This window comes from Staurois parvus, unplaced genomic scaffold (assembly GCF_062004578.1).
Source record: "Staurois parvus isolate SC_StPar_1 unplaced genomic scaffold, SC_StPar_1.0 ptg000232l, whole genome shotgun sequence".
Classification (NCBI taxonomy): Eukaryota; Metazoa; Chordata; class Amphibia; order Anura; family Ranidae; genus Staurois; species Staurois parvus.
The window spans coordinates 8,135,950-8,208,038 of NW_028318028.1; the positions used below are offsets into that span (position 1 = coordinate 8,135,950).

The 72,089-nt window shown below is 40.7% G+C and overlaps 2 protein-coding genes and 1 long non-coding RNA gene across 4 annotated transcripts; all 3 read right to left on the minus strand.

The window, feature by feature from the left end:
- Nucleotides 1-341: 341 nt before the first annotated feature.
- Nucleotides 342-14,100, minus strand: LOC149460338 (uncharacterized). Of its 2 annotated transcripts, none has more exons than XR_016313091.1 (2): nt 13,965-14,100; nt 342-942 (listed from the first exon to the last, which is right to left on the minus strand). XR_016313091.1 is itself a non-coding variant. In XM_089679856.1 (2 exons), exons 1-2 carry the CDS (start codon nt 14,020-14,022, stop codon nt 6,780-6,782), a joined length of 1,026 nt encoding a protein of 341 aa, XP_089535982.1. In that variant the 5' UTR covers nt 14,023-14,063; the 3' UTR covers nt 6,478-6,779. The 2 variants fall into 2 exon arrangements, 1 of the variants encoding a protein (XP_089535982.1); XM_089679856.1 differs by lacking the exon at nt 342-942 and adding an exon at nt 6,478-7,747 and having other exon boundaries at nt 13,965-14,063.
- Nucleotides 14,101-19,206: 5,106 nt separating this feature from the next.
- Nucleotides 19,207-25,976, minus strand: LOC149460339 (uncharacterized). The gene is made up of 3 exons (XR_016313095.1): nt 25,657-25,976; nt 22,783-22,868; nt 19,207-20,797 (listed from the first exon to the last, which is right to left on the minus strand). It is a non-coding gene; the product is annotated as an uncharacterized LOC149460339 (long non-coding RNA).
- A 190-nt stretch (nt 25,977-26,166) lies between these two features.
- LOC149460340 (uncharacterized) lies at nt 26,167-49,707 on the minus strand. Its single transcript, XM_089679913.1, has 3 exons — nt 49,567-49,707; nt 26,617-27,813; nt 26,167-26,573 (listed from the first exon to the last, which is right to left on the minus strand). Exons 1-3 carry the CDS (start codon nt 49,628-49,630, stop codon nt 26,167-26,169), a joined length of 1,668 nt encoding a protein of 555 aa, XP_089536039.1. The 5' UTR covers nt 49,631-49,707.
- Nucleotides 49,708-72,089: the final 22,382 nt, after the last annotated feature.

A 72,089-nucleotide genomic window follows, 5' to 3' on the forward strand; every position in this document is an offset into this window, starting at 1 on the left:
AAGTGGCTGCTGTGTGTAAGATCCCCTAAGCTTGCACATCATGAAAGGGAAAGGGGACACAGTTTGGCATCTTTGCCCTAAGCGCTGGATGACCTTGTCCCAGAACTGCCCTCAGCCCTTCCCTTCACTCCTTAATTTATAATCCTTCCTGTATTATTTAGTAAGAGTTATGCACACAGTTAAAATCTTCATTGATGCCAGTCGATGCAAATTATTTAAAAAACTGAAACCAATAGGCAAACTCAGCAACTATGGGATCTAACTTTTCTGCAATGTATTTTAAGATCATATTTTTTATGCCATTTGAGCACAGTAGGAAAAACTCATAAATCACTTTGTCCATTTCATAATCAATGAGTCAGCTTTATTGAATAAACATATCAGCAGATCTTAATTTTGGAATAATAATGTACACAAACACTGAATCAGAATGTTTCCATACACTAGAGGGAAAGGTGCAAAGCCATGCATGAGTGTCTGTATACAGATTATAGTGTCTTTTTATCTTTTATAATGCTTTATGTTGCATTATTTCCTATTGCCTGTTGCATGAATTTAATAATAATATATACAAAAAAAGGAATTTGGTCATGGAATTTTGTTGGTAGTAACAAAACATTGCAGTATGCTATACTGTGTGATATTAGTGAAGTTGTATTAAAAAACATACAAAAACAAACACAAGTGCGCTTCCAGCAGGAACTGTGGTGCTGCCAGCAGAGGTTGTTGTTCTTCCAGCAGGGGTTTTGGTGCTTCCGGTAGAGGTTGTAGTGCTTCCATCAAGACTTGTAGTGCTACCAGCAGAGGTTTTGGTGCTTCCAGTAGAGAGTGTAGTGCTTTCAGCAGGGGTTGTAGTGCTACCGGCAGAGGTTGTGGTGCTTCCAGCAGGGGTTGTGGTGCTTCCAGCAAAGGTTGTAGTTCTTCCAGCAGTGGACTGAGCATCTGTACGTGTATGTGAAAAGTCAATTATTTACAATATACATCTACATTAGTGTCACAGTAAACTATTTTTAAGTATTATGCAAAGCTTTTAATGTTTGTGAAAAAGACAAAGGGAACTGAATAAGCAGTTATTAAAATATATTGTTCATACATGTGTTCATAAACACTTCCAGAATAACAAGTGGAAGGTTTGGGGTTGATTTACTAAAGTCAAATAGATTGTTCACTTTGTATGTTCTCTTGCACTCAACAGCTTTCTCCACAGCTTAGTGAATGTGGTGAAGATCTGCTGATTTCCATCATCCTATCATTGGCAAGCAAAAATGCTGTTTTTTTTTCCCTGCACTTGATTGGGTATTCTTTACAAGGAGAAGCTTCTCCACATTAACTAAGCTCTAAGGGCAATGTGTGCTAATTGCCTTTAGTAAATCAACCCCATTGTCTACTTCCCCAGACATAGACCAGATTTTGCTTTTAACTATACAACTGAAACACATATATTGTTTTGCCCCAAATTTTTTACAATGCAATGCACACTACATTGTGATTGACTTACTCCTGCTCCTCTATATGCATGAGTGTCATATAAACGGTGTCACAGCTTTGAGGAGGGGAGACATGACTGAAATCTTGAAATACATGAAGGTGGTGAATAAGGTTCAGGAGGGCAGTATTTTCAATATGAAGTCAAGATCAAGAACACATTAGTTGAAGTATTTTTTTACCAAAAGTAGTTGATACTTGAAATAGATTTCCAACAGAGGTAGTAAGTCGGTCAACAGTAAGTAGACTCATACATGCTTGGGACAAACATAGATCTATACTCAGACAAAAAGTAAAATAAAAATGTCTATCTATCTATCTATCTATCTATCTACTGTATTTTTCGCTCCATAAGACGCACCTAATCATAAGACGCACCTAGGTTTTAGAGGAGGAAAACAAGAAAAAAAATAATCTGAACCAATGGACTGCAGACATAGTACAGGAGATGGCCAGAGACTACGGACATAGTACAGGAGATGACCAGAGACTGCAGACATATTACAGGAGATGGCCAGAGACTGCGGACATAGTACAGGAGATGACCAGAGACTGCGGACATAGTACAGGAGATGACCAAAGACTGTGGACATACTACAGGAGATGACCAGAGACTGCGGACATAGTACAGGAGATGGCCAGAGACTGCAGACATAGTACAGGAGATGACCAGAGACTGAGAACATAGTACAGGAGATGACCAGAGACTGCGGACATAGTACAGGAGATGACCAGAGACTGCGGACATACTACAGGAGATGACCAGAGACTGCAGACATATTACAGGAGATGGCCAGAGACTGCGGACACAGTACAGGAGATGACCAGAGACTGCAGACCTTTGGGGAGTGGAGGGGGGGAGAGGGTACCTGAAATTGACAGGTACCCGCTCCCACTTCCGTGGAGTTGTCCTTCCTCCCCGTAGTCTTCTGGGATATGTGACAGGTCCCATAAGACTATGGGGCCATTCACAAAGCGCACACTAAAGATGCTGGCGCCGGGAGAGAAGACAGCCAGTGAAACCATGACACTGCTGGACTGAGGAACAGGTAGGACAGAGGAGCAGGTTTTGCTGCACAGAAGATCCGAGCAGCCAGCCTGGTATTCTAATACGGCGAGGGGGGAATACGAGGCCGGCCGCTCCACATTCGCTCCTTAAGAAGCACAGACATTTTCCTCCATTTTTGGGGGGGAACAAAGTGCGTCTTATGGAGCAAAAAATACGTTATCTATGTTGGACAACAGTGTTTTGCTACAACAACTACACAAATGTCAGTATTCACTAGAGATATATTCTTCAAACAGTAGATGGCAGTCTTTATAAGTTTGTATCTGCATCTATGGTTAAACTCTATGTCTTTTGTATAAAATGAAATTCCTGTTTCCTGTTTGCAGAGAAGCAGCAGATAAGCACATGCGGACTGTGCACTGTCTGTTCTGTGGGGCTATATACAGAATCTCTGACAATATATAATGCTAAAAAAATGAAGCAGGCTTGATGGGCCACTCTGTCATTTTTCTGCTGTCTCTCTTCTACATTTCTAAGTATTTTCCCCTGCCATCCACTATTGCTAAAAGTATTTCCATTTTCTTGGTATTGAGCTGTAAAATTAAGAGACTAGTTACAGATATTCATACAGGAGAATAGAAACTATTACCTTATGTTTTATTAAGGCACATTAAACATAAAGACTGTATAATATGCTTTAAAGAATGATTCTCAAATAATGTTTTTTTTATAGGGATTGTCTGTAGTTAGACTTTTGCCTATTCATGGTCTAGCTATTAAACATGTATAAAATCATTAATAAACATAACCATACATGCTTATATTTTAGTAAAGCATTTAATTTGTAAATGTATATATCACTAGTGTTGTTTTTTTCATGCTTATCAAAGTATCTGAAGGCATGTAATGTGCAATGTCCCAATTCACACATGCTAATGTTTAGTGCCATTTTTTAGATATTAAAGTGTTATTAAACCGCAAACCAAAATGCAATATATTTCAGCTTTCCAATCATTAAATATTGTGGCTACATTTGTTTTTTTTTTTTGTTTTCTTTTTATAGACTTTTTCCCTCTGGTTTCAGCTTGTGATTGTCCAGTGATACACCTCCTGTATTAGAGTGCTTATACTCGGGATGAAGGAGCAACAGAGACACCTTTGGACAGCAGCATTTCCAGTCTGGTAGGAGAGTAGAGTACACTAGCAGATTTACATAAACTAAGAAATTGAAGCGAAACTGCAGTTAACACTCCTGTCAGTGTTAAATAGTTTGCCTCAACCCCCAAACTGCTACATCTGCAGAACGTGTTATGTTGAAAAACAACAAACTTACTGTCAGGATAAGCAGGTGAAAATAAAAGAAAGAAAGCTTAAAAAAGAAAAAAGAAATGCAGTCATCACATCTACAAGAGACGTAAGGGATGGGGAGAGAGGCTGCCAATTGTGTAGCAAGTGTTATTAGGTAAAAAGAGTTAAAAATGCATCACTGGTAGTAAGCATTGAAACAAGCTCCATGTGAGGCAATCAGTAGAATCCAGTCCACACCAGAGCTGCTGACAGGAGCATTGTGAAGCCGATGCAAGGATCCAAACAAGCCGACGGGGTGCCACCGTGGAAAATTCAATCTGAAAAGGAACTGTCAAGAAGCTGTCAAGCATGAAGGATGCTGTGACCAATCAGAACGTGTTAGGAAGGCCAAATCATGCCTCTTTCATCAGCGCAGATTGCTGATTTGGCCTCCAAAATACGAAGTATGGTTTGGCCGCTGAAATGCAAAGTACACTGCACTTTGTGAATGGTCCTGCAGTCTTCTGGGACTTGTGAAGGTCTAGAGTCCTAGTCCTAGAAGGCTGAAGGGGAAGGAAGAGGGGGTTGAACTTCTGGCTCAGATCACCATGGTGCATCTGACTAGAAGTGGAAGCATATACCTGTCAAAACCAGATACTCACTCCCCCCTAAAAATGACTAAATGTGGCAGTAGAAGGGGGAGGATATAAACAAGTGGATCTTCCCCTTTTGGGTGAAGTTCCACTGTAAGTTGTCTTGCTCAACTGCCAGAAGGTCTTTATTAGCAGTGTGTAACACATTACAGTTCCTAAACCAGGTGATCCCCTTATTTTAGCATAGGCGGTACTTGCTTTTTTTTTTTTTTTTTGCTGCTTATCTATCTAACCAACTTTTCCCAGTACCTAATTGGTGAACCTGGGCTGCTTTCTTTGAATAGGCTTTTGACCTGTGGTGCCATAACATGGCTTGTGGCCTAACTTTGCACATGTACTGCTTGTCCTGACTCTGCAACAATCTGTACTGCCAAATCTCATTTTGAGCCCGTGACCTGGTCTAAAAGTAGAACTGATGATCATATCTGATCAGAAGCCTGTATCCTAGACTAACAACTAAGCCTAACAACTATCCTAGACTAACAACAGAAGCCTGTATCCTAGACTAAGAGCATATGCCGTTTATCGTGATCATGTGTTCTGACCAAGAATTTGTGCTGTCTACTGGGATCATGGTTTGGTAACCTTACCAAGAAGCTGTATTTCTAATCCTGATCATGGGCCTTTAATCTGGTGAAGAACACATGCTGCCAAACCTGATTATGAGCCTGTGATCTGACCAAGTACATGTGCTGGTTACCACGATCTAGGGCTTGTAACCTAGCTAAAAAGATATGTGATGTCAAACATGACCATGAACCTGTGACCTGCCTACCCTGAACACAGGTATGTGACCTGGCCAAGGACCTGTACTTCCTACCATGATCATGGCCCATTGACTTTGTCAAGTATTTATGTTGGTTACCCTAACAAATCATGCAACCTGGTCAAGAACAGGTATTGCCTAACAAGATTGCCTAACAAGATCATTGGACTGTTACCTGACCAAGGACCTGCCCTGCCTACCTTGATCATGGGCAAGTTATTTGGCTAAGAGGCTCTGTATACAATTAGAATTTAGGATTATTGTTTAGTGGGCTGTATTTGGGGTGTCTCAACAACACTCACTCCACAATTATGCTTCCTCTGTCACGTAATTAGAATTGCAGGTGAGACTGCCAGTCATCCACTGCAAACAATATATGGTTTCATATGAAAAGAGCATATAAATGATGTCCTCACACTTTTCTGGAGTGTGAGGAAAGGACTAGAATAATATCTACACAACAAAAATAGTTAAGAATCGGTATTAAAGTTTGGTACAACCCTTGGAATGTAAATGTGCCTACATAATGTACATGTGTACACATATCCTTTCTAGCCAGTGTGGTACACCTCATGTCTCATTCATCCCATGCAACAACATGCACTATGGTAACATGTTTTGGCTTATGTTTTCAAATGCATTTGAAAGAATCCTATTTAATTGACTTGAATGGGACCTTGCAGGGAAGCATGTCCCCCAAATGCAGGATGCCGTTTATTTTCATAATGAGTCATTTTGTATGTGAGAACATAATCTATCCAAGCAAATGTCTGTCTGTATTACTCTAAAAGTTCCATAATTTGCAAAATTCCAGGTAACATGAACAGTATGAACATACCCTCAACCAGGGCTGAAACAAGAGGTAGGAGGGAGGGGTTCTTTCCTTCTGTTACAAGGCTGACAGGAGTACTGACGGCGGCAGTGCTTTTGACAAGCAAGTGGCTGCTGTGTGTAAGATCCCCTAAGCTTGCACATCATGAAAGGGAGAGGGGGCACAGTTTGGCATCTTTGCCCTAAGCGCTGGATGACCTTGTCCCAGAACTGCCCTCAGCCCTTCCCTTCACTCCTTAATTTATAATCCTTCCTGTATTATTTAGTAAGAGTTATGCACACAGTTAAAATCTTCATTGATGCCAGTCGATGCAAATTATTTAAAAAACTGAAACCAATAGGCAAACTCAGCAACTATGGGATCTAACTTTTCTGCAATGTATTTTAAGATTATATTTTTTATGCCGTTTGAGCACAGTAGGAAAAACTCATAACTCACTTTGTCCATTTCATAATCAATGAGTCAGCTTTATTGAATAAACATATCAGCAGATCTTAATTTTGGAATAATAATGTACACAAACACTGAATCAGAATGTTTCCATACACTAGAGGGAAAGGTGCAAAGCCATGCATGAGTGTCTGTATACAGATTATAGTGTCTTTTTATCTTTTATAATGCTTTATGTTGCATTATTTCCTATTGCCTGTTGCATGAATTTAATAATAATATATATAAAAAATGGAATTTGGTCTTGGAATTTTGTTGGTGGTAACAAAAAATTGCAGTATGCTATACTGTGTGATATTAGTGAAGTTGTATTAAAAAACATACAAAAACAAACACAAGTGCGCTTCCAGCAGGAACTGTGGTGCTGCCAGCAGAGGTTGTTGTTCTTCGAGCAGGGGTTTTGGTGCTTCCAGTAGAGGGTGTAGTTCTTCTGGCAGGGGTTGTGGTGCCCTCAGTAGAGCGTATAGCGCTTCCAGGGGTTGTAGTGCTTCCAGCATGGGTTGTAGTGCTTCCAGTAGAGGGTGTAGTGCTTCCAGTAGAGGGTGTAGTGCTTCCAGCAGGGGTTGTGGTGCTTCCAGTAGAGGGTGTAGTGCTTCCAGCAGGGGTTGTACTGCTTCCAGTAGAGGGTGTAGTGCTTCCAGCAGGGGTTGTGGTGCTTCCAGTAGAGGGTGTAGTGCTTCCAGCAGGGGTTGTGGTGCTTCCAGTAGAGGGTGTAGTGCTTCCAGCAGGGGTTGTGGTGCTTCCAGCAGGGGTTGTAGTGCTTCCAGCAGGGGTTGTAGTGCTTCCAGTAGAGGGTGTAGTGCTTCCAGCAGGGGTTGTGGTGCTTCCAGCAGGGGTTGTAGTGCTTCCAGTAGAGGGTGTAGTGCTTTCAGCAGGGGTTGTGCTGCTTCCAGCAGGGGTTGTGGTGCTTCCAGCAGGGGTTGTAGTGCTTCCAGTAGAGGTTGTGGTGCTTCCAGCAGGGGTTGTAGTGCTTCCAGTAGAGGTTGTGGTGCTTCCAGCAGGGGTTGTAGTGCTTCCAGTAGAGGGTGTAGTGCTTTTAGCAGGGGTTGTGGTGCTTCCAGCAGGGGTTGTAGTGCTTCCAGTAGAGGGTGTTGTGCTTTCGGCAGGGGTTGTAGTGCTGCCAGCAGAGGTTGTGGTGCTTCCAGCAGGAGTTGTGGTGCTTCCAGCAGGGGTTGTAGTGATTCCAGCAGAGGTTGTGGTGCTTCTGCTAGAGGTTGTGGTGCTTCCAGCAGGGGTTGTAGTGCTTCCAGCAGTGGACTGAGCAGCTGTACATGTATGTGAAAAGTCAATTATTTACAATATATATCTACATTAGTGTCACAGTAAACTATTTTTAAGTATTATGCAAAGCTTTTAATGTTTGTCAAAAAGACAAAGGGAAACTGAATAAGCAGTTATTAAAATATATTGTTCATACATGTGTTCATAAACACTTCCAGAATAACAAGTGGAAGGTTCGGGGTTGATTTACTAAAGTCAAATAGATTGTGCACTTTGTATGTTCTCTTGCACTCAACAGCTTTCTCCACAGCTTAGTGAATGTGGTGAAGATCTGCTGACTTCCATCATCCTATCATTGGCAAGCAAAAATGCTGTTTTTTTTTCCCTGCACCTGATTGGGTATTCTTTACAAGGAGAAGCATCTCCACATTAACTAAGCTCTAAGGGCAATGTGTGCTAATTGCCTTTAGTAAATCAACCCCATTGTCTACTTCTCCAGACATAGACCAGATTTTGCCCTTAACTATACAACTGAAACACATATATTGTTTTGCCCCAAATTTTTTACAATGCAATGCACACTACATTGTGATTGACTTACTCCTGCTCCTCTATATGCATGAGTGTCATATAAACGGTGTCACAGCTTTGAGGAGGGGAGACATGATTGAAATCTTGAAATACATGAAGGTGGTGAATAAGGTTCAGGATGGCAGTATTTTCAATATGAAGTCAAGATCAAGAACACATTAGTTGAAGTATTATTTTACCAAAAGTAGTTGATACTTGAAATAGATTTCCAGCAGAGGTAGTAAGTCGGTCAACAGTAAGTAGACTCATACATGCTTGGGACAAACATAGATCTATACTCAGACAAAAAGTAAAATAAAAATGTCTATCTATCTATCTATCTATCTATCTATCTATCTATCAATCTACTGTATTTTTTGCTCCATAAGACACACCTAATCATAAGACGCACCTAGGTTTTAGAGGAGGAAAACAAGAAAAAAAATATTCTGAACCAATGGACTGCAGACATAGTACAGGAAATGACCAGAGACTGCAGACATAGTACAGGAGATGACTAGAGACTGCGAACATACTACAGGAGATGACCAGAGACTGCAGGAATAGTACAGGAGATGACCAGAGACTGCGGACATAGTACAGGAGAAGACCAAAGACTGCGGACATACTACAGGAGATGACCAGAGACTGCGGACATGGTACAGGAGATGACCAGAGACTGCGGACATACTACAGGAGATGACCAGAGACTGCAGACATAGTACAGGAGATGACCAGAGACTGTGGACATAGTACAGGAGATGACCAGAGACTGCGGACATAGTACAGGAGATGACCAGAGACTGCAGATATAGTACAGGAGATGACCAGAGACTGCGAACATACTACAGGAGATGACCAGAGACTGCGAACATACTACAGGAGATGACCAGAGACTGCGAACATACTACAGGAGATGACCAGAGACTGCAGATATAGTACAGGAGATGACCAGAGACTGCAGATATAGTACAGGAGATGACCAGAGACTGCGAACATACTACAGGAGATGACCAGAGACTGCGAACATACTACAGGAGATGACCAGAGACTGCAGGAATAGTAGAGGAGATGACCAGAGACTGCGGACATAGTACAGGAGATGACCAGAGACTGCCGACATAGTACAGGAGATGACCAGAGACTGCGGACATACTACAGGAGATGACCAGAGACTGCGGACATAGTACAGAAGATGACCAGAGACTGCGGACATAGTACAGGAGATGACCAGAGACTGCAGACCTTTGGGGAGTGGAGGAAGGGAGAGGGTACCTGAATTTGACAGGTACCCACTCCCACTTCCGTGGAGTTGTCCTTCCTCCCCGTAGTCTTCTGGGATATGTGACAGGTCCCAGAAGACTACGGGGCCATTCACAAAGCGCAGCTGGATGCCCACACTAAAGATGCCAGTTCCGGGAGAGAAGACAGCCAGTGAAACCGTGACACTGCTGGACTGAGGAACAGGTAGGACAGAGGAGCAGGTTTTGCTGCACAGAAGATCCGAGCGGCTGGCCTGGTATTCTAATATGGAAAGGGGGGAATACGGGGCCGGCAGCTCCATATTCGCTCCATAAGAAGCACAACATTTTCCTCCATTTTTTGGGGGGAAAAAAGTGCGTCTTATGGAGCAAAAAGTCCTAAATAAAGTCCCACAAAAATCTTCAAGTTCTCCAAGGGAGTTCGCACATAGTGAACTCCCTTGGAGAACTTGAAGATTTTTGTGGGACTTTATTTAGGACTTTTTCACATCAAAAGTCATATTTTGATATTTAGTTTTGTATTAAAAAACAGACTGCAGCTGCATTGTATTGATGTAAACGAACAGGCACCATGGAGAAGAATGTAATTTATATTGTTGTACAGTGCAGCGCAACAGCAACTTTAGGAGAAGATGCACTACTATAAACGGGCTAAATGAAGCTATAGAATATTAAAACATGCATACCAAATCAGTCACATTTTCATTAAATTACAGTATTCTTATTTTTAGTGCCATTTATTTAAAGTGATTATAAACCTTACTTATTTAATAACAAACATTTCATACTTACCTGCTCTGTGCAATGGTTTTGCATCCTTTTCTCAGGTCTCCTGCCAGCATTCTTGGCCCCTCCCCTTTGCCAAGTGCCCCAATACCAAACCGCTTTCTACGGGGGCATTCGTGCATGCTTGCTCCTGAACCAGCTCAGTGTGGCCCAGCCCAGCCCTGCCCAATCCCCCCCCCCCCCCCAGTCCTCACTGGCTGTGATTGACAGCAGTGGATGCTAATTGTTTCTGTTTCTGAGCCAATGAGGAGGGAGAGAGCAGGGAGAGATGCTGCTCTCATGCACATTGCTGGATCAAGATTGGGCTCTGGTATGTATAACTGAGGGCTGGTGGAAGGGGGTTGAGCACTGAAGATTTTTTGCCCTAATGCGAGGAATAGAATAAGGTATAAAAAAAAACCTTCAGCACTCACAACCACTCCAGTGTTTTCCATTGCAATGCAAATATTGGAGGTTTTTTTTACCTACCACAGAATTTTCTCTTTCTATCCCTACATTGCTGAGCCCAGAAGAAACACAGTCAGACTGGTGACATGACTTTGCTCTACTGTAACTAACTAGCTATGACACCAATTGGGTGTTTATTTACTAAAGCTGGCAAGTGCAAAATCTGGTGCAACTCTGCATATAAACCAGCTTCCATGATTTATTGCCAAAACAAGCAGAAGTTAGACGTTAAAGGGCTACCATGCACACCTGCAACAGATTCTGAGTGCACCAGTTTTAGTAAATCCCCCCAATTGTCTCTGCCTGTAATTGGAGAGTGAAGGAGCAGCAAATTGTGCGTGTAGGACTCCAGATTGTCCTCAACTCTTCCAGTCTGAATGCTACTGTTCAGAAGATTACAAACGACATTTAGGCATTTACAGAATACTAGGTGTATGAATGTAAGATTTGTTTAATGCATACATAACTGCATTCATTAGCAATGTTACTGTTCCCATTTGGAAATCGAGCATTATTTTTTCTTAATGCTTTTTCTCCATTCACCTCTTTTTTTTATGATGAAGGGAACATATGTTTAGTCACCTGAACATCTTTAGAGTTTTTTTTCTCTAGCATATGTGTTTATATTTTTGCATACAAAGTTCATACATATTCAATAGATGGTGTTCTTTTAATAAAGAAGTAATATTAATAACCTCTAATGACTACACAATATGTCATTTTGTAATATTAAATAGGGAGTGTTGAATGTTTACTACATCATAATTACGGCATTCATATATTTTAATATATGATTTCATTAACTGAGCATGGCGTAATGCGAGCTTTAACTATAAAGCTACACTCATGCTGATCCCAAAATTTAAGCAATCTATAAAATAAAGCCTGAAAACATATTTTCTTGCTTAATTTTCCAACTTCCAAAATCTCTTGATTGACAGAAGTAAGAATAGAAATACTTTGATTACCAGCATTTTTGTATGTCCCAAAATGCTTGTGCTATTGTCTCTGAGCCACCTAGGTTAACAGAACACAGGTCCAAATTTATCTTCAGCATCAACGTTGCGTCTTTTATATCCTTGGAAAAATAACTTATGTGCATATATTATGATATAGAATCAGTTTAAATAGATGCAGAACAATCCTTAAATGAGATGCATAGTAAATTGGTTTTAAGCCTTCGTCATTCTTAGATAGATAGATAGATAGATATACTAATTATTTTATCACTTGATTAACAAAACATTATTCTGTTGTGAGTGCCCAGTAATTGTGACTCTCATCTGGTGGAATTTTTGGGAACAGCCCTTTTTCAAAGCTTTAACTAGGACAAACTGCAGACTAATTGTAATACCGTAGATAGGTAAAACATAAATAATTGGAATACTATAGGCAGTAATGACACAATTAATCAAAAGATGCATTGTGGGAACATTTACTATAAATCTGCACTCATGTGTGAATATAGCAGAACTTTTTTTGAATCAGAATAGAATCAAAGTAAGCTATAAATAGGAGTGGGCTTGTTGGTGGATTCTTTGTAATTGCTAGTTGTGTTTACAACATACTGAAGCAAGAGTTTGCTTGATACATGCTTCCTTTTCTGCTTCAGAACAAACATTTTATAGAATGCATTTTTTTTGTTGCAGTGAATCAGTGCACAAAAGACTGAGATAAATAGTAATCCAGTTGAAATATATATTATGTCAACTGGTTCTTTCTGCTGACTCCAATGTTACTAAAGACCTCGTTCTAAGAGGATGAATTTAGAACTGAAAATAACTTATCTTCTGTTTACATGACATACGCCTATTAGACTTATGGGTCAGTCCTCCAAAAACTGACATTTTACTCTTAAGTCCCCTTTTATATGGGGCAGATTGTGTTCCCATCAACAGGGGATCAGCTCACAGATCCCCTGCTGATCATAGCAGAGCAGGCCGATGACACATCTATGTCTGCTCAGTTTCTGTAGAGCGGACATGGACAGAGCCCGCTCTGCTCTATGGGCTCCTAGGTATAAACAGATTCCAATGTTCCTTTACACCCAAATACCCTCTGATCCAATCTGATCTACTGAAATAGAAGAGGATGGATCCCCTTCAATTGTTTTTTTTTTTTTAGCAGATCTGATCAGACCCGGAGGTAGGCGAGTAAAAGCAAATACAAGTCATTTACACCCACCTGTCCAAAGAAATGCATGGACCTTTCTGATCAAGTCCTCCTGAAAAACTGTCAGGTGGACTTGATCGGATCACCCGTGTGAAAGGGATCTAAAAGGATTCCAGTACATATAGTTACCCCATGATGTCTTTTATTATCTGGGCACTCCTGCTCTGAAATCCTTCCACATCCATTGAGAAGACTGACCCACCTGCACTGCAATTAAATGGACTCTGTAACTTTCTCTCCTACATCTCCTAGCAAAGCCAATTACATGCTCTAAGGACTAATACTCACCCACTCAAAAGGTTATTATGTGCCCTTTCTCTGACCTTTTCCCCTATTTATGAGCTTTTTTCCAAAATTCTACTTTTCATATAATTTATGTGCACTTGTATAAGGCCAAAATGAGTTTTCTCTATTTAAATTTGCACATTTTTCAGGTTTAAAATTAATAATTGAATAAATATATGGAAGTAACTCAGGACAACCACCCCAGCATTCAAAAATGTATAAGTCAATAGATATAGTTTAGTGGCTTTAGTAAAGAAAAAAAAACCTCTGTATCTACTCTATATTGTAAAGGTCAATATAAATTAATTAACAAATAAGTCACACAAGGCTATCAACTTGATGAGAGGTAAAGTCTAGTTGATTCTTAAAATCTCAACAATTGATTGTGGAAGGTGAACTGGCTACCACAGCTCAGTTTTTTTCCTACAGAAAGCTGAAATGATGATCATAGATTTGTATTTGTCAAAGCTTTTGAGTATATTATGCCATTCAAATCTAATTGTTGTTCTGCTCAAATCTACATAGTGGCCACAATATCATCATCAAAAGGTACTATAATAAACAATCTTACCCTAAAGATTTAAATTTTTCTGCAATAAATATTGAGCACTTTTGCCCTAGTCTAGATTTATTACATTTACAGTTTATACAAAATATGCAACCTTCAAAGACAACATAATTTTACAATCTAAAAAATAAACTCTAAAATCTAATCTTCTTAGTCAAATCACCAAATTACCTGTCTTGATCAACAGAAGTAAGAATAGAAATCCTTTCAGCATCGTTGTGTGTCCCATAATGCTTGTGGTATTGTCTCGGAGACACCTAGGTTTACAGAACAGAGGTCAACAACTATCTTCAGTATCAACTCTGCCTCTTTTATATCCTTTGAACTCGTGGATATATTATGAAATAGAATAAGTTTAAATAGATACAGGACAATCCTCAAATGAGATGCAAATAAATTAGTTTTAAGCTTTCATCATCCTTTAGATATCCTGATTATTTTATCACTTGATTAGTATGATATATTCTCTTGTGAGTGCCCAGTAGATGTGACTCACCTAGTGGAATTTTTGGGTATGGCCCTTTTTCAAAGCTTTAACTTGGACAACTGTAGAATAATTGGGAAAAAAATAGGTAATAATGACAAACATAAGAAACTAGTCATGATTCATGTTGTAAAAGTTAATGCTTAAGGTAGTTCTTGCATTGTAAATAACTGAATATCTTCATTGTATTTACATCAGTAAAACTAGCAAAGAGAATCTCAATCATTTGTTGAACTAAGCACAATTTATGACCAATGAGTTTTTAAAATTATGTTTCATACACAGTTGTTTAAACACTCTCACTAGTTATCATTTGTTTATTAGAGAATGTTATGTTATTAGCATTCCCTACTAAATAAATGTACATTTATGTCCAGATAGGATATATCTGAACCTGAAAGAGCCTCTCGTAGGGGAAACAAATCCTGCCAAGAAGTACAATATTGGGAGTACAGTGTTGCTAAGAGAAAAAAGATTTGGGGTGGGGCTATTTCAAGTTAATGCAACATTCTCAAATGTGGTCAGGAACTGGAAAAAACAAATAGAATTCTGGGGGCATCTGTAAATGGATCACCAACAGAAATAAGAAGATCCAGTATTGATAAAGCTTTACTTAGAGCTTATTCAAAAAACTGTGTCCAGTTCTAAAAACTTTACTTTCAAAAAGATATTGATAAGAGAGAATGAAAGGAAATAACAAAGAGTTGTTCAAGCAAAAGCTTGCACAGCTCTTCTAAACATAAAAAGTAGACTAGATGTTGCTCCTATTTAACAAAAGGAGTACTTAGTTCTCTGTTCTGTTAATTAGGAGTACTTAGTTCTCTGTTCTGTGGCTGTGATAGGTACAGCACAAAGCACAGGAGAGATGGAGCTGCAAGCTCTGATTTCATAGTAGTCCCTATCCTTCACTTGGCTCAGAGGGAGGAGGATGGTATTCACCCTGTGCGGTCTTTGCTTGTGCTGTGTAATCACTGCATGAGCAGAGGGATCTATCTGCTTATCTCTGCTTAGTTACTGTCTTGCACAACATTCCTGACAGTTTACTGTGACATTATAATGGTGTGGGTAGCTTGGTTAATTCATCCCAGGGAGTCCAGGGATGTGCAGCAGAAATGGTGCAAGCAGAGCCTGTGCTTCCACTAGGCAAACTAGGCCACTACCTGGCACATTTCTATCTATGGGTGCCTGGGCGCAGCACAGGCGAGCACTCTCTCTGTGTGGGATGCCGCCACATCCTGAATGATCCTACAGCTGAGAGGAGGGGCAGCAAAGGGGAGGAAGAAAGGACAGAGGAAGATGCCAGATGTCTGGGGTCAGTGTAGTAGCTGAGCTGCTGCTTCTTCCAGTGTTCCTCTCAGACTCAGTGCTTTACTGCAAGCCGATTGGTGGCTGCTGATCACGGTTGAGTTCCAGCCCTTCTATTCTCATTCATCAGTAGAGATGGAGCTGCACCTGTGAAGGAAGGAAATATCTGACTCATGATGTCTCATGTCCTTGTGAGTGTGACTTGGCCTGCCGGCTATCCATCACATGTGCAATGTGTCAGTGAGTGATGACATCATCACGATCCCATAGCCTGCACTTCTAGTACCTGCTGGGCCTGCTGATCTGTGTCAGTGTTAGTGGTGGTGTGTTGTGTCAGATCTGTCACTGTTTGGGATCACTCAGTTCAGGTGTTTTCTGTGTGTGTGTGGGCTGGGCTACCTGCTTTCACAACATTTTATCTCCCCCCATTGCCTGGGGAATTCCAGCCTGGAATCTATCAGAGCTATCTTATGGCACTTATTTTTGCAAATTCAATTAAATATAGCAGTTTCATGTTTTGTTACATAGTTAATCTGTCTGAAAAAAGACAAAGTCCATCTAGTTCAACTAGTTAAAAAAAAAGTTGTAATCCTATACCCACAGATGATCCAGAGGAAGGCAAAAAACCCAGCAAAGTACGGTCCAATTTGCTCCTGCAGGGAATAAATTCCTTCCTGATCTCCCGAGAGGCAATCGGATATTCCCTGGATCAATTTTACCTATAAATGTTAGTATCCAGTTATATTATGTGTATATAGGAAATAATCCAGGCCTTTTTAAAGCAATCTGGACCTAAAGAGTGCCCCCTTGTCCTCTGTGATGACATCAGGTTGAATATCTCTACACCAAGTTCACTACATGAACCACTGATGTGCCTAGATTGTAAGCTTTAACGAGCAGGGCCCACTGTTTCCTCTTGTACCAAACTATTTTATAAAGTGCTGCACAAACTGTTGGCGATATATAAATTCTGTATAATAATAAAAATAATAATATTTATACATGTCATATCCCCCCTTAATCTCCTCTTCTCAAGAATAGTTGCATAAAAAAATCCAACTGATCTAGTTTTATATAATATAGTTTCAATTGTGTACAAAGCAGGTTCTCATTTAGCGAGAGTAACAAGCCTTGTGTATAAAACCTGGAAGAAGGAGGCATTAGCTCGGTTTGGGTATTCCTCCAGTATACACACAGCATATGGAGTGTTCTTTGACTTCACAGCTGCAGCCACTTCACAATGTAGACATTTTTCTTCCCCACCTTGATGAGAGACAGTCCGTTCCTGAGAATGTGCGTACCAAGCACAAGAACGTCATCTGGATCGGTCACCTTCCTGCGGTTAAAACTGACTCCACCTTTTCTGATTATAACAAAGCCACAGGCACCTTCTGGGATTGCCATGGACCAGTTTTGTCACCTCCACATCCAGTCTCTTTTTGATTTAATATTTTTGACTGTTTTTAAAAATGTGTTTTATTATTACTTTTTTTGGGGGGGGGGCACAAGTAGCCGGTATTGCCTAGGGTGCAAAATAGTCTAGCACCAGGTCTGAAGGATAAAACATATCAGGAAAGACTGAAGGAAGAACTTAAAAACCTAACAATCTTCAGAAAAGAAGGTAAATTTTAAATTAAGAGTGTGAATAACTTTCTGTATTTCCATTGAGAAGCTAAAATCAAGAACATGGGAACATGACCTCAAACTAGCAGGAGGACAGTTTAAATCTAATTGCAGAAATAAATTATTTTACTGAAAGTCAGGCCTGGAGTGAAAGGAAAAGGAAAAAACATAGACAGGGGTTAAAGGGGTTTGGGTCTAAAAAAGGTTCCTCTTAGTCTTGAAAGAAAATTAGGTTACAGGGACTTACTTGATAAGTGACCAGGATATGAACGAGTGGAGCTGTAGGGGGTTGTCAGGAAGGAGGTCTCAGGAGGTCCTCAGTAGGAGGAAAACTTCGTTGGGTATAATTTCACAGCCGGTCTGCTGCCTTTTGACTTCTGCAGAAATCACACTGGTGATTTGGAGAATCTGCTTTCTCAACTGCGAGCTGTGGCTGCTGAAAAAGGTACTAAATGGTTGCAGTCCCAAGATAGTGAGCTGCTGACAGGAGTAGGGCAGGAAGGTCTTACTCCCACGCCACCTGCTTCTGCACATGCTCATTCCCAGACTCTGTTTCTGTCTTACAAATGGCGGTATAGATACTGGAATTTTTTTTTTATACAAGTAATGGAGGTGATCAACGACTTATAGCAGGACTGAGGTGGGCATTCTGACACTGGGGGGACCTGACTAACTGTCACTAACATCCCCAGTGACACCAATACAGTGATCAGTGTTAATAAAAAGCACTGACACTGTACTAATGACACTGGGCAGGAAGGCGTTAACATCTGGGGGTTAACCTCACTAGCGGTCTGATTATGTCCATATTTCTGTGCTTAAAGCGGTACATTTTTTTGCATGGAAATATGTATTTTTTTTATTGTAGGCCTGTAATTTTTAGGAATAATTCACTGAAATCTGTCCGAACAAGAGTCTAGTAAACATCCCGGGTAGGATAAAACTTGAAACACGAAATCATACATTATAATTTATTAAATAATCATAAAAAATAGTAATATAATAATAATAAATTGAATTCAATAATATAATTAAACCAAAAACACTGAAATTTGAAATATAGCTCCAAGTTCGCACATCACTGAGCAAAGTCGCAAAATCGTTTTCAGTGTCTGATGACGAATTTCCCCACGAATCATTATCACTCAATTCTGCAAGTAGTTCTAATTTACTATCGCTGTTCTCTAGATGGTCTAAAACTGCTTTTGACCTAAAGGGACGCTTTTTGGATGCCATGCACGTTTCTCAGTTTCAAAGTAGAAAGAACAGTAAAAATGCAGGCAGGGCACAGGACAAAGCACTCGGGACAAAATGTATGTGAAATGCTTTGATACAGTAATGTTTTACTATGTGATTTTAGTGTATTTATAGAATGTCACTTTTTGACATTTTCAAATTTCCCACCGTTCCGTCCCCCGTACGTCCCGATGCTCGCAGGGGACGGAACCCAGAAGACAGATGCTGGCATCCGCCGAAGGACATTACAGGGGACACTGCAGGAGGGACATTGCGGGAGCGCAGGACAAGTTAAGAAAAGAACAGATCCTGGATCAGCGCTGCAGGGTATTCCCAAGTGTAGCTCGGGGTTACCGCTTGTGGTACTGAAACTTTACCAAGAGCTACACTCGGGAATACCGCCAGGGGGTTATCTGTGTGCTGTTTCACTGTGTGCTGTGTGTGTGTTTCACTGTAAGCACACTGCTTTGTATGACTGCTATGCAGAGCCATACAAAACAGTGTGCAGGAGCTGACAGGGGAGAGATTGTATTGTTTACATACAGGTCTCTCCCCTGTTGGTGATACACAGTGATCGCTGGGTGCTGGCAGGGAATCTCCGGCCGGGACCTGGTGATCGACAGATGAGGCCGCCAATGGCGGCGCGGGAGCCACACACCTCCTACAATTCAAACTCATGAAGTTTGCTGCACCACTAATAAACTGAGAATTAGATTAAAAAAATCAAGGATATGTTTTAGTTAGCAAAAATGACTTTAAAAAATGTGTTGTAGAGAGTTTATTTATGTTACAACAATGGCTTTAGAGGACACCATTTCATACAAATAAATAAATACTGAAATTGATACATTATATAACAGGTATTTTTACATTCAACATAACACACTGTAAGGCCTTTGTACATTAAATGTAACAAGTTGTAAGCATACAAGAGTGAATAGTCAACTTACAAGCAGAAAGCATTTAATGCAAAAATATTGTAATAGAGCCCTTACTATTTAAACTGGACTGCAGGCTCATAGCTAAATATACAGCTGAGCTGCTTTACCAGCCAAATGATATTTATTTTGTACAGTCAGTTCTGGGCTCACGTTTCCTATCAGACAGTACAGCCAGGTTCTTGACCTCAACTACAGAAGGTAAATAATACACTTACAGCCTGCTGATTGGACAGTGATGGTCCAGCAACACACTGATGAGGCTATTGTTCTGCTCTATCCTCCTATCAGGATGATCACTGTCAGTGCAGGTTTCTGATTGGTTACTTGTGTTGGAATTCCTAGCCCAATCTCATTGCTGCTGTGCAGGGGATCACAGAGGACTGGTAGCAATACAGAGTAAGGTACTAACGCTAATTTCTTTTAAAAAGGCACTGAATGATTTATACATATTTTTTCTTTGTATTTAGCTGTGTGACTAGCATTATTCTTCTATTACTGGGTTTAGATACACTTTACAAAAAAGTTCCAACTTCATTCAATCTTCTAATGAAAGCTAACTCAAATATTTGGGAGAACTAGTGATTGAGTTATCTATGTAAGCTTTTAAAATTATGCTTTATATCTGTTTTAACTACACATAAAATTTTGCTTTAGATACACGCTTTTGAGATTTCGTCTTCAGCTTGTACTTTATCAATCTTAAATTAGGCAATAAAAGGTATCGCCTAAACTCAAAGCTTTTTACCGTAATAAATGGCTAACAGTACAACACTCTACTACCAATCTTTGCTTTACAAATAATAAATGGCACCAGACTGGCAACCTTAAACATATCTCTCTTAATAGGTTTCCTGAGAAAATTATTACTTATATCTCAATTGAAGTTAGTGAAATCAATATTTAGAGAGATATTGTACTAATAGTTTTGATCTGCTTTATATATGTATGATTTGAATAAATAAAATAAAATTATGCAGCAGGAATTCAGTGCAGCATGTAGCCTGCTGTTTGTTGCATGAGACCTCCATTTTCATTTATAATTCCCTGCTCTAGCAGTTGCACAGTGTAATTAAAAATGACTGCAACGTACAGTAGACACTAGAATTAAAATTCATTCATAATGTAATCAGTACAGCACTATAAAAAGGTGTGAGACTTCAGTTGGGCTGTAAAATACTGTCCTAAAATATAATAAATTAAAAAAAAATCTCCTATTCATTGTGACATCTTCTTGTATTCACCCCATAATGACCACCCGTATTGGGCACGGCACCCATCTCCATATTGTTGTGCATTGATGAAGGATAATTCCTGCAGTGTTCCCTCTCTCTTGAGTTAGATGCACATGCCTCCCGGGCGGCACGGTTTGGGTGATAAGAAGATGAAGTGCTTGTGGCACACTTCCCTCGAAATGACTGTAGGGAACAAGAAGAAAGTCGATGAGAGAAAGTAACATAGCTTGAAATGATTGTAGTGAGCAAGAAGAAAAGTGCTAAGGGATTGAATTGCTCAAATGCTTGCAGCTAGCATGAAGAGAAATTAGAGATGGAAGCACTGGTTGACAGTTCTGGGTAGCTTGAATAGTCAACCCCAGCCAATAATTTCCAGTACTTCATCAAACCAACCACTTTCTGACCAACCAAGCAGTCACCATGCCAAACAGGATATTAGAGAAAGAATTTCCAATTGGCTTTGCATAGTGACTTAATTACTAGTGACTAAATGAGTCCTATAGAGGTAGAGGCCTAGTTTGCAGCTGTGGCCAGTGCGGCCGTTATTCCTATACCACTAGTGAGCAGAAGTACTAAATCCAATAGAAAATCTTTGGAGGGAGCCGAAACCCCGTGTTGCTCAGTGACAGCCCCAAAACCTGACAGATCTAGAGGAGATCTGTGTGGAGGAGTGGGCCAAAATCCCTGTTGCAGTGTGTGCAAACCTGGTCAAGAACTACAGGAAACGTCTGACCTCTGTAATTGCAAACAAAGGCTTCTGTACCAAATATTAACACTGATTTTCTCAGGTGTTCAAATACTTATGTTCAGCGGTGCAAGACAAATAAATTCTTTCAAAATCATACAATGTGATTTGCTGAATTTTTGTTTTTAAATTCTGTCTCTCAGAGTAGGAATGCACCTACAATGTGAATTTCAGACCCCTCTATGATTTCCAAGTGGGAGAACTTGCAAAATTGCAGGGCGTTCAAATACTTCTGTTCCTCACTATATATATATATATATATATATATATATATATATATATATTAGACAACATACAAAAAGTACAAAACCAAGCTATATTGAAGGAACTATGATCAATTGTTTTTCCTCTTCCTCTCTCTCTAGATATAGAGCACCTCCTAGGTAGCTAAGCGGAGCTAGACTCAAATAGTTAGAGAGGGGCTGAGTAGCAGCCCGGGTGCAACAATCAGAAGGAGGTTAAATTTGGGTCAGAACTGAGAGGTTCTGCAGGCCAGCTTTCTGAGACTTCCCCCTGCCCTAGAACGTTCTCCAAAAACAACACTCACAAGCAGAGTGCACTTGGAGAGAGAGAACAGTGACCCCACTCAGCTTTCACCAGCTGCAGCAATCATAAGGATTACCATCTTAATACCACTGTCATCTGTAGTGCACCAGTCATGTGCACTCGGCTTGTGAGTGTTGTTTTTAATTTATTTCAATAAATTTTATATATGAGTATACACTATGTAAGCTTCTCTCTCCATATAACCGGGGAATCTTTTTTCATTGAAATTTGGAGGACCCATACCCAAAGGATATCCCCATAACCCAGGGACAATAGGGTCAACAGTGTGATTAGACCAAGGTTCAGTAGGTCTAACCACCAGGTGAGAGGCTGATGGTGAAGGTTCCTCACTAGTGGTGATTCCAGTTTCCTGTTTTCTCTGAACACTTGGACGGAAGGGAACGTCTTCATATCTACTGATTGAGACTTTCATTTGAATGTTTCTCATGTCATTCTGATGAATGGTTACATTATTACTATGATACATTTATATAATTGACTCAGTGGGAATCTTGACATGTACAGAGGATTTGTTATAGAGTTTATGTGGACTTTTAATATTCATTATCTGTAGCGCTGTCCTATCTATTATAATGAGGCTGTCAATCTGCTGGGGGTCCATCCGCATTAGCATTTTTATCTTGGTGTCAGGAAAACTTGTCAGAAATGACTTAGGCTGACAGCAGAGAAACAAAGCAGCAGACAGAAATGACACTCAGTGCTCTGGATTGAGACAAGTACACACTATAGAGGGATATGATTTGTTCATATTTCATGTCTGAGGTTTACAACCACTTTAATAAAAAAAATATCTACAAACTATACCATGTCTTTTCCATTTATGACAGCAAAAAACAAATTGAAAAGGTGTGCTTACCCTAAATACAGCGTATGCAAACAGTGAAAAGGCTAGAATGGATCCCAGACATATGAGGATGATCTTCCAGTAGTTACCATATATTTCTAAAAAAAAGCATTAAAAAGTTGTTATTACATTATATTTATTATGGATCACTGGGTTATGTTTTGAACATCTCCATGATGGGAGGTAACACATCTGGCTGTCCTTTTTGGCTTTGTAATATTATTCCCCATTCAGGGCAAAGTGGCAGATAATGTTAAATTTGACCAAAATTTACCAAATACGTGGAGTGAATAACAGCAAAAAGATTGTGAATGCACCTACATTTGCCTGCTTTAATAAGTTAAACTCAATGAACTTGTGCTCATGGGCAGTATGAGGCATTCAATGTACATAGCAGGCATATTTCCAAGCCCAGGGGAGTCTAATGAATAGCTGTATGGTAGCTGTACATAGGTATACACTGTGCTGGCTTGTGCATGGCATAAATTTACATGCAACCACGACGTATACAAAAATACAGCTGGTGTAAAGCCATCCATTACTAAGTATGGTGGTGCACTCTCAAACGTGGCAATATGCCGACAATGTACATCCTATTTAGTGGGAGGTGTTTTGTAGTTCACACAAAAGACCTGGGAGAAGTGAAAATGTTGTTTGCGGTTTCAGTTCAACAAACAGGTTCTGGCAAGATCAACAGGTATGATTCTATATTTGAACTAGTCTAAAAAAATACAACTACTGCAGCTACCTCATTTAAAGACTTCAATATATTACATTTGTTGTCTATAGTTTAGATATACTTGAAGAAAAGAGACCTGGTAATGACATTTGATTGTTTGCTAGTTTGAAGTTAGTGTAAACCACAACATGACACTATGACACCTACAGTAGCACTGTTTTTCATGAGCTACAGTATGTTGTGCCATTTCTATTCTTTTGCATATACAGTATATATATATATATATATATACATATATATATATATACACAATATATATATATATATATGTATATATATATACACAATATATATATATATATGTGTATTTATATATTTTATTCTTGTTTGGATCTTATATCTAATTTATCCATTTCCCATCTGCATGCATTTGCTCCAGCATCAACTTTGCACCATTGCTCTGGGCTGGTTTATTGATAGTGATGAAGACGGATCATGTCAACGCAAAATGTTTGATTTACTAAAGGAGCTGAGCATGTTCACTATGCACAGGGAAGTTTTTACTTAACTTAGTGAAAGTGGCAAAAATTAACTTTGCAAAAAATTACCCAATCACGTGCACTCACCAGCACAGCCCAGCACAAATGGTGAGGACCTGCCCTTAATAAAACAAACACAAGTAGCCTTTCCTGCCACAAATTTTGGTTGGGCAGCTTTTTTAACCTAGACATCCCTGAAACAGGCTTCATATACATGGGCAGAAATCATTTTTCTGAAAGCAGCTCCAGGTTATCGAATGTGCATACGCATATTGTGTAATTTACAGGCATATCCAAGACCAGTGTTCAGGGGTATTCACAAAATACCCCAAACCTACGTTCAGAAAGGAGAGTCCAGCATAATTTACGCCCGTACCAGGGGCGGACTGACAACTCATGGGCCCCCCGGGCAATAGGGGATCATGGGGCCCCTGTGTCCTTGCCCAAACTCAAAAAAGCATATGAAAAAGGTACCAGGGGCATCTCATGGGGCCTCCTACTGACCCCGGGCCCTCGGGCAGTGCCCGAGTTTCCAAATGGTCAGTCCGCCCCTGGCCCGTACACACTTAAGTGCATCTAAATGTGCATAAATGTGAGTGTACATTTATTCTACTGGATAAAATAAATTCATATTATACCAAATAGAATCAGTTTACACTCATACACATCTAAACACAATGCGCACATACTTATGCGTTTAAATAAGTATAAGAACAAAAATATTTTTTCTGCCAACGTCTGGCAGCATGTTTGGAGCATCTTTTCATAGGTCCTTGTGCATGGTGCCTTATAGCACTGCTTGGATCAAGTTTTTATTCTGATGCAATGAAAGCAACACAGCACGGTGAAGGATACCCTCCTCCCCTATCCTGTGATTGGATAATGAAGCAGCAGCAATGCACAAATGAGGTCAACCCTCTGATCTCCCCTTCTACTGGCCAACCCTTGTATACCGTTCAGTATTGGAAATACAAACGTAACATAACAACTAAATAACTTTACCCAGCTGTCAAATAAATTGAGGATAATGATCCTAACTCATTTTTCAATGAATGGGCATGCAAACGCAGGAAGCTGCAAGACTAAACAGAGGTTTCAACTGCCTAGCTGTGCAGTGTGGCAAAGGCGTGGGAACCACAAGGCTGAACAGAGTTTTGTATTTTTTGGAACTAATACCTACAGTATGTATTTCAGCTATATATTTAACTGCTGTCCTGGATATTCTCTTGGAGGCTAAATAGTTATTATATGCACTGTATTATGTAATTTTATTTTTTAAATATTTAGTGACATTTGAAATCAAGGTCAATTGCTGTAGATTATAACTGAAAATATGAAACTTTTCTTCATGACAGTGAGATATAAGAGCATATATTTCCATCAACCATTAATAAATATATTCTAGACTGAAAATATAATTTGAATGAACCATTTTGTGAAAAAAAAGCAGAAAATCTGAGACTGGTGCATCATTGCATATTATTATTATTATTATTATTTTAATGTGAGTGAACCATTTATATTATTGTTATTATTATTATTATTAACAATAATAATAATGATAACACTAATAGTTATAAAAGTAATAATAGTGTTTTTTTTATTCCAAATAAAGTTTCCACTGGAAAATTGCACTTTTTTTTACATCATAGAGCAAAATGTACTTACCAGCATTAAGGAGCTGAGGAAGTGATAGGGTGCTTCCACCAGCAGAAGTTGTAGTGGCTCCATTAGGGGTTATGATACTTCTAGCAGGGGTTGCGCTGCTTCCAGCAGGGGTTGCGGTACTTCTAGCAGGGGTTACGCTGCTTCCAGCAGGGGTTATGGTACTTCTAGCAGGGGTTACGCTGCTTCCAGCAGGGGTTATGGTACTTCCAGCAGGGGTTGTGGTACTTCTAGCAGGGGTTATGGTACTTCTAGCAGGGGTTACATTGCTTCCAGGAGGGGTTGTGGTACTTCCAGCAGGGGTTATGGTACTTCTAGCAGGGGTCGTGGTGCTTCCAGGAGGGGTTGTGGTACTTCCAGCAGGGGTTATGGTACTTCTAGCAGGGGTTACATTGCTTCCAGGAGGGGTTGTGGTACTTCCAGCAGGGGTTACGCTGCTTCCAGCAGGGGTTGTGGTACTTCCAGCAGGGGTTGTGCTGCTTGCAGCAGGGGTTGTGGTACTTCCAGCAGGGGTTATGGTACTTCCAACAGGGGTTGTTGTGCTTCCAGCAGGGGTTGTGGTGCTTCCAGCAGGGGTTGTGGTGCTTCCAGCAGGGGTTGTGGTGCTTCCAGCAGGGGTTGTGGTGCTTCCAGCAGGGGTTGTGGTGCTTCCGGCAGGGGTTGTGGTACTTCCGGCAGGGGTTGTGCTGCTTCCGGCAGGGGTTGTGCTGCTTCCGGCAGGGGTCGTGGTACTTTCAGCAGGGGTCGTGGTACTTCCAGCAGGGGTCGTGGTGCTTCCAGCAGGGGTTGTGCTGCTTCCAGCAGGGGTTGTGCTGCTTCCAGCAGGGGTCGTGGTGCTTCCAGCAGGAGTTGTGGTACTTCCAGCAGGGGTCGTGGTACTTCCAGCAGGGGTTGTGGTGCTTCCAGCAGGGGTCGTGGTGCTTCCGGCAGGGGTTGTGGTACTTCCAGCAGGGGTTGTGGTACTTCCAGCAGGGTTTGTAGTGCTTCCGGCAGGGGTCGTGCTCCTTCCGGCAGGGGTCGTGCTGCTTCCGGCAGGGGTTGTGGTACTTCCAGCAGGGGCCGTGCTGCTTCCAGCAGGGGTCGTGGTACTTCCAGCAGGGGTCGTGGTACTTCCAGCAGGGGTTGTGGTACTTCCAGCAGGGGTCGTGGTACTTCCAGCAGGGGTCGTGGTACTTCCAGCAGGGGTCGTGGTACTTCCAGCAGGGGTTGTGGTACTTCCGGCAGGGGTTGTGCTGCTTCCAGCAGGGGTTGTGGTACTTCCAGCAGGGTTTGTAGTACTTCCAGCAGGGGTCGTGGTACTTCCAGCAGGGGTTGTGGTACTTCCGGCAGGGGTCGTGGTACTTCCAGCAGGGGTCGTGCTGCTTCCAGCAGGGGTCGTGGTACTTCCAGCAGGGGTTGTGGTACTTCCAGCAGGGGTTGTGGTACTTCCAGCAGGGGTTGTGGTACTTCCAGCAGGGGTCGTGCTGCTTGCAGCAGGGGTTGTGGTACTTCCAGCAGGGGTTGTGGTACTTCCAGCAGGGGTTGTGGTACTTCCAACAGGGGTTGTGGTGCTTCCAGCAGGGGTTGTGGTGCTTCCAGCAGGGGTTGTTGTGCTTCCAGCAGGGGTTGTTGTGCTTCCAGCAGGGGTTGTGGTACTTCCAGCAGGGGTATTTGTGCTTCCAGCAGGGGTTGTGGTACTTCCAGCAGGGGTTGTTGTGCTTCCAGCAGGGGTTGTGGTACTTCCAGCAGGGGTTGTGCTGCTTCCAGCAGGGGTTGTGCTGCTTCCAGCAGGGGTCGTGCTACTTCCAGCAGGGGTCGTGGTACTTCCAGCAGGGGTTGTTGTGCTTCCAGCAGGGGTTGTGGTGCTTCCAGCAGGGGTTGTGGTACTTCCAGCAGGGGTTGTGGTACTTCCAGCAGGGGTTGTTGTGCTTCCAGCAGGGGTTGTGGTGCTTCCAGCAGGGGTTGTGGTACTTCCAGCAGGGGTTGTGGTACTTCCAGCAGGGGTCGTGGTACTTCCAGCAGGGGTCGTGGTACTTCCAGCAGGGGTCGTGGTACTTCCAGCAGGGGTCGTGGTGCTTCCAGCAGGGGTCGTGGTGCTTCCAGCAGGGGTTGTGGTACTTCCAGCAGGGGTTGTGGTACTTCCAGCAGGGGTTGTGGTGCCTGCAGTAGGACTCTGAGCATCTGTGTGCATGTATGTGAAAAACAACTTAGTTATATATGTACAAATTAAAGCAACCATAAAATATTTTTTCATTGCACATAGTGAATAATGTTTTTTCATTTTTAACCAAAAAGGCAAAGGGAAGCTTAATAAATGGTTATTAAAATGTGCTGTACATGCATGTGTTCATAAACACTTTCTGAATAATAGAAGGAAAGTTTGCTACTGCTACAAACGTAAACTGGATTGTGCCATTAAAAGAGCATTACAATGGAACACATGTATTGTTTTACATGCCAATTTTTTTTTGCAAAGCAGTACAGGCTATGATGTTTTCTCTCATTCCTCTTCCATATGCCTGCATGCCATACATGTCACAATGTTTAGGAAGGCTGATGTTCTGCAAAGCTCCACCTGTTCTACCTTCTACCTGCAGTTCAGATGAGTTCTTTTATATAGGTACGCCTGTATAAGTAGCTACCCCCAGGGGCGTATTTGCCATGAGGCAAACTAGGCATTTGCCTAGGGCAGCACTTTTTAAGGGGGGGGGAAGCACGGCGGCAGTAGAGGAGGAAGAAGAAGAGGACAAGGTCAGGGAGAAGGAGCCCGCCCTCTCTTTTGCAGCCGCCGCCGAAGATCCTGAGGGAGAAGGGACACAGGCACCTGTCCTGCAATGATCCTGACACCATCTGGAGGAGCCGCTGCAGGACAGGTAAGTGCTTGGAGGACTGGTGCTTCCAAACCCCTGTCTCACTGTCTCCCTGATACACTGCCCCCCCGTTCTACTTCCCTCCCCCATCCCATTGCCCCCATCCATCACAATGCCTCTTGTCACCCTGCCCCACACCTGTCACCCTGCCCCTCACCTGTCCCACTGCACTCCTGCTGTCCCACTGCCCCTAACCTGTTCTTCCCACTGACACCAATGATGGGGCACTATTCTTCCCAATGACACCAATGATGGGGCACTATTCCTCCCACCGACACCAATGATGGGGCACTATTCTGCCCACTGACACCAATGATGGGGCACTATTCCTCACACTGACACCAATAATGGGGCACTATTCCTCACACTGACACCAATGATGGGGCACTATTCTTCACACTGACACCAATGATGGGGCACTATTCCTCACACTGACACCAATGATGGGGCACTATTCATCACACTGACACCAATGATGGGGCACTATTCCTCCAACTGACACTAATGATGGGGCACTATTCCTCACACTGACACCAATGATGGGGTACTATTCCTCACACTGGCACCAATGATGTGGCACAATTCCTCCCACTGACACCAATGATGGTGCACTATTCCTCCTACTGACACTAATGATGGGGCACTTCCTCCCACTGATACCAATGATGGGGCACTATTCCTCCTACTGACACTAATGATGGGGCACTTCCTCCCACTGATACCTATGATGGGGCACTATTCCTCCCCCTGACACCATTGATGGGGCACGATTCCTCCCACTAACACCAATGATGGGGCACTATTCCTCCCACTGATACCAATGATGGGGCACTATTTTTCCCTTTGACACCAATGATGGGGCACTATTCTTCCCACTGACACCAATGATGGGGTACTATTCCTCCCACTGATACCAATGATGGGGCACTATTCTTCCCACTGACACCAATGATGGGGCACTATTCCTCACACTGACACCAATGATGGGGCACTATTCCTCACACTGACACCAATGATGGGGCACTATTCCTCACACTGACACCAATGATGGGGCACTATTCCTCACACTGACACCAATGATGGGGCACTATTCATCACACTGACACCAATGATGGTGCACTATTCCTCCTACTGACACTAATGATGGGGCACTTCCTCCCACTGATACCAATGATGGGGCACTATTCCTCCCACTGACACCAATGATGGGGCACTATTCCTCCTACTGACACTAATGATGGGGCACTTCCTCCCACTGATACCTATGATGGGGCACTATTCCTCCCCCTGACACCATTGATGGGGCACGATTCCTCCCACTGACACCAATGATGGGGCATGATTCCTCCCACTGACACCAATGATGGGGCATGATTCCTCCCACTGACACCAATGATGGGGCACGATTCTTCCCACTGACACTAATGATGGAGTACTATTCCTCCCACTGATGCCAATGATGGAGCACTATTCCTCCCACTGGTACCAATGATGGGGCACTATTCCTCCCACTGGTACCAATGATGGGGCACTATTCCTTCCAAACAGAAAGATCAACATAATGTAAAATTATATGAGGATTTTTTATTTAAAATGTGTGCAAACTACTTTTTTTATGGTTTTGATGTGTAATTTTAAAGATTAGGTTCAGGTATTCATAAAGGTGAAAAGGTAAAAAAATGTAATTGCGCCAAAAAGCATACAAGCAGCTGGCAAAGCTATGGATATAAATTCTGTATAAATAGTAAATAAATGCCGCACTAGAATATCAATGCTGTCAAATGCATAAAGTTATACATGCATAATATACAAAAAATTGTCCCAAGAAGAATTGGAAGTCCCAGAAAAATAAATGTGATAAAAACTGTCCCAAGAAAAGTGAATCTTGTAAATAAAATCCCGGTCCACACAATAAAACTTGAAAGCTCTCCACCACCTCAATGTGCAAAAGGAACTCTTACCAGAGTTGATGAACTCTAATAACAAAAGTCAAAAAGAGCATGTGACGTTTAATGGCCCCTGTTGAAGGGAAAAGGCATCCTCTGGATTAACCCTCAAATCTTCTAACTTCTCTTCAACAAATACATATGGCCAATACAAACATGAAAGGAAAACAGAAAGATCAACATAATGTAAAATTATATGAGGATTTTTTATTTAAAATGTGTGCAAACTACTTACAAAGTCGCAAGTAATAGGTGCCTTTAAAAACACATCTGAATAAATCACTTCCTGTTTCCTGGAGTGGTAGCTTCACCTTTTTGTCACATCTAAGGTCATCAGGGGCTTTCCTTTCATGTTTGCATTGGCTAAATTCATTTGCTGAGGAGGTGTTGAATGGCAATTGATCCAGAGGATCTCTTCAATAGGGACCATTAAAATTCCCATGCTCTCTTTGACTCTTGTTATTAGAGTCCATAAACTCTGGTAAGAATTCCTATTGCACATTGAGATGGTGGAGCACTTGGAAGATTTACAGTGTGTACCAGAATTTTCTTTACAAGATTCACTTTTCTTGAGACAATTTTTATCAGAGTTATTTTTGTGAGACTTCCAATTCTTTTTCTTTGGACTATATTTTGCATATTATGCATTTATAACTATACATTTCACAAAAGAAAATGATTACAATTTAATAAGTGAAGAGAAGCATAAAGGGACTTTAATGTGCTTTAAACATTCTCAAACAATATTTTTTGATAGGCATTATCTGTAGTTAGACTTTAGCCTATTCATGATGTTTTTCAGGTGGATATATCTTTAAAAAAATGTCAATATAAACATATTTTGATAAAATGTAATCTTTTATTAATGAGCATTTGGTCACTCACACAAGAATGACTCATATTAAAAAAGGGATAACAATGGCCTTATGAATGTTAAAAACAATATGCAGAAGCTATAAACCACAAAGCCCATCTGAATGTATTTGACCCAGAGGTTTACAATAATACCTATACCATCCAAAATTCAAACTGTACATATACTGTATCATACAAGGGTATTTGTTGATCTGGTGAACACAAAGAAGGCTGTGGATGTGTTTACCATCTCAACGCGTTTCACTTCATGCTTCTTCAGGAGAGAGGTATTCAAGAACATGTGATGTGGCAAACCTGTACTCCTTCATCCCACATGATTTGGCTTGTGCAGCAGTCATGTTCTATCTACAAAATTACACTGAATTGTCCCCTGAGCATTGCAGTTTCATTGTAGAAGTATTAGAGTATTTATTACAACACAATTATTTTGTTTTTGATCATGTATACTATTTGCAGAGATGTGGGGCAGTGACAGGGGCGAAGTTTTTGCATTCACTCGCCAACCTTTTTATGGGTTGGTGGGGGCGGTCTAACATCTTTGCTGGGAGTAATCCATTTAGAGGCCAGATTATAGTTTAGTATAGATATATTGACTATCTGTTATTGATTTGCAATGGTCGGGGTATGCAGCCAGACATTTTCCTGGAATATCTTAACAAGAATAATTGTAATTTGTCCTTTACTGGTCAATTTAAAAAAAATACTATAGAGTTCTTAGATGTTTTTTTTCTGGTTGCAGGAGAACGGCAAGTAAGCACTACATTGTATAGGAAGCCACTGCCTGGTAACAGTCTATTGTTGGCACAATCAAGCCATCCCAGACATACCATCAAAGGGATACCTGTGGGACAGTTCTTGCATTTACGTTGTGTATGCAGTGATACTTTGGACTTTGAACGGGAATCGCAATTACTGTTCCAACGGTTCACAGAAAGGGGGTATCGTAAGTGGGCTCTTGATAGAGCCTATTTAATTGCAAAACAAAAAAACAGATCTGAGATGCTTAACGGTACTAGGAAAAAACAATTGGATAAGTTCAGTCGTCCTTCCTTGGTTCTGTGTTATAGTCCAGAGTTTAGACAAGTGAACAACATTATCAATAGATATTTATCGATCTTGTATAATGATGATATTTGTTCTAAGAACAAGGGTATTAACATTATTCCCATAAGGACACTCTGTCTAGGTAGAACTTTGTCCCCTAGTTTCTTCAATCCAATGCCGATCCAATCTACTCCTTGGCTTGATTTCCAAGGCAGTTTTAGATGTGGTGCCTTGGACTGTCTGTTATGGGAAACAATTTTTGTTCCACCATCAGTGGAAAGACATTCCAAATGAAGAACTTTTTCAATTGTAACACCAAACGTGATTTATTTAATCACCTGTCATGTCTACCACATACAATATGTGACCGAACAAGCAGGAAATTGAAAGACAGGTTTCCTGAACATTTGGGTGATGTGAGAAAGAATCGCTCCACTAATGTATCTAAACACTTTAATTCTTTACATGAAGGTCACTGTTCTGCGATTGGCATCCAAGATAGAAAGGGTTAAAACCCCTGTACGAGGGGCTGACACTTTCCATCTTTTGTACAAGCAGGAAGTGTGTTGGATTTTTAATTTACAGACCCGTATTCTTCAAGGGTTAAATGCTGAATGGGATGTTACTCACTTTTATGAGTAAGATTTGTTTTATTTTCATTCAGATTTATTCATTTTGTAATTTATCCCTATATCTGTCATTCTATTATTTTTTTCTTTTTGGCCAGTTCACTTCCCTACTTGCACAGAATAGACTGAAAATGTTTGTGTATCTTTCTTGATAATGTAAGTATGTATGTGATACATTGATGCTTTTCGGGTACAGCACTGACAAGAGGTGGTTTTCCTTTGTTCTTCTTTTCTTTTTTGTATTATGTTCTTAGTGATGTGCTGTTTTAATTGCATGTATTGTTGTTTCTGAATTAAGTTAAACCACTAATTGAAATCAGCTGTTACATGATATTTAAAGGTGAGAAATTCAGTAATGACTAAGCACGTGTTAGTGGAAAACGTGTTTACTGTTTCTCTGTCCAGTCTTGGAGCTGTGATGTTCTTATTACACTGTTTGTGAAGATTCCAATAAAGGATTTTATCTGCTACATCATTGCTAGTGCATCTAACCTTTGTTTCTTAGCATTGTTCCTGTGATCACAGATCGGGCCGGCACCAACGTGTATGTGGAGGGAATATACATTTCCAGCACTCACCTGGAGCGGTCTCTGTTTTCCATGTCGACACATGAAAACCACATAAGCCCAAGCAAAGAAATTCACCCAGGACACTTCCAAGGAGGAAAGTGGAAGAGAGAGTATTTATATTACAACCCCAGAGCCATCCCTATGAGTGTGTCTCTCTGGTCCAAATACAGCACTGCAGTCAGTAAAGGATCTGTGCTGTCTCCAGAGTGTCGGGGTCCAGTGTTCAACCTGTAGATTATTATACCATGCATCCAGGCTACACTCATAGTGGTAGACCCGACATTGTAACATACAAAGTACATACTAGCCCAGTCTCTGTTCCACTCCTATCCTTGGAAATGCCCTGGATTTGTTTGCTGGGGATTACATAGTTCCCATGTGTCGACATACCTGGACACATTGGGGTTGATTTACTAAGAATAAGATGAAGCAATAGCTGTTAGACACCAAAATTCACCTAATTGAAGCAATTGAGACTTTGCCATGGTGAATGGAAAAGCAACTTCACATAGGAAAACGACTTTTAGTAAATTTCAAATTGGAATAGTCATGTTTACATTATATGTAATGCTAAACTTGGTCCCTAGAGGGAGTAGGAGAGCAGGATTAAGCCAAGATCCCCTGTGTGTGTGCCTGCATGCGTGCGTGCGTAAAAAGAAATGATTGGCAGGTGTGATATGGTGTTTGGCTTCTTTTGATGTTAATTCTATTATTAACTCTTCTTTTGAAGTGTTTTTTACATGTTCTGCAAACAAATGCATTTTTTAATTAATGTTACAGAGTAATGCATGCTTTTTTCTAATGTTAAATATATTTCTAAAAATTACAGTTATAGCTCTATTATATGAAAAATAATGTTTAATGTTTAATTTGAATATTTTCATAATATCTACTTATAATTATATATCTTAATTCTTGAATAATGGTTCTACTATATACTCTATATCATGGTCAGCATTGTGGCTTAGTGGTTAGCATTTCTTGCCTAGCCACACTAGGGTTGCTGGTTCAAATCCCAGCCATAGCACTAAATGCATGGCATTTGCAGGCTGTGCCTATCTGGGTTTCCTACCATGCGTCAAAGACATGCTGGTAGTTGTTTTGGGCCCTGTCTAAATTGCCCCTATTATATGAATGTGAGTTCAGAACTTTAGATTGTAAACTCCTTGAAGGTCTGATGTGAATGTACAATACAGTATATATGTAAAGCACTGTGTAAGTTGACAGTGCTATATAAGTACATGCACTAATTTTGTTGGGGGGATTGCTCTTGCACCTCTTTTTTCCTGGCCTACAGGACTGTATGCTCAGATAAGGACGTGTTAGTGATTCTGGAGGGGAAGCCACACTTTGTTTATTTTTTTTAGCCATGGGGTTTCCTCTTCAGATTCATAACAACTATATCTCTGTTATTTGACAAATAATTAGCAATGTCTAAATCAAATTGTTTTTATAATATCTATGTTTAATTATATATCTTAATTCTTGAATCATGGTACTACTATGTATTCTACTTTAAGGGCAGCATAGCGACTTGGTGGTTACCACTTCTGCCTGCTAACACTAGGGTCATTGGTTAAAATCACAGCCATGGCACCACATGCCTGGAGTTTGCATGTTCTCCCTGTGCCTGTTTTTAACGGACACCCCAAACACATGCTAGCTGGTTAGTTGGCACTAGTATATATGTGAGGTCATAGAGGTGTATAACTGCTTCTTCCCTAAGCAAAACCTGTAAAGGACATCCGAGTCCTGCATGTTTTCAAAGTATACCCATGGTGCAAAAAAGCCATGGCTGCTGAAGGCACTTGGCTGTACTTCTCCTATCTACTCTGCTGAAGGCTCCAGCCCCAGCAGCAGTGCCTCCTCCTCTTCAGCCTTGATTGAAAGAAGGTGTTGGAGCAAAAAAATACACACAATTGACACCTCTGTTTGAAGTTCCTGCATTTTCGAGTTTGGCAAGTGTCACCTGCCTCCAGCTGCTGTGTTTGTGTTTACTTTTAGCCAAGGAACTGACATTTCTTGGTTTCTGGGTGCATGCGATCCTACTTCCACAAATGTGAAGACGCAATTCCTTCCTGGGAGCTGGTCCCAAGACCCTTTGTGTGCGATAACTAATTTTTATGTGCGAGCGTGGCCCCCATACATGCAAATAGATTTCCTTTTGTGTGAAATACATTTATTATGAAAACTATTTTACTTTTTTACAAATTAATTGGTGTTCCTCAGATTGCAACTAGTGAATTAAAAAAAAAACACAATCAAAAGGCCCAATTTGACATGTTAAAGACTGCTTATCCAGCAACTGAATTCAATGAAAGTTGACATTCAGTTTTGGAGCTGTTAAAGAAGGGGGGGGGGGTTATTTTTATTTAACACCTTGCATTTGTACAGAATAAAGCGTTAATTGTGTAGACTGTTATTTGTATGGATGTTAATATATTCCACTTGAGGAAGAAAAAGGTTTATCAGTCTATCAAGTACATAAATAGTTTAATATTCTTCATTTATTTTGACAGCAGCAACACAATTAGGTACATTCATTTACTTGTGTAAAAAAAAAACAACGGTATTTATGGTGCTACATTTTGCACAGCACTTTACAATAGGGTTAGAAAGGCACTACCCATAACAGCTTACCATCTACAAAGAGATCACAACTTAACTTTCACAGTGTACAACTGGGAACAAACTAAGGCCAATGTTAACCAGGCAACACATTTCACAACAACATTTACAACAGATCTCACCATTCTACCCATATCAATTTGTTAAGTGCAAGATTCTTAAAAACAAAATCGGGTATTAAAAAAAACAAAAAAAAAGAACATAGCGCCAATCCCCCCCCCCCCAGTTCCTACACATACATTTCTGTTTATGGGAAGCAGGAAGCTGCATATCTGTCTACATGATAAAGCAAACTAAAGCAAAGTTAGGAGTTGTAGAAGTCAAACAAATGACATTTGTTAGTAACAACAAAGGTTAGCAGATGCTCACAAACCATAAACACATGGTTAGTCTGGAAAAATACACACAAAATTGAAACCGTGCCCACAAAAACCCACTTTTGAAGGACAAATGCACAACAATTACAGCAAACACACTAAACAAACATAAAACATAGGGTGTTAATCATCTTCATCTCCTGCTCCTCCTCCTCCTCCTGCTCCTGCTCCACCTCCTCCTCCTGCTCCTCCTCCTGCTCCTCCTCCTCCTGCTCGGACTGACAGAAAATAATCTGGCCTCTTCTTGTGCAGAGCAAATCCCACTACTGCAGTCCTTTATATAACATAGGTTATATATATTGTTAGCACACCCAATGAAGGACACTTCCATTCAATCTGTCTCTTCATAAAAGCCTCCAGTGATTGCACCTGATTAGCAGGCAAATACTCCTCCAAAATGTGTTAGCTCTTGGCTATGTGTATCAATTCACAGACTACAGGCCAAAGATCCAAGTCCATTAGCATGCACAGAAAGAAAGCAACAGTTATCTAAACGTATGTACCTATGCAGTGCGCACCAGAAAATGTGAAATGTCTAAGTCCCTGGGCATGTTCAGTGCTAAAAAGAAAAACAAATACAAGCTGTAAGTCATTGAGCATGTGCAGGGTACAGAGCAGGACATCTCACATTTGTGATGGCTGCTTCACCCAAATTGCTGACAAGGACATTCATCATCCAAACACATCCAGTATTCACATCTATTCCAATGGCTCTAGTTCCCCCCAATGCAGCCTGTTTTTGTGCAGCCCACCAAATTAGAGCATGATGAACAGGGGCGGACTGACAACTCATGGGGCCCCCGGGCAATAGGGAATCATGAGGCCCCTGTGTCCTTGCCCAAACTCAAAAAAGCCTATGAAAAGGTACCAGGGGTATCTCATGGGGCCCCCTACTGACCCCAGGCCCTCGGGCAGTGCCCGAGTTTCCAAATGGTCAGTCCACCCCTGATGATGAATGTGTTCTGCACGGACCTACACTGGGACATGGCCAGACACCTCCTAAACGCACTGACATGCATTACTGCCTGCAAATATTGTGGGTTGTTAGGAGACAGCACCTGCTGGCATTATAACAACCAGAGACTCATCCCCAATGACAGCAGAATGAAAGCAGCATAGCCAACATGTACCAAAGAGCATGGGCCCTTCAGTCTGTCAGGGATCTGAAGGGGAACCCCATGGCCAAAAAAAAAAATAAAAAGTGTGGCTTCTCTTAAAAATCACTAACAATCCCTTATCTGAGCCTATGGTCCTGCACACACACACTTTTTTATTTGTAATGTCAGCTCTTTTGTTTACATTATGTGAAACCTTCTACAATGTACCAGATTGCAAAAAACACCTATAAAACATGCACTATTATTAGTTCAGGTACTTTTATAGTGCCATCAATTTACATATATTGTACATTCACATCAGGCCCTGCCTTCAAGTAGCTTACAATATAAGATCCCTAATTCACATTTATATAATAGAGACAATTTAGACAAGAGCCAAAACAACTTCCAGCATGTGTTTCGGAGGAAACCCACACAGGCAGAACATGCAAACTCCATGCAAGTAGTGCCACGGTTGGGATTTGAACCAGCAACCCTAGTACTACTAGGTAGTAGTGCTAACCACTAAGCCACTGTGCTGTCACATGCCTGTAGACTGCAACTCTGTGGTGTCAACCAGTCTTAGGTCCCTGGGCATGCTCAGTGTAACAAGCAATATATTTCAAATGGAATACAAATGTGGCACTGTGTTACTAATTCATATGTGTGTTGGCTATATGTATCCCAATACAAAGAATCATAACACAAGAAAAAAAATCTATGAAGCAGGGATTCACTGTTTCCACCTCCGCTCTGCCATGTACATTTAGCCATGTGATTTATCCTTGTACTTATGTGAGTAGATGCATGATATTTATTACACAAATTCTGCGGGCTGCTCTATGGAATGTATGGAATGCTTGCTTATCCCTTACATGGCTTACACCCACACACATCAAGCCCGACTTTAAAATCGTGCGACTTACAGTGAAGTCACATGATTTCAAAGTTGGGGGACATGCCAATTTCATGTGCGATTTGCAAGACATCTGACACAGTAGTGCATGTACTACTTTAGAAATCGGTGCGACTCCGACCTAGTCTGAACCGCGCAGATTTGACCGCAGTAATTGTAGACAATAGGGTGCGACTTGGCATGCGATTTGTAAGTCGCCTGGCATGCAAATTGCATGCCAAATCGCACCCGATGTGACTGGGGGCTAAATATACTGTACATGGGGGAGGGGAGATGCAAACAGTGAATCCATGCTGATGTACCCTGGAGTTCCTGAGTGCCATTGAACAACCTGTTGCTGTGATCTGCCATATGGTTCCAAGGCTGGTGATGAATGATTGCTCACAACATGCTGCTATAACACCACCTATAATTTTGGGTCTCATCATTTGGTAAGAAGCTGCAATTGGTGTGGTATATATATATATGTGTTAGCCTGTTTAATAATTACACTTTCACAAAAACAGGTTCGCTCTTTTCAATGACGTTTCCAGGCTTGCCAACAAAGGCATTTACTATCTACTAGCAGTTCACCAAAAACAACAGAGTTAAGGCACTCTTTAGTTTTCCTGGTCTGAGCATGCTCAGTCGTGTCACTACTGAAATGTTTGAACTAGGTGAAGTCAATGCCTGTTTGGATTTTTTTAAATATATCACTTTATACAGACAAAATTAGAATTCTTTTAAAGCAGGTATTCCACATATGTATAGGAAATATAAATTGCTTGAGATCATGGCAAAGATTTTTCTCTGCTGTTCACCTGGTTCTAAGAGGTGAATTCATTTAGACAGTTGCTGAGTTTTGTGACCATCAGTGAATTCCAAATTGTGTCTATTTGTTGACTGAGTTCTTTAGTAAATCTCTTCTCTGTCTAAAAGTAGTCGGTCATGCAAGGAACTGCAACCATTTTCAGACAGGGTGCCTTAGTAAATTAACCCCATTGTTCTTGAATGCCCTTCTCCTGAAGAAGCATGAAGTATAATGCAGTGAATTATGAAACATCTTCACAGTCTACTTTGTGTTCACAAGACCAATTAATACCATTGCATAACATATGTACATGTTGAATCTAGGGTGGTTTTGGTATTATTATAAACCCCCGGGTCAAATACATCATATTATGACACTTTGCATGACTTCTTAGGGGTTGCATACAGATGGGCTATATGGCTTATAGCTTCTGTGTATTGTTTTTAACAATCATGAGTCCATTATTATCCCTTTTTTGAATATGAGCCACTCTTGATTGAGTGAACAAATGTTTATTATAGTGATCGTAAACCCCTATTTTTTTTTAAATAACATGTTATACTTACCTGCTCTATGCAATGGTTTTGCACACAGCAGACCCGAACCACCCTTTCTTCCTGAGTCCCCTGCAGGTGCTCCTCCAACCTGATGAGTTCCCCATAGCAAGTCACTTACTATAGGAGTGGTCATGAGGGTTCGCTCCAAAGCCACGCTCTGTGTGTCCATCGACACACAGAGGGCAGCTCATCCCTGCCCTGCTCCCTCTTCACTGGCTGTAATTGAAATTGTAATTCTAGCAGTAGAAGCCAACAGCTCCTTCTGTTGTCTCTGAACCTAGGGAGAGGGCCAACAGAGCCACTGCTCTTGTACACAGTGCTGGATAAAGAATAAAGCTGCACTAGTGTAAAAAATCTTCAGCCTTTACAACCATTTTTATAAAAAGAATATTACATTTTAGCAAAATATGTTTGTATTGACTTTTTTTGATTAATTATTTGTGTTGGCTAACCTGATCAAATCATGCAACCTACCAAGAACATGTATTGTCTACTATGATCATTAGCATTTGACCTGGCCAAGGACCTGTGCGGCCTACCCTGATCATGGACACGTTATCTGGTGAAGAGGCTCTGCATCCAAATAGAGAATTTAGGATTTTGTTTTGTGTGCTGTATTTGGGGTGCCTCTGTCACACTCACTTCACACATATGCTTCCCGTATCAACTAAACAGAATTGCAGGGTAGACTGCCAGCCATACACCACAGACGATACATGGTTCCATCTGAAAGGCACATATAAAGTGATGTCTGAGATTCAAACCCTCACACTTAAAAATTATTCTCTGAAGTGTGATGGCAAGGTCTAGAGTGAAATAGGTGAGAATCAGCATTAAAGTTTGGTAGAACCCTTCTAATGTACTGAATATGTCATGTATATATGTAATGTACAGTGTATGTGTATGCAGATCCTTCCCAGGCAGTGTGGGACACCTGATGTCTCATTCACACCATACAGCAACATGCAATGTGGTAAAATGCCTTGCCACATGTTCTTTGAAATATCCTGTTTAATTGACTTGAATAGAATCTTGCAGGATTCACATCCACAAATGTTTAAAGAACATTGGGGAACTGGAGGAAGTGCAGAGAAAGGCAACCAAACTGATACGAGGCATGGAGGAGCTCAGCTATGAGGAAAGATTAGAGGAACTGAATGTATTCTCTCTTGAGAAGAGGAGATTAAGGGGGGATATGATCAACATGTATAAATACCTCAGTGCAGGGGCGGACTGACCATTTGGAAACTCGGGCACTGCCCGAGGGCCCGGGGTCAGTAGGGGGCCCCATGAGATGCACCTGGTACCTTTTTCATAGGCTTTTTTGAGTTTGGGCAAGGACACGGGGCCCCATGAGTTGTCAGTCCGCCCCTGCATCAGTGGTTCATATAGTGAACTCGGTGTAGAGCTATTCACCCTGAGGTCATCACAGAGGACAAGGGGCACTATTTTTATGTCTGGAGGAAAAGAGATTTATTCTCCAAACACGGAGAGTTTTCTTCACAGTGAGAGCTGTGAAAATGTGGAATAGACTTCCTCAAGAGATGGTTCTGGCCAGCTCAGTGGATTGCTTTAAAAAGCCTAGATTATTTCTAAAATACACAGAATATAACTGGATACTAACATTTATAGATAAAGTTGATCCAGGGAATATCCGATTGCCTCTCGGGGGGATCAGGAAGGAATTTCCTTCCCTGCAGGAGTAAATTGGATCATGTTTTGCTGGGGGTTTTTTTGCCTTCCTCTGGATCAACTGTGGGTATAGGATTATAACTTTTTTTTTTTTTAACTAGATGGACTGTTGTCTTTTTTCAGCCAGACTAAGGCTGGCCATACATTATGCAGTTTTCTTGAGATTTTTGCTTTAGGTTTACCAAAAACCATATGAAATGAGGTCAAACCTAAATAACACTTTAAATTGTATCCAATTAGGCAGGCCCTTGCACTACATACTTGAAGGTAAATCTAAAGGAAATTGAGCAGAAATTGGACTGAAAATTGTAAGAAAATTGTATAGTGTGTGGCCAGCCTAACTATGTAACTATGTAACAAATGCAAGGCTTAATTTTTTTCACAATGCATGTTAACATATGTGAGAACACACTCTGTTCAAGTGAATTTCTGCCTGGATTGCCCTAAATGTTCCATAATTTGCAAAATGTAAAAAGAACAATGTGTACATACCCTCAGCCCCTCCCTTCGTGCTGTAATTTATGATCCTTCTTGTGTTATTTAGGTGTGCACACTGTTCAAACCTTCATTGTTGCCAGTCATTAAAAATGATTAAAACAAACTGAAGGGAATAGGCAAACTCACTAACTATGAGATCTAGCTTTTGTAATATGTATCCCAAGGAGAATATTTTTTACTGCAGTTTGAGCACAGTACGAAAAGCTTGTAAATCACTTTATGCATTTGATTTATGAGTCAGTTTTGTTTAATTAAACGTCAGCAGATCCTAGCTTTGGAATAACAATGTACATTAAACTGAATCAGAATGTTTCCAAACACCAGAAGGTAAGGTGCAAAGCTATGCATGAGTGTCTGCATGCAGATTTTAATGTCTTTTTATCTTTTATAATGCTATAAGTTGCATTGTTTCTTCTTGCATGCATTTAAATTAATGATAATACTGTATGTTACAAAAATGGTAATTGCTCATGGAATTTTGTTGTTGGCATTCACAGTATGTTGTATGATTTTAATGTTGTTATGATGATTAGTTCTTGGCAAATTAGATGAAAAAATACATACAAATTTGGTTATAAATTATTACAAAAAATGTATACATGATATTCTAAATTAGGTTGTAGAATATTAAAACATGCATGGGACAATCATATTTGTCTTTAAATTTTATAGCAGTCTTATTTTCAGTGCCTTTTATTTAAATTCGATTTTTTTCCACTGAAATCCATACTGTATATTGGAACTGTCTTACCTACAAGAGGTAAGACAGTTCCTCTTTCTAGCCCTAAATTGCTGAGATTTACACAGCCTTTACAAAAATCATACAGAAACAATTAAATACTGTCCGTGATACTTTTTTTTATTTGCACTAACAAACAATTTTAAGGACACGCTTTTGGGGAGTGTCCCCTTCTTCAGGTCAAAGCAGTACTGATCACAAAGGGTCACTTTGGGAGACCTCAATATTTTAGTTCTTAAATGAAATTTCAAATCTATTCAGGAAAGAAAAATTTTTGAACTAAGAATGATAATTCTATTTGATACAAGAGATAATGGCCTGAATTTGGACATGGGATTCCTCACTCATAATCCAACAGTTTTATGACTATCACCTCAAGCATGACTGCCTCTGCTAGTGTTGTCTCCCCCCTCCCCAGAATTTGCTTTTGCTGTGTCTTATCTTATCTCTGTTCTTTTCTTTTCCTTTTTTTTATTCCAACTCCAAAACATCTCTTCTAACCCTTTGTGATCAGTACTGCTTTGACCTGAAGAAGGGGACACTCCCCGAAAGCTTGTCCTTAAAATTGTTTGTTAGTGCAAATAAAAAAAGTATCACGGACAGTACTCAATTGTTTCTGTCCCAAATGCACTAATACGGCTACAATCACCTCAAGCAAAAAAATACAGTCAGGATGGTGACCTAACTTTTCTCTACTGTAGCTATGCACCATGCTGTCCCTGCCTATAATTGAAGAGTGAAGGCGTAGCAAACCGTGGAATTGATTTACTAAAACTGGAGCGTGCAAAATCTGGTGCAGCTGTGCATGGTAGCCAATGAGCTTCTAACTTCAGTTTGGTCAATTAAGCTTTGACAAAAAAAACCTCTAAGCTGATTTTGCACTCTCCAAGTATAATAAATCAACCCCAGTATGTGCAGGACTCCAGATTGTCCTCAAGTCTTCCAGTCTGAGTACAGAAAATTACAGAACAATAATATATACTCAAATGTAGGTATTTACACTAGGTGTATAAATGTAAGAATTTTTTTTTCAATGCACACATAACTGCATTCATTAGCAACTTTTATATCTATATTATAATGTTTTATATAATAGGTTTCAGCTTTAACCTCCTTAGCGGTTTTCCCGAGTGTAGCTCGGGGTAAAATTTGAGTAGCAGGAGCGGTAACCCCGAGCTACACTCGGGCTTACCATGCGGCGTTGCTCAGGGGGTCCCTGCAGCGCTTACCTTGTCCTTCGCTCCCACGATGTGTCCCCTGCAGCGTCCCCGGCCATCTCCTCCAGCCGATGCCGGCATCCGGCTTCCGTGTTCCGGTCCCTGTGACGTTGGGACGTATGGGCGCCGGAACCGGTGGCAAATTTGAAATTTTTAAAAAATGTCATTTTTGCTGTCATTGCTGTTTCAATGCATTTCACATATATTTTGTCCCTACTGCTTTGTCCTGCGCCCTGCCTGCATTTTGACTGTTCTTTGTGCCTAGAAACTTAGAAAAGTCCATGGCGTCCAAAAAGCGTCCCTTTACGTCAAAAGCGGTTTTAGACCAGCTAGAGAACAGCAATAGTAAATCAGAACCACTTGCAGAATTGAGTGATAATGATTCATGGGGAAATTTGGCATCAGACACTGAAAACGATTTTGCGACTTTGCTCAGCGATGTGCAAATTTGCCTCTGTATTTCAAATTTCAGTGTTTTTGGTTTGATTATATTATTGAATTAAATTTATTATTATTATATTATTATTTTTTATGATTATTTATTAAATTATAATTTATGATTTCGTGTTTTAAGTTTTATCAAATCCGGAATGTTTACTAGACTCTTGTTCGTACAGATTTCAGTGTTATTCCTAAAAATTACAGCCTACAATAAAAAACTACATATTTCCATGCAAAAAAATGGTACTGCTTTCAGCACAAAAAATCGGAAAGAATCATACCGCCAAGGAGGTTAAACAAACAGCAGATTTGTTACTTTGTCCATTTGGACATTTTTTATTTTTGCTTAATGCTGATTTTCCAGCCCCTCGCTTTTTTTGGTGGTAAAGGGAGCATAATTTGAATCAGCTGAACATCTTTTGAGTTTTCCTCTCTCTTTTTTCTCCAGCATATGTGGCATTTTATTTCTTAGCTTTCAAATCTTTTTTTAATGACAATTGCAAGGGCATTAAAATATATTGAAGGATCGACAATGCCCTATTTTTAGAGATGTCTTTATTGTTGCATTGAAAGTCTATATATATTGAACCTATGGTGGTGCTCTTTTAATAATTAAACAATATTAATAATAATATTCTCAAATTACTTAACCACTTCCAGTCCGGACACTTTTACCCCCTTACTGTCCAGGCCAATTTTTAGCTTTCAGTGCTATCACACTTTGAATGACAATTGCGCGGTCATGCAACACTGTACCCATATGAATTTTTTAGCATTTTTTGAGACAGATAAAGATTTATTTTGGTGGTATTTATTCACCACTGGGATTTCTATTTTTTTTTGCTATGTAAATGAAAAAGTTCAAAAATTATAAGAAAAACCCTTTTTTTCAAACATTTTGCAAACAAATAGTATTTCATCATAAATCTTGGCCAAAATGTATTCCGTTATCTTTTTAGTAAAAAAAAATAACCCAAATTAGTTTATAACCAAAAATTATCATTTTTAAACATTTTTTTATATATATATATATTTTTTTTTACATACTGTCACCCTAGCAGTACAGCATCACCATGGTGACACTGTACTACTTGTGGGGGGTGATGAAGATTTTTTTTTACACTGATTGCTTTTACACCTATAAAGGCTGTAAAAAGCAGTCGTATTCTGCTACATGTCTTTACTAAAAACAAATCCCAATATGTAAATTAATTGGTTTACGTGCAAGTTATAACATTTACAAATGGCTGCGGCAGGCATTCTGACATTGGGGGAACTGAGTAGGTGTAACTGACATCCCCAGTGACACCAATACAGTAATCAGTGCTAATAAAAGGCACTGACACTGTACTAATGACACTGGGCAGGAAGGGGTTAACATGCAGGGTGATCAAAGGGTTAACTGTGTGCTGTTTCACAGTATGCTGTGTACGTGCTTTCCACTGTAAGCACACTGCTTTGTATGGATCTGCTATACAGTGCCATACAAAGCAGTGTGCTGGAGCTGAAAGGGGAGAGATCTGAATTGTTTACATTCTGTTCTCTCCCCCGTTGGAGATACTCAGCGACAGGGGCGGACTGACAACTCCTAGGACCCCCGGATAATAGGGGATCATGGGGCCCCCGTGTTCTCGCCCACACCCAAAAAAGCCTATGAAAAAGCCAATGAAAGGTACCAGGGGCATCTCATGGGGCCCCCTGCTGACTCAAGTGCCCAAGTGCTCGAATGGTCAGTCCGCCCCTGCTCGGCGATCACTGGGAGCCGGCGAATAATCACCAGCCGGGACCTGGTGATTGACAGCTGAGGCTGAGAATGGCGGCATGGGTTCCCTACCCGGAACTGCAAAAACATGTATATATATGTGATTTTGTGCACCTGTGCCTCCCTGTAGCTGTATTTCTGCTATAGGGTGGCACGGAACCGATTAAGTATGAATGCAATGCTGAACAAATCAATGTATCTTCTATTTCCATGACATACATCTGTTTTACTAGATAAATGGCACAACTGCAGTTCACAATGTCATTTTATAAGTTTTGACTGTGAGAGACATTTAAAGTAGTGTTAAATCCTAAAAATTAAAAATGTATTATATTGCAGTTCACCAATTCTTAGATGTGTTGGCTACATTAGAAATCTTTTTTAAGGTTTTTTCGTTTGCTTTATTTTCAGCTGGTGATCTGGTCAGTAAATCTGTTATTTTTCAACAACCCAGCTGTCCAGTTGCAGTTAGAGAGTTGAAACAAACAATTTACCACTCGCAGTGGTGCTTACAATGGCCACCAGTTATTCATTCATGCCAAGCCTTTTCCAGAAATGGAAAATGTGTTGCTATAACTGCTTAAAAAGTGTAAGCTAGCGTTTAGCTTTAATTTGTTTGTTAAGTCCATATAAATCTGCTAGGTGCATTTACCGCTACCCTCTCCCCATATTGCCAATTCATCTGCCAAGGTGTCTCCATTGTGCTTCCATCCAGACTGGAGAAACCATAATACAGAAGGGGTTTATTTACTAAAGCTGGAGAGTGCAAAATCAGGCTCATTTTTGCACTGAAACCAATCAGCTTCCAGATTTTATTGACAAAGTATATTTGAACAAGCTGAGGTTAGAAGCTGATTGGTTTCTATGCAGAAGTGAGCCTGATTTAGCACTCTCCAACAATTGTAAATAAACCCCAGTGTGTGTTACTGGCTGGATCACCAATCGAAAATAAAGAAAAGTAGCCAGACACCACATTTATAGATGGGTAAAATGCAATATATTACATTCTTGTTTTCGGGCTTAATACAATGTGTCACCACATTGATAATTATTCTACTGAATTGTAATTCTATTGGATTATGCTAATCCAGTGGAATGCCTTAATTGAGCAGTCCTGAAAAAATGTTTTAATGGTGAGCTAAATTTAAAATGTCACTTCTTCACAAACTCAAGTGCTAACTCTTCTTTACAGCTCATTTATTCTATCAGGTTCTTAAAACGGGTTTTAACATTTTTGATATCATAAATAAAGTTTTATTAATAATGGCAAAGCACTAAAAGCCTGTGATCATTCAATTACCAACGCACCCCAGTCTTATTTTTCATTTCATTTAGGTGGTATTTTGGATATTTGAATGACCAAATAACTTTTTATATCTTTTGGGTTTGTGAAATCTCCTCAGTAGGGTCACAGACAGCCCCAAACTACTAACTTCTCCCCATTTTATTAAAAACTAAACCATGTTGACTGAAATTAATCTTCAAATGTTCCTCTTCCTACCAAACTCCCTTGTTTACCCTCTTTCCTTTTCCAGCTGCAACAAGTAGAATTTCAGTCTAAGGCTGGCCATACATTACACAATTTTCTTGAGAATTTTGCTTTAGATTTACCAAAATCCATATAATATGAGGTCAAACCTAAACAACACTTTCAGTTGTATCCAATTAGATGGGCCCTTGCACTACATAGTTGAAGGTAAATCTAAAGGAAATTGGGCAGAAATTTTGTTATTTTGTTATATAAAGTATCTTTGAGATTTGTATAAGGTGATTGAAATCTCCTCTGAATATAATTTTGTCCTTTCCCTACCAACCTAGACATGGATCCTACCTTGAACTGGAGGATGCCACTGCTGATTTGTGGACAAGTAGATAAATGTGAAATCTGCAAGCTTCAAATTTGGACTGTAAAAATGATAGCTGGAGCAACTTGGTTTTTACAGGTAGTGAGCAGGGGCGGACTGACCATTTGGAAACTCAGGCACAGCCTGAGGGCCTGGGGTCAGTAGGGGGCCCCATGAGATGCCCCTGGTACCTTTTTCATAGGCTTTTTTGAGTTTGGGCAAGGACACAGGGGCCCCATTATCCACTATTGCCCGGGGGCCCCATGAGTTGTCAGTCCGCCCCTGGTAGTGAGACATCTTTATCACTCTTTTTTATCTTAGGTACATGCTTACAGTTATGCATTTTTATGGAATCCTATCATTATTAAACTAATAGGTCACTCCACCAAAAACCGACATTTAACTTCTGAGAGATTTCCAGTGGGTTTAGTTACTCTATGGCTTCTTTCATTATCTGGTCACCCTTGCTCTGAAATCCTTCCACATCAGTTGACAAAGCTGACCACCTGCATTGCAAGTAAAAGGGCTCAGAAACTTTCCTTCCCACATCCCAGCACAGCCAATTACCATGTACTAAGGACTAATACTCTCTCACTCATAAGCCTGATCCTAGTTTGGGGTTATTAATTTAATCAAGGAAAGCAGTAGGTTATTAATGAAGTGCCCCCTTTCTTCCCTATTTGTGAACTTTCTATATATTGGATGTGTACTTGTGCTTTATATAAAGACAAAATGAGCTCTCTCTTAAACTTGCAATTTTAAAATTAATAATTCAGTGATGATAGGTTTAAATGTAATAATGCAATCACAACAGGTTTAAAATGAATAATATATCCTAGAGGGAAATAACTCAGGAATCATTTTGCAGATATTCTAAATCATAATAATAATCAAAAGTCTAAAAGAAATTCTCAATATTCTAAAGATCATTGTGCAAATGAACAAATAGTCCACGCAAGAGACAGTGATTTCTTAGGTTTTTAGAGTTGTCTTAAAAATACAATTCCCACTATAAACAATGAACTTTGAGAAAGATATCTTTTGAAGTTGATGAAAGATTAAGTCTAGCTGATTCTTAAACTCTCAATGATTGATTGTAGTTGGTGAACTGATTACCACAGCTCATAGTTTTCCCTACAGGAAGCTGAAATGGTTATAATAGATTTTTATTTGTCAAAGCTTTTGAGTATATTATGCCATGTACTGTATATCAAACTGCTATTTCACTCAAATGTACACAGTGGCCATATGTTAAATTATATTACTATAAAAATTGACATACATTTTATGTAGTAAATGTTGAGCACTTTTGCCCCAAATATAGTCTAGATTTATTAGAATTACTGCTTTTATCAAAATATACAGCCTTCAAAAATAGTCATAATTAAAATCTGTAAAACAAACTCTGAAATCTAATTTTCTTGGTCAAATACTCAACTTACCTGTCTTAATCAACAGAAGCAAGAATAGAAATCCTTTGATCATCAGCATCTTTGTATGTCCCATAATGCTTGTGTTATTGTCTCTGAGCCACCCGAGCTAACATAACAAAGGTCCAAAACTGTCCTCAAGCTCAACGCTGCCTCTTTTATATCCATGGAAAACTAATTCATATGCATATATTATGATATAGAATCAGTTTATAAATAGATACAGAAATTGGACAATCCTCAAAATGAGATGTGTAGTAAATTGGTTTTAAGCTTTTGTCATTCTTTGGATATCCTAATTATTCTATCATGTGAACAACTAAAACGATTCTGTTGTGAGTACCCAGAAGAAGTGACTCTCACTTCTTGGAATTTTTGGGAACAGCCCTTTTTCAAAGCTTTAACTAGGACAAACTGTAAAATAATTGGAATAATGTGGGTAGTTATGACACATATAAGATGCTAGACATAATTATCATCATAAAAGGTATGTTAAGAATAATGATATAGTAAGAGGTGAAGGCTTTATAACACCAATGGAACCTTCTTACCAGCTACATCAGTGAAACTAGCAAACTTCAATAGTTTATTGAACAAAACTGAATCTACTATAATCTGTCCAATACTATACATTATTACTATAGTAATGTATAAGGAGGTCACATTATGGTCATTGAAGTTTTATATACCTGAAAGCTATTTTTTGTTGTAGCATTTGTTCTGGCTTTCACAATATTACACACTTAGCATTCCCTGTATCATAAATGTAGATGTAGGTCCAAATAGGACATTTCTGAACCTGTAAGATCCTCTTGTAGAGTAAACAAATCCTCCATTAAATACAATATTGGAAATACAGTGTTGGCATAATTAGCAAATGTGGCTAGGCACTGGATAAAACAAATAGAATTCTGTTGTGCATTAGTAGATGGATCACCAGCAGAAAGAAAATCCAGTATCCATTAATTAAAGGGGTTGTAAAGCCTTAAGGTTTTTTTTAGCTTAATGCATTCAATGGGCGGGGCTTTGGAGGTGATATCACCAGCTATAGATGAGCTGTTGGTGATAGATTAGGACTGGAACTGACCTACTGTATTGTCTATGGGGTATATGCTAGTGTCGGCTGTGACACTTTCTCCTGAGTGCAATCTTAAAGCTTTTAATACAATAAAATTACCTGGATGGTTTTATGCTATGTAGCTTCCTCTTCCTTTCCTCTATGGTCCCACTTGAATATATGAGTATATCCAAGTAAGGAGTTGCAATAGTCAGCAAGTACCTCTGCAGATCATTGCCCCTAGAGCCAAAGCGGTTCAAGGTGGTTTAAAATTTTACCAGCATGCAGCTCTGGTGAGTTTGTTCAATTTGTTTGGTGGTGGATTTCACGTGGCGTTGGTGTTGTACAATACAGAAGGTTTAATAAGAAGAATTTCTGAGAAGATATACATATACATTTCACAATATATTTTTTATGAACGTTTTGTGTACACTGATTTATTTATTTACCAGTATTGATTTTATATAGTCACTTGTTCACTTTCATATATGCATGATTTAGGAGTTTTATTATTTTTTGGATTTTGCACTATGTATTAATTCATTTCTCACCATTTTTTTATATTGATGTGATTTTACTAAGATTTTTTCTTTTTTCTTTTTTGCACCAATATTTATGCTGACCTTGTTTGGTTTGTATCAATAGTGACTAATTTGGTGATTAGCGCTGTTCTAATTGATCAATTATTCTAAAAAAACTGTGCAACACGATTTCCCCCTCACCATCTTATACTTTCCTAAGCCCGATCTCAATCCAGAGCTGCGCAAGAGAGCATCGTCTCTCTCCATCATCACAGGGCAGATTTATAGTAGCAGGAGCCCTTTACTCCTGCTGCTATCAATCAAATTCTGTGACCAGGGAGTGGGGGCTGGGCTTAGCCATCCTGTCTGTGTCTATAGACACATACAGGGCTGTTTAGGATCAAGTCCGCATTAGTACCCTACCTAAAGTGACTTTCTATGGGGGGGTATCTGCTGAAGATGAGCCAGGAGTGCCAGCCGGGGACCCAAGAAAAAGGAGGAACGGGGCTGCTCTGTGCAAAACCATTGCACAGAGCAGTTAAATGCTGTGCAGGTGCTAGAAGTCTGAGTGGGAACTGTTGTAGTGTGCATTGTATGTTGTGCACCACCCACTTTGCATGTGTGCAAATGGCCAAAAGGTGGGTGATAACTCCCAGCATATATCAGGGCCAGCAACAATAGCTCCTAGCAAGGTGCCAGCCAATAAATAACCTCAGGTCAGTGGGGTAGCTAAGTATAATAATTCAAAGAAGCCAGATAACAATCTAAAGCAGGGGTATTGAATTAAAATTCACCAAGGTACAGGCAGTAAACGTTTCATCCAGCAGAGGTCCAAAACTCATGTAGGCACCTGTGGTGCATTTCTGTGTGCACATATTGATATGGTGCGATTTTTAAAAAAAAGGTTGTGCATTTCATTCTCTGACCCTCTTTTGCTGACCTACCCACGATGTGAGCACCAAATGCACATGTACAGATCTCAACCTGTTTTTACATCAGTGTCCTCAATCCCCACTGCACATCACAGTCCTCTCCCCTTTCACAGCAAGATACCCTCTTGTTGAGTGTCTTCAGCTCCCCCTTTACATCACCACCTCCACCACTTTCACAGTTATGCTCTCCCATGTCCTTGACATCACCCCCCCCCCACATTACAATTCTCAGGTCCCCTACTTTAATGCCCTCAGCCCCCACACATCACAGTCCTTAGCCCCCCACATTATTGTCCTCAGCCCCCCTCATTTTAATGCCCTCAGCCCCCCCATATCACAGCCTCTAACCCCAACATTTCAATCCTCACTTTTATTATAATGTCCTCATCTCACCCCCCAATGACTGTCCTCAGTCCCCCCACATTACTGTTCTCAGCCCCCCCACTTAATGTCCTCAGCCCCCCAACATTCAGTCATTGGTTTCTTTTCACATCAGCCCCCCCCCCCCTACTGTCCTACTTTACATGGACAGTGATTGACAGACAGTGATTGATTGCTAGGACTGCCCTTCATCTTAGCAACCAATCACTTCCTTGTTAACCTCAGGAAGCTCCCGCCCTCCATTCAGAACTGTCCTTTTGTCAGCTCAGTGAGGATGACCACATGATGGCTAGGGGAAGAAAAGGCTCCTAAATGACGGGACCGCACCGTTCCGGATGGGGCAGGGACTCGGTCTGCATCCGGACCCTGATCGGCCATTTAGTAATGCCTGATCTAAAGACTCATACACTGAAAACAGGCCAGTCATTCAGGCACTCTGCCCCATGCCAAGCCACAGGAGCCTCTAGACAACTTCCCACTTGCACCACAAGCAACCACTCTTCTCATATCAATCTGTCAATAATAGCAGTACTGGCAGCCCTGAGTCCCAGCAGCCAACCCATTTAAGTGAAGAGGGGCATGCTGCAACCATCCTTCAGCCATTTGCATTCATGGTTGTGGTACAGTGGTGTGCATTGTGCCCCTACCCTCCTTATATTGGAGGCTGGCATGTCCCTCTGTATTGATGAGAAGTTTGCTCCACAAGAAAACTTTACAGTATGCTGCTGCACTATGAACATTACAGTATGCTGCTCCACCACAAATATTACAGCATGCTGCTCCACCACAAATATTACAGTATGCTGCTCCACCACAAATATTACAGTATGCTGCTCCACTATGAACATTACAGTATGCTGCTCCACCACAAATATTACAGCATGCTGCTCCACCACAAATATTACAGTATGCTGCTCCACCACAAATATTACAGTATGCTGCTCCACTATGAACATTACAGTATGCTGCTCCACCACAAATATTACAGCATGCTGCTCCACCACAAATATTACAGTATGCTGCTCCACTATGAACATTACAGTATGCTGCTCCACCACAAATATTACAGTATGCTGCTCCACCACAAATATTATAGTATGCTGCTCCACTATGAACATTACAGCATGCTGCTCCACCACAAATATTACAGCATGCTGCCCCACCACAAATATTACAGTATGCTGCTCCACCACAAATATTACAGCATGCTGCTCCACCACAAATATTACAGCATGCTGCCCCACCACAAATATTACAGCATGCTGCTCCACCACAAATATTACAGCATGCTGCCCCACCACAAATATTACAGCATGCTGATCCACCACAAATATTACAGTATGCTCCACCACAAATATTACAGCATGCTCCACCACAAATATTACAGCATGCTCCACCACAAATAATACAGTATAGTCTACCACAAATAGTACAGCATAGTCTACCACAAATAGTACGGCATAGTCTACCACAAATAATACGGTATAGTCTACCACAAATAGTACGGCATAGTCTACCAGAAATAGTACAGTATAGTCTACCACAAATAATACAGTAAAGTCTACCACAAATAGTACAGCATAGTCTACCACAAATAATACAGCATAGTCTACCACAAATAGTACAGCATAGTCTACCACAAATAATACAGTATAGTCTACCACAAATAGTACAGCATAGTCTACCACAAATAATACAGTAAAGTCTACCACAAATAGTACAGCATAGTCTACCACAAATAATACAGTATAGTCTACCACAAATAGTACAGTATAGTCTACCACAAATAATACAGTATAGTCTACCACAAATAATACAGTATAGTCTACCACAAATAGTACAGCATAGTCTACCACAAATAATACAGTAAAGTCTACCACAAATAGTACAGCATAGTCTACCACAAATAATACAGTATAGTCTACCACAAATAGTACGGCATAGTCTACCACAAATAATACAGCATAGTCTACCACAAATAGTACAGTTTAGTCTACCACAAATAGTACGGCATAGTCTACCACAAATAATACAGTATAGTCTACCACAAATAGTACGGTATAGTCTACCACAAATAATACAGTATAGTCTACCACAAATAGTACAGTATAGTCTACCACAAATAGTACAGTATAGTCTACCACAAATAATACAGTATAGTCTACCACAAATAATACAGTATAGTCTACCACAAATAGTACAGTATAGTCCACCACAAATAGTACGGTATACTACCCTCAGCACAATCCACATAATACTTACTGGCTGAAGGAAGTGCCTGCATACTCCTTGTTGCAGCAAGTGTACACACAGGGACAGGCATGGGGGTGGGAGTGCTGATGGCATCAAGTACTTGGTCTTCAGGAGACCTTGGTTGCAAACTCTTCCCTGAGGTGCCAGGGGTGAGTGTTGATGGGGAAATTGTGGGGGTGCTAAAGCACACCCAACCCTGCCATGATGCTGCCCCTGGTGTTAATGCTGTGCAGCATCTTCTCTTACTGCATAATCACTGTATGGGTGGAGAGTGGTGATGTGAGCTGTCTGCTGACAACTCACATCCCATACAACAAAGTCACACCTGGTGGGAGTCTGCGGCAGTTTTTACTGTATTCCCTCTGTGGATCAGGTGCAGACCTGCGCTAATTTCTATTTCACTTTGAAGCAGAAACTGGCGCAGGTGGCACAGATAGACTTGAATCATCGCACATAATTTCTGACAGTTTCCTGTGTCATTATAAAGCAATGCCCCGTGTGATAACACAGCAGGCATTATGACTGATGACAGTTCCTTCGGGATAGCAACTGGTCGCAAAAGGGTTAAGTGTGTGGGCAAAGGGTGGAGGAAAAAGGATGGCAGGAACTAGGTGTGAAGTTACTGGTGGGGAGTGTAAGAAGGAGGGGTCTGTCTTTAACTTAGTGCCTTGTGATATGCAGGCAGCGGTGTATTTTGGTTTTGTGCTGCCCTAGGCAAGACTAAAATCGGGCATCCCCCCCCCCCGCATCTAAATTTGTCCCATCCTTTCATCTGCAAACTCCACCCCTTCATCTTTAGGCCCCACCTCTGCCTATTAAAGCTCCACCCACTGACAACGATGGGGCACTATTCCTCCTACTGACACCAATAATGGGGAACTATTCCTCCCACTGACACCAATGATGGGGCACTATTCCTCCCACCGACACCAATGATGGGGCACTATTCCTCCCACCAACACCAATGATGGGGCACCATTCCTCACAATGACACCAATGATGGGGCACTATTCTTCCCACTGACACCAATGTCGGGGCACTATTCCTCCCACTGACACCAATAATGGGGCACTATTCCTCCCACTGATACCAATGATGGGGCACTATTCTTCCCACTGACACCAATGATGGGGCACTATTCCTCCCACTGACACCAATGATGGGGCACTATTCCTCCCCGACACCAATGATGAGGCACTATTCCTCCAACTGACACCAATGATGGGGCACTATTCCTCACACTGACACCAATGATGGGGCACTATTCCTCCCACTGACACCAATGATGGGGCACTATTCCTCCCACTGACACCAATGATGGGGCACTATTCCTCCCACTGACACCAATGATGGGGCACTATTCCTCCCACTGACACCAATGATGGGGCACTATTCCTCACACTCCACACACACTTTATATACAGTATACAAACACACATACAGTCTATACACACACACACACTATATATACAGTATATACACACACACACTACATATGCACACAGAGACAAACACACACCAGCACTTTTCATCTAAAATTCAGCTTGGTCTAACACATTGCTGCTGCCCTCAGCTCTTGGCATGCTGGGACTTGTGGTGTCCCAGCAGCTCAAAGACACAGGAGGTGGTATTGCATGAGAGGAGGAGGCTCTGCCTGTGTATTGGTAAGCAGGTACTGAGCAGAGATTGGGGAAGTTCACAAGTCCTTCCTCCAGAAGAGTGCAGTTCTTCCCACACAGAAAATCGATGTGCCAGCCTCAGAACCAGGAGCCTTACTAGGAGGGAACACAGCCTCTCCCCCACCCCCTGCCCACCATCCACAACACTACACTTTGCTCAGCTCTGCCAATGTACGTGCTAGCAGTCTGAAGTTGGTCCTCCCTGTAGACTGTTTACTTCCCCTTCTCTCGCCCCTACACCACCTGTGATAAAGTCAAGTTAGGTGCGCTGGGGAAGGGGGCGGGTACACTGTGTGCCCATTGGCTTAGGGGGCAGTGGAGAGGTGGAACAACTATAGCCTCCAATTTTTACAGACGCTGAATGTCTGTAGAACATTCAGGGACAGATGTAAAAATCACAAATTTCACAGAAATCACAATTTTTTACAATCTGTCCCTGAACTTACTGAAGTTCCCGAATGGTCAGTCTGCCCCTGATTCCATGGGAAAGGGGGGGGGGGGGGGCGGCGCTGCCGCCGTGCCGACCCCCTGAAAAACGCCTAGTTTGCCTCATGGCAAATACGCCCCTGTATGCAGGTCCCTTCAGTCTGCACATGTTCAGGAGAGAATGAGTCCATGTATTAAGCATTTTTGCATTAAAAAAAAGTGCCTGAAAATCTCAAGAAAAATGCTTCCCTATGTATGTGAATTTATATCTCTATGTTTTCACACTGAGGCGTTTCGCGTGCAGTGCGGTGTAAAAACTCCTGCTTGCAGCATCTTTGGGGCATGTTTGATGAGTTAAAAAAAAACCCAAAAATGCCTCTTCCTATTGAAATCAATGGAAAACGCCTGAATTGCGCCTCAAAAACGCCTCTGGGAAGCAATTTTGGTGTGGTTTTTAAGTCACGTGTCCTTCAAAAACACTCAGAAAGTGCCTGTGCGTTTTTGCTGCATTTTTGTGGCAGATCAGTGTGAAAGTAGCCTTATTGTTTTGACTTTGTTAACCTTACTTTGTCTTCCAAAAAAAAATGTGTATGTATAAATAAATAAAAAGGCATTGCACAAAAAAAAAAAACAGACTGAGGAATATGTAAATTTACTGACAACCGAATGTCACCGACATGAGTTTTTTTTTCTTTTCTTATGCTTTTATGCTTTGTTACTTGTCACGCATGTTCACTTGTATGTGGATCATCATAGTTGTGGTGTTTCTGTTGTACCTTTTCATGTCACAGCTGGTGGTTATCCCTTTTGTGGCCTGAGGTGGTGGATAAAGGTGTCCTTTTATCATGCAGCGGTAAATGACGGCTGCTCAGTTCTCTGGCATTCTCGGAGAAGACAGTTCTCCTCTGAATGCCTTTTTATGCAGCGGTGTAGATCAGTTCTCCGAATGAAGGGAGAAGCGATCTACAAACGTTGGAAAATGGCTGCTGTTACTATAATCTCGTGAGATTACAGTAACAGATCAGTCAAACACCGTTTACTAAGCAGCGGTAAATTATCTCTGCTTTGTTTGCGGTTCCTCCGATTCTCCAGCTCTGGGCTGGAGAACTGGAGGGAGAACACAGATCACCAGTGAAGGGCTGACATCGCTCCTTCATACACTGGCCATCTGTGTGCTGAGATGAACATGTCCTCCGCTGATCATCTCTGTTTCCTAAACCACTAATGATCTGAGATCAGCAACAATCCTCAGGATCACCGCTGGTCTCTGTTTAATAAAAGGACACCAAAGTTGGGTGATTTGCTGGAATAGGGATTCTGGAGCTGGTTATTTGTTGGTGTTTCGATCGTTCATCATTTTCATATATCAAGCTGTAGCTGATACTTAATAAAGTAGAAACCCAGTCGAAAGAACTTATGTTGTCGGAGTGATTAATTAAGGTTAGATTTTGTTAACCACATGCCGCCCAGCCACTGTAGAAACACGGCGGCAGGGCGGCACGGCTGGGCAAAACCACGTTTTAAAACGTGTGTTTTCAAAACAGGTGGGGGGCACGCGCGAGGCACGCCACCGCCCTACCTGTCTCGCCGATCACGACCGCAGATGTCAGTTGCCAGGTCACAGCCGGTCGTTACCGGCTGTGTCCCGTTGATTAGCGGCAATCACTGACAAAGAGCAGGGCTGCAGTAGCTCTGCTCTCTGTCAGTTCCCTGACAGCTCCTGACAGGCTGATCAGGAGAGAAGAGTTTATCTCTCCAGATCAGTGTTTCCCTGTGCAGTACACACCCCCGCCCCCTAGTAAAACACTCCCCTCACACAGTTAACCCTTTCATTGAATAATAAAGTTAACCCCTTCCTCCCCAGTGCCATTAGTACAGTGTCAGTGTTTTTTTTTTTTTGCACTAATCACTGTATTGGTGTCACTGGGGATGTCAGTGACCCCAAGTCAGTTCCCCCCCAGTGTCAGAATGTCCGCCGCAGTCCCGCCATAAGTCGCTGATTGCCGCCATAAGTCGCTGATTGCCGCCATAAGTCACTGGTCGCCGCCATAAGTCGCTGATCGCCGCTATTATTAGTATAAAAAAAATTAAAATCACAGTATCTTTCCCGCCATTTGTAAACGCTATAACTTTCACATAAACCAATAAATTTACATTTATTGGGGGTTTTTTTTAACAAAGACATGTCACAGAATGCATTTTGGCAGAAATTTATGATTAAATTTGATTTTTAAATTTTTTTTTCACTGGACATGTTTTATAGCAAAAAGTCCAAAATATAATTTTTTTTTCCTCAAAATTGTCAGCCTTTTTTTTTTATAGCGCAAAAAATAAAAAACGCACATGCGATCAAATACCACTGAAAGAAAGCTCAATTTGTGGGAAAAAAAGGATGTAAATTTCATGTACCGTATTGCATGACCGCGCAATTGTCCGTTAAACTAGCGCAGCACCGTATAGCAAAAAAATGGCGTAAATTGCAGTATCTATACCATAGTTTGTAGACGTTATAACTTTCACAGAAAGCAATCAATATACACTTATTGGGATTTTTTTTTACCAAAAACATGTAGCAGAATACATTTTGGCCTAAATTTATAACCAACTTTGAGTTTACTATATATTTTTTATAGCTCAAAGTAAAAAATATTGTTTTTCTTCAAAATTTTTGGTCTTTTTTTGTTTATAGCGTGAAAAATAAAAAGCGCACAGGTGATCAAATACCACCGAAAGAAAGCTCTATTTGTGTGAAAAAAAGGATGTAAATTTCTTTTGGGTGCAGCATTGCATGACTGCGCAATTATCAGTTGAATTAGTGCAGCGCCGAGTAGCAAAAAGAGGCCTGGTCATTAAGGGGGGTAAATCCTCAGGAGGGCAAGTGGTTAAGAGAGAAGTGAACAGTGAATCAGTCATGGCACAGGATGCTTAGTTAATTCATCGGAATGAGTCCAGAGATAGAAGTGGTGCAAGGTTTGAAGGATAAAACATATCAGGGGAGACTGCAGGAACTTAAGAACTTACGGGTGTGAAAAAGTTCAAGGTGGACAGTATTAGTGTGAAGCTAAGATCAAGAACACAAGGACGTGACCTCAAACTAGCAGGAGGAAAGTTTAAAACTAATTATAGAAAGTGATTATTTCACCGAAAGTGTAGTGGATGCTTGGAATAGAATTCTGCATCATGTTCATGTCCTAGATCTGACATAACTGTATAAATACAGAACATGTACTATTTTACTGAAAAATATACAGCAGGGGTCCAAATTTTCTAAGCAAAGGGCCAGTTTACTGTCCTTCAGACTAGGGGGGTAGGACCCGAAAATGTAGCGGCATCAGTGGGAATAAATAATGCCCCATGTTTGGTGTTAGAGGAATTGTGCCCGATTAATGGTGTCATTGGGAAAAATTGTACCCCATCATTGGTGTCATTGGGCTCCATTCTTGGTATTATTGGGATGAACTGTGCCCCATCGTTGGTGTCATTGGTTGGAATTGTGCCCCATCGTTGGTATCACTAGGAAGAATTTGTTGGTGTCAGTGGATTAAATAGTGCCCCAAAGGCCAGATAAAAGCAAGCAAAGGGCCGCATCTGGCCTCTGGGCCTCAGTTTGGAGACCACTGATATACAGTATATATATTAGGGTTGCACTGGAACTAAGGGGCCAAGCCCAACCCCTGAAAAACAACTCCACACCATAATCCACCCTCCAGCAAACTTTACACTTGGCACAATGCAGTCAGGCAAGTATCGTTCTCCTGGCAACCGCCAAACCCAGACACGTCCACCGGATTGCCAGACAGAGAAGCACTCCATAGAACATGTCTCCACTGCTCTAGAGTCCAGTGGCGATGTACTTTACACCAATGCAGCCTATGCTTTGCATTCCACTTGCTGATGTAAGGCTTGGATGCATGTGCTCGGCCATTGAAACCAATTGCATGAAGCTTTCTACACACTGTTGTTTTGCTAATCTGAAGGCCACATGAAGTTTGGAGGTGTTTAGCTATTGACTCTGGAGACAGTTAGTGACTTCTGCGCACTGTGAGCTTCAGCATGCCCTGACCCCACTCTGTCATTTTACATGGCCTACCATTTCATAGCTGAGTTGCTGTTGTTCTCAGTTGCTTCCACTTTTTCTATAATATCACTAACAGTTGACTGTAGAATTTTTAGTAGCAAGGAAATTTCAAGGACCACACTTGAATTCACTGAGCTCCTGAGAGTGACCCATTCTTTCACAAATGTTTGTAGAAACAGTTTGCATGCCTAGGTGCTTAATTGTATACACCTGTGGCCATCTAGGTGATTGGAACACCTGAATCCACTGATTTGGAGGAGTGTCCCTATATATATATATATATATATATTCAGCTCATTAAAAACTTTTTTATAGCTCAGATTCATTATGTATAGAAGAATTATAGCAGTGAAAAGAGCAGCAGTTTGACACATTTTCCTGTGTGTTTGGCAATCCTTTTTTGTGTACATGGTCAGACACATTGAAGAGGTAAGTCCTATGCTTAAATATTTGAGCTAAAGGGTGGTTTTCTTTCCCATCTCATAGAGTTGGGCGTTATTAGCACCTATTCATGTTTGGGAGATGAAAATAAGACTTCTGATAAGAATCATAATTAGTGTAAGCAGTAACGTAAGTCTTATTATATTCATGGATATTGCTAAGCAGTTTTTATTAGCCTGTTTGGAATCCAAAAACAACTTTTTGGTGGACGAAGACCTAGATATTGTATTGCAAGCCACACATCACTGTAAGCCCTGTATAGGAGAGTGTATAACAGCCTCAGCCATACTCCAACTAGGCCATGACCCCTCAACATGTTTTGCTCTGACCCCAGAGCTTAGTCATGGGGAAACAGGGGGCTTTGGGGGTGGAGTGAAATACATTGGGGTGTGTGGCCTGGTTGGAGCCCAGGCTGAGGTTTTTTTATACACTCTCCTATACAGGGCTTGCAATGATGTGCGGCTTACAAGATATCTTTCTCTTCATACATTGATGTTTGGAGCCAAGACAAGCTCCATCCTATCCAGCACTCACAGCAGTTGGCTTAGAGATCAGGATCCTTTAGAGTCTGAGCAGCACCCACAATTTATACATTTGCTAAAATAATAATAGTTCAGCGCTATTGACCATATAAGTAAAATAATGAAAGTACATATATGAATCTCCAAGATCAATGTAAATGAAAAAATTCAAATGTACAACTTCAGAGATAGTGCAGCTCTAATAGCCGTATGCATTCAATATACTTATTGAAATTCTGTTCCAAACAATCATATGATAGTAATATGAGTTCGTGAGGTTCAAATAGACACTTCCTCTGCTCCAATAAGCATCACCGGGGGAAAGATAGCAGAAATGCACACTTACCGACCACACATAAAAATGCACATGTAGACATCAATCCATAGTGGTGAATGGCATCAGATGAATAGTAGGACCCCCCTAGGTGACAGATCATCCAGCTTGGGTGAAGAGATAGGCAGCAGGGCTCAAAGATCTCCCTCAAAAGCCGGGTGAACAGCCTGGATGGATAGATATGCCCTCTTTCCTCAGACCTTGTGCTGCTCCATGTGCTGGCATCCAGGGATCCACTATTATTATTTTAGTATATACGATAGGAGGATTGTGTGATTCCTTTGAGTGTTTCAGCTGCTACATTTATGAGCGCTCGCTTTTTATTTTGTATTCTCTGTCTAATTTATACATTTGGTTCTCAAGACCTAAATATTATAACAAACAATACTGTGTAGTCAGGCCTTTGTTTAAGAGAATAAGTGCAGATACTCCCCCTTCTGAATCACCCCTTGTCTCTGCCCCCTTCCAACCTCTGAGCACTGTGCCTTGGTTCCACCCCATACCTATCTCTCAGTACTACCCCTTTTAGAGAATCATTTTTTGGTGCTAAGTAATTTGTATGGAATGTATTAATGATAACTAGAAAAGCAGTCAAATAGATCTTTTGCAGTCAGCAAAGATTGATTCCCCCCCCCTCCGCAGCAAAAATACATCCCCCAGCAACAATAGATTCCCTAGCAACGCTTGATGTCCCTGGCAATAATAGTTCCCCAAGCAACAGTAAATCCTCCTAAGCAACAATAGACACCCCCACAACCAAACACCCCTGTAGTAACAGTAGATTCCCCCTGGCAACAATAGAACATTGCCAATAACCATAGCTCTCCCAGCAGACAGCATCAATAGATCCTCCAGCAGACAGCAACTATAAACCCCTCCCTCAACAGTAGACACCTCCCAGAAATAATTGATCCTTGAGCAACAATTGACCCACCACCCCTTGCCATTACATACAGTCAGTGCTGGAGGTGCCAGAACTGCATCTCCCACATTCCTGCTAAACAAATCCCTGTGTACAGTCAACCTAATTGTACAAAAATGCCTTCCTTCCCTATGTAACAAAAGTGGATTATTTTGGCATGAAAATGACAGAACCGTCTTGCAGTGCTATACCCTACCATTAAGTCTAAGGAGTAAATATTGGCAATTAAATACAATTGAGTTGTTGACACAAGATTAACTTTCTGTTCTCACTGTTATACTGATGTTACGACATGTTTGTCTAGATATGAATCTACAGTGAGAGTGTATTTAAATACTATAATTATACTGAAAAAGATTAAGTATGTATAACAAATACAGGCAGCAAATGGACACTACAGTATATATGAAACAATGAATGTGTATACCCAAAGTAATAAATCATAATTAATATGTGCAACAGTTGCTGTGCAAAAAAACAGAATAAAGTGCTATTGTGCCCAAACACGACTCTGTGCTTTTTCTTATCAACACTAAGGCTCTGTTCACATCTATGCAGTTTGCTTTTTGTATGTTTTGCAGTGCTTTTCGCAGTTAATTTTGCGTTTTTCTACACATGTTTTTGATGCAGTTTTGCATTTTTTTCAGCTCTTTTTTTTTTGTTAAAGTGGATTTTGTTTCATGTTGCTGGGCAGATTAAAAATGCAAAATATGGCAAAAATTTGGCAAAAATGCACTACCATGCATCTCAGCAGCTTCTCCATTGAACTCTATTGTAGCAAAAACGCTGCTTTTTGCTTTTAAAAAAAAGTCCCTCACCCTTTCCAAAAACGCAGCAGCTTATAAAAGCATAGAAGTGAACATGTTCCATAGGAAACCATGTTAAATGAACTGTAGTGCGTCTCTGCAAAAAGCACTAAAAAACGCATTGGTGTGAACGGAGTCTAACTCATAAGTAATTCACACACCACAATTCATAAAAGAGTTTGAAAAAATACTCCATTTCATATGTATAAATAAAGCACTCAAAATTACCTAAAGTGTTTACATTATAAAGTGCAATAAACAAAGTGCAAATATAATATCAAATAGTGCAAAAACTGTCCACTCAAGTATTATTCAAACAAGGTTTTGGATATTCTCCACTCAAAGAAAACAAGTTCATATAGTGTTCAATTTCATGTTGAAGTAGATGTAATATCAAAAATTAGTGATTCAAAACTTCAACTGTGCTCCACCTGAAACATTTTCAGGTGTGCCCCATCCATAACAGGAATTCCACAGACTGCTGTGCTCCAGTGTTCAACCCCTATGGACAGCCCAAACTCACCAGAGATGATGGAACTTATATTTAAAAAGGTCAAAAAGCTCTTAATAAGAGGGCAGATCACTCTCCATTCCTCTTCTACAGACCATGTCAGTACAAATTATAAATAGAAAAAAGCAGAGGGGGACTCGTCGCATAAAACCATTAGAATATGTTTACTGAATTAAAATCTATCTTATCCTAGGTTCACACCTAAGCATTTTGATTTCCTATGGGACATGTTCACATCTGTGCGTTTTCACTCAGTGTGGTTTTTGGAAAGGATAAGGGATTTTTTTGAAAGCAAAAAGTTGCATTTTTGGTTCTCTGGACTTCAATGGAAAACGCTGCAGAAAAGCATGTATTGCATTTTTTGCTGTGTTTTGTTGCGTTTTTGATACATTTTGCCTTTTAACTCTGCCTAGCAACAAGTAAAATTAAAAAATGGAAAAAAACGAGCAAAAACACGCAAAATGCAGTGCAGAAACGGCTCAAACTCAACCTGCATAGGTGTGAACCTAGCTTTACACTCGCATTTGTTGGTGCTATACATTCATCGACACTACAAATACAGCATACACTAATATCAAGGGACGCCGCAGCCCAGCGTTGATGACTTGTGCGTTCAACTCTGGATCTAACCAAAATGGAAAAAACTAGAAAAAACACTTTAAAAAACGCAATGCAGAAACGACTCAGACTGCATAGGTGTGAACCTAGCTTTACACTCACATTTGTTGGTGCTATACATTCATCGGCACTACAAATACAGCATACACTAATATCAAGGGACGCCGCTGCCCAGCGTTGATGACTTGTGCGTTCAACTCTGGATCCAACCAGAAGTTCAGCAACCGGATATGATGTCACCACTGTAAGGAACACGCCCCAGTGCGATGTGTCTCTTGCTCATCTCTCCTGTGTGCCAGTTTATGTAGATGAAATGAGGAGCAGAGAAAATGTTCTTTGCTTCTCATCACAGGATACAACCTTCTGTCATTCACTTATACAGAGATGGCCAGTTTATGAAGGTAAGATCTGAAGACCTCACTAGCCATCTCTGTAACATATCTCTGTCCCAGCTTCTCCAGCTCATAGGTGAAGAATCTGAGAGAGAAGCTGCTGTGATGTGAGAACGTAGACTTCTTTCTTCCCAATGTCAGCACGAGTGGGGTTCAAAATGAATATAAATAATATTTATATATATGTATATAGTGTGTATATACAGTATCCCACAGAAGTGAGTACACCCCTCACATTTTTGTAAATATTTTATTATATCTTTTCATGTGACAACACTGAAGAAATAACACTTTGCTACAATGTGAAGTAGTGAGTGTACAGCTTGTATAACAGTGTAAATGTGCTTTCCCCTCAAAATAACTCAACACACAGCCAGGGGCGGACTGACAACTCATGGGGCCCCCGAGCAATGGGGCCCCTGTATCCTTGCCCAAACTCAAAAAAACTATGAAAAAGGTACCAGGAGCATCTCATGGGGCCCCCTACTGACCCCGGGCCCTCCGGCAGTGCCCGAGTTTCCAAATGGTCAGTCCGCCCCTGCATACAGCCATTAATGTCTAAACCGCTGGCAACAATAGTGAGTACACCCCTAAGTGAAAATGTCCAAATTGGGCCCAATTAGCCATTTTCCCTCCCCGATGTCATGTAACTTGTTAGTGTTACAAAGTCTCAGGTGTGAATGGGGAGCAGGTGTGTTAAATTTGGTGTTATCTCTCTCACTCTCTCAAACTGGTCACTGGAGAACTCTCTGAGGATCTGAAAAAAAAGAATTGTTGCTCTACATAAAGATGACCTAGGCTATAAGAAGATTGCCAAGACACTGAAACTGAGCTGCAGCACGTTGGCCAAGACCATACAGTGGTTTAACAGGACAGATTCCACTCAGAACAGGTCTCGCCACGTTATTTGTAAAAATATTTACAAAAATGTGAGAGGTGTACTCAATTCTGTGAGATACTGTGTGTGTGTGTGTGTATATATATATATATATATATATATATATATATTTAGATAGTTGTACTGTATTGTCTGTTAGGCCTCATTCTTCACATCTGTGCAGTTCTCACTCAATTCTGGCCGCAATTCCAAATCATGCTAGAATTGCATCAAAATACACGGTGGGCTTTGGGTGCCATTCATTGTTAATGGCACCCCAAATGCCATTAGCAGACATGCTTTTTTTCACCCATTTTGTTATTTGGCAAATGTGCTGAAAATGCACCAAAATGCACGTTGAAAAAAAAGCACAACTCTTCATGCCCAAAATTGTTCAATTTGGCTTTTTTAATCCACATATAGTGCCAGCTGCATGTTGCTTCTGCACTGTTAGCAACACTGCTCAGAGGCAACATGCAGCTGGCAAAATAGATTCCATCATAACTGTGCTGGCCATATGTCAAAGTGAACACCTTGGATGCCATTACCAGAGAGCCGTTATCCTTGAAGGGACCTTTCCATCCAGACAGAGGTTGTGTTCTGTGTCTTGAGGAATATCTACAATTTGGTTGTGCTGCCTGTAACATAAGCAGCCATACTCTTTGATGAGTGTAGTGTGTTTGGCAGTGGCTCACCTGGTGGATTTGCATACTTGACCGGGATTCATTTGGATGCACACAATAAAGAACTTATATGAACTTTTGTTTTAATTTACACTGTGGTTATATAACATAATACATTTCTTTGCTGATTCACACACTGATTTATAATTTTAGGGCGCATTGCTCTATTTCAACATTTAAAGAGACGGTGATCACTATTGTGGTAATATCTTTATTTAAAGGGTCAATCATCGGTTCCTCCAGTTTACATTGCACATGATATTTATTTGTCTTTAAATATAAGGTATATTAGGTCATTCATGCGGAATGTTAACACCTGGGATTTTACAAGTAATAATTTTTCACTATGTTAGGGGCGCTACACTGTTTCCATATACAACATACTGTATATTAATTGTAAAAGGCATCCCAAAAGAGGCTAGCAGTTGCATGTTTTTCCAAAATGCACATAAAAACCGCACCAAAATGCACTTTAAAAAAAGTGCCAAAATATGTGTTAAAAGAAGTGTCAAAATGTGCATTACACACCACACCAAAATGCACGTTAAAGTAACCTGCACTAAAATTTGTGGTAAAACACCAAAACATGTTTAGAAAAGCACCAAAATGCACATAAAAAACCCATGGCAAAATATGCTTTAAAAAATATGGCAATGCACAATGATAAACGCACTATAATGAACATTAAAAAAAACATTTTGCATATTTAAAAATTGCATGTTAAAAAATGCACCAAAATGCGTGTCAAAAAATGTCAAAATGCACAATACAAAAGAGGAAAAAGACACATATCAAGAATGTGCCAACATGTGCATTAAAAAATTGTGTGTTAAAAAAGTGCCAGTGCTTATTATTTTCATGTAATTATTTGGTCTCTTTAACCAGTTTAGAACCACCCGCTCACATCATACTGGAGGCGGATGGCTCCTACAGGCACAGCGACGTACCTGTACATCACTGCCTGTTTCCAGCTTCAAGGTGCGCACGTGATTCATGGCCAGGACCTGCTGAGCAGATGTGTCCTTTCACAGTCCAGAGCTCTGTGTGAACAAACAATGCAGGGCTCTGTACAGATATAACAATCACTTTGTTTCTTTTCCCTTCACAGAAGGGAAAAGGAGCAAAGAGGTTTTTAGTGAAAAGCAGCAGACATTACACAAATTAACACTTGTTAGGCACACACTTAACCTCTTGATTACCCGGAGATGTTAACCCCTTCCCATGCAGCGTCATTAGTACAGTGACAATGTATAGTACAGGGGTGTCAAACTGGTGACCCTCCAGCTGTTACGAAACCACAAGTCCCATCATGCCTCTGCCTTTGGGAGTCATGCTTGTAACTGTCAATCTTGAAATTCCTGATGGGACTTATAGTTTGGCAACAGCTGGAGGGCCGCCAGTTTGACATCCGTGGCATAGTATTATCACTAATCACTGTGTTAGCGTCACTGATGATGTTAGTTTCAGTTAGTCAGTTCCCACCTAGTGTCAGTTATTGTCAGATTGCCCATCCCACTATAAGTTGCTGATCACCGCCATTACTAGTAAAAAAAGAAATAAAAATTCCAGTATATATACCATAGTTTGTAGACGCTATAACTTTCACACAAACCAATCAATATACACTTATTGGGATTTTATTTTTATTAAAGATATATAGTAGAATACATTTTGGTCTAAATTTTTGAAGAAACACCAAACTAGTTTGAAAAATAGCAAATAGCAAATATTGACAGTCTATAAAAAATATTCAAATGTTTATTACAGCGAGGTACATGTTAAAAGACAACAACAATTTTGTGGTTGTACAAGGAGCAGACTGACAACTCATGGGGCCCCTGGGCAATGGGAGATCATGGGGCCCCTGGGCAATGGGAGATCATGGGGCCCCCTTTGTCCCAGTTCACACTCAAGGCACACCCACACAAAGGGAAATAACTGGAACCGATCTTTTGTGGCTCTTGCTGCAGCTGCTGGAGAAGGAGATTTCAGCTTTCATTTGCTGCAGTGAGCCACAAAAGATTGGTTCCAGTTATTTCCCCCACCCTCTGATCTATCCACACATGATCATCCCTTATGATGGGGGAGAGGGCTGCCCAGTGGTGCCCATGTGAAATGAATGGGGAGCAGTGTTGCAGCATGTATAGCATGCCATGGCGAACAGAGGGTGTGGCCAAATTGGCCAAAGCCAAGGCTTACCTGCATCTGTATAGTGTGCTTTGATTGCTGTGCCACAAGCAGAAGTCCCACAGACTCATATAAACCTCAGCACAATAATAACAAAAAAATTATGACCTTCTCTTCTTGTGATTGGTGAAAGCACCACAGGTCAAGTGCATTGCTTTGACCAATCGCAATTCACCGTCACGGCGCAGTGCACTGTGGTGCACAGCGGGCAAATAGCCTGCCGACTGCCTGTACCGTTTGTGTGTTCGCCGAAAACACAAATGGCCCATGTTTGAGTCAAACAGGTTCAACTTGAACATGTAGCCCATCCCTATATAGAAACAGTGCAGGCAGTCGGCAGGCTATTTGCCCGCTGTGCACCACAGTGCACTGAGCCGTGATGGTGAATTTCGGTTGGTCAAAGCAATGCACCTGACCTGTGGTGCTTTCACCAATCACAACGCATGATGACATCACAAGGGGATGGGGTGAACCCTGCCCCCTTGTGACGTCTTGACAGTATTAAGGAACTGTCATCATGGGCACAGCTGTCAGACGGTGGGAGTCAGTGTCGGCAGTGGAGCATTTTTTTTTCTTTTTTTGGGTAGTGGCGGGCATCGTGATTGATGTTGGATCTACTTCGGGGGACATTTTTTTTTAATAAAGGACTTGTCAAAGACTGTCTCCTGTCTTTTTTATACTACACTTTTTTTTGTCAATGGGCAGTGGTACCATGTACAGCATACTCATTCACATTGGGGGCGGGATCTGGGGGCCCTCTTGTTGAGGGGGACTTCCAGATTCTGATAAGCTCCCTGCCTGCAGACCCCCACAACCATTGGCCACAGTTGTGGGGATGAGGCCCTTGTCCCCATCAACATGGGGACAAGGTGCTTTGGGGGGGAGCCCCCCTCCCCAAAGCAATACCCCATGTTGAGAGCATGTGGCCTGGTGTGGTTCAGGAGGGGGGCGCTCGTTTATCCCCCCCCTTTCCTGACCTGTCAGGCTGCATGCTCGGATAAGGGTCTGGTATGGATTTTGGAGGGGACCCCCATGCCATTTTTTAAAAATTTTGGTGTGAGGGTTCCCCTCCAAATCCATACCAGACCCGAAGGGCTTGGTATGTATGGGAGGGGGCACCCCACATCATTGAAAAAAATTTTTTTACCCCACTGACAGCTGAAACAGAATGAATGTTTCACTACTAAAATACCGCATGACTTAATAATATAACTTGTGGTAAATTGGAAAAATGACGAGTGGTTGAGCATCAATCTATTGCACTACATCCCTATAAGAATTGTACAAAAGGGAGTAGATTGTGGGATTATGGGATTTTGAAGGTGCGGAATGATCATTAGAATAATCTTTTAAAATAATTTTGTACAATTTATTTATGTCAATAAAATTACATTGAATACAAATAGTTAAAACGGACTTTACAATCACAACACGCTTGACTGTTCCTGTGGCACACAGATGATGCTTCCCAACATGTTTTGCCCAACCTGGGCTTCCTCAGGGGAAGAGAAAGGCTATCCGCAATACATTCTATAATTGCACCAAAAAAACATGAATCAAACACATATAGTTATCCCATGTACGTCAAATTACAATACATAGATTTATATTTCCAAAAGATTAATTGCCCAGATAAATATGAGCCCCTGCTTACCTTTGGGACTATGCTACCAATATCATTCTTTAGAACAAAAATTGACAAATGTTGGATCAAAAGCACAAGCATCCGTGTGATTACAGAAAGTACATAAAGGACCAAATTCTACCAAAACAAGATGTGTGCATATAACCATGAGCAATTTTTCTACTGAAAAAAGAAAAAAAAATCTAACACTAGTCACTTACAAAAGGGGGAGATTAATAGCAGCAGAAATATGATAAAAACAGAAAAAGTGAGCTCTAAAACCGTAAGCAGCTGATGCACCAAAAAGGTAACCAAAAACAGCCTCCAAAGTAATCAAATAAATATAGGTGCAGCGCTAAAATATCCAAATTAATCAATATAATGCAACCATATACAATAAATATATAAAATGCATAAATCAAATGATTAATGGTAAATAAGGTGACAAAGTGAGAATATTGTGTAAATAAATTATATCCACAATAAAGTGCTAATAAAGTGACAATCGTGAGTACATGCTCCGTATACTTCTAACGATTATCCAGGTGATGTGCCGTGAGTTTTACCTACAGACCAAAGGAGTAGCCATGGGAGCAAAATTTGCTCCCAGCCTGGCCAACTTGTTTATGACCAGGTGGGAGGAAGACATTATTTATGCCAGAGATTGGCCTGAGCTTTCCTTCTACAGACGCTATATAGATGACATATGTTTTATTATGGAATGGAGATTAACAGACACTTTTAAATTTTTTTAGCACTTTAAATAACAATGACCTGAACATTAAGCTAACTCTTGAGTATAGTTCATGTGAGATGAATTTTCTTGACCTAACATTATTAAACAGTGGAAGTAGGATTGTCACGGAGTCCTACTTTAAGAGTACGGACCAGAATAGCTTTATTCCAATGGACAGCTGTTACCACCCAGCTTGGTTATCGAATATACCTAAGGTCCAGTTCCTCAGGATTAGGAGGAACTGCACCAATAGGATACCTATTACACTAAAGCCTCCATATTAAAGGAGAGATTCCTAGAAAAATGAGGTGTCAGAGCTTGATCAAGCACTGGAATCGGTGGCTGACACTAATAGGGAGGAGATGCTGAATAACGAAGTCAAACAGAGACAATCCAAAGTATGTCCGTTTATTACTACCTTCTCTGTTCAACATAAAACGATCACCAGAATCCTTAATAAAAATTGGGGTATTCTGAAAGCAGATCCAGTCCTTGCGAAAATCCTACCTGACAAACCAGAAGTTACGTTTAGGAAATGATGGCATTGAGAAACAAA

Coding starts and splice junctions, on each gene's coding strand:
- LOC149460338 (XM_089679856.1), bottom strand. CDS start 14,022: ATGGGACACACAACGATGCTGAAAGGATTTCTATTCTTACTTCTGTTG. Junction 7,748..13,964: donor ACTTCTGTTGATCAAGACAG/GTAATTTGGTGA, acceptor ATACATGTACAG/CTGCTCAGTCCACTGCTGGA.
- LOC149460340 (XM_089679913.1), bottom strand. CDS start 49,630: ATGGGACATACAAAGATGCTGATGATCAAAGGATTTCTATTCTTGCTT. Junction 27,814..49,566: donor GCTTCTGTTGATTAAGACAG/GTAAGTTGAGTA, acceptor ACATGCACACAG/ATGCTCAGAGTCCTACTGCA. Junction 26,574..26,616: donor CACTACAAACCCTGCTGGAA/GTACCACAACCC, acceptor CCCTGCCGGAAG/CACCACGACCCCTGCTGGAA.